The 59,359-nt window shown below is 42.2% G+C and overlaps 2 protein-coding genes and 1 non-coding gene across 8 annotated transcripts; 1 reads left to right on the forward strand and 2 right to left on the reverse strand.

Moving 5' to 3' along the window:
* Window positions 1–1,558: 1,558 nt before the first annotated feature.
* SNX5 (sorting nexin 5) lies at window positions 1,559–26,782 on the reverse strand. Of its 6 annotated transcripts, none has more exons than XM_041732640.1 (14): window positions 26,642–26,782; window positions 26,317–26,395; window positions 15,653–15,757; window positions 14,078–14,188; window positions 12,965–13,086; window positions 11,681–11,804; window positions 9,769–9,864; window positions 8,519–8,624; window positions 8,358–8,433; window positions 7,405–7,444; window positions 7,233–7,319; window positions 5,372–5,531; window positions 3,500–3,585; window positions 1,559–2,378 (listed from the first exon to the last, which is right to left on the reverse strand). In XM_041732640.1, the coding sequence occupies exons 2-14, from the start codon at window positions 26,365–26,367 to the stop codon at window positions 2,328–2,330; spliced, it is 1,215 nt and encodes a 404-aa protein (XP_041588574.1). In that variant the 5' UTR covers window positions 26,368–26,395; window positions 26,642–26,782; the 3' UTR covers window positions 1,559–2,327. The 6 variants fall into 6 exon arrangements, with proteins under 6 accessions (XP_041588574.1, XP_041588573.1, XP_041588577.1 ...); XM_041732639.1 differs by having other exon boundaries at window positions 26,317–26,399; window positions 26,642–26,779; XM_041732643.1 differs by lacking the exon at window positions 15,653–15,757.
* Window positions 20,421–20,658, reverse strand: LOC121478492. The gene has a single exon (XR_005984498.1). It is a non-coding gene; the product is annotated as a small nucleolar RNA SNORD17 (small nucleolar RNA).
* Window positions 26,783–26,874: 92 nt separating the features above from the next.
* Window positions 26,875–45,404, forward strand: MGME1 (mitochondrial genome maintenance exonuclease 1). The gene is made up of 5 exons (XM_041732644.1): window positions 26,875–27,067; window positions 27,683–28,259; window positions 32,326–32,542; window positions 43,574–43,706; window positions 44,281–45,404. The coding sequence occupies exons 2-5, from the start codon at window positions 27,749–27,751 to the stop codon at window positions 44,452–44,454; spliced, it is 1,035 nt and encodes a 344-aa protein (XP_041588578.1). The 5' UTR covers window positions 26,875–27,067; window positions 27,683–27,748; the 3' UTR covers window positions 44,455–45,404.
* Window positions 45,405–59,359: the final 13,955 nt, after the last annotated feature.

Raw genomic sequence — 59,359 nt, forward strand, 5'->3', positions numbered from 1 at the left:
GCAAAAGCTGACACTCTGAAAAACAGAGGTGGGTCAAGTGAACCTGTGGGGAGGCAGCTAGCCTACAGCTAGTGCTTAATGACCACAATTTACAGACTATGGTGGTCTTCCCTAGTCTATCTGTAGGGAGGATGCATCACCTCTGAACAGTGGCTGCATACGCTACAATGCAACATCCCTGCAATCACTAGCGGTCAGGCTCACTGAACACCCCCACAGATCATTCTGAAGTGACCCCAATTCACCCACTGGGCTTACATTTTGAAATGCCCAAAGCCCACGGTCCCTCCTAGGTTCCTCAGCAGCTAGTCTCCCCCTGGACTTTCTCCCTGAAGAGGCCCACACAGAAGTGGCCTTCCCTTTGCTCTGCACACCACCCCCCCCAAGCTCTGCAGCTGGTGGGACACACCAGCACCCAGCACACCACCTGCCTTCAGGTTTCCAGGTGTCAGCTACTGCTGCCAGTTGGCCTGGTTCCTCAGGAATACTGAGCTCAACACAGCACAAAGGCAGGGTTGGCTCTGTGGAAATACTCAGAACCCAATGGTTTCATGGAAAGGACTGGCAGATCCAATTGCGACTCAACTATCCTTGAAACCAAGAGACTGCAGAAGGCGCACACTTGGAAATGTACTCAATTGTACTTGAAATCATTGGTATAAAACTGAGAGGTACGTGAAGAATTGCTTCACTCAGCATGCAGGGCCAAGACTGAGGACCCCAAGTGTCCTGGATGCTTATCTGACACCCAACCAGACCTAGGTCAAAGTGCAACAAGGCCCCAGTGAAGCATGGTGGATCTACAGCTGGAACTCCTTAGACAAGCTGTGACCCAGGGACAGTTACCCACCTCAAGCACACATAATTGCCTTTGTGCTACCATCAACAATATGGGGCTGCCAGGTAAGCAGGAAGACAAATGCAGGCAGAAATCCAGGCCAGGGCTACTGCTGTATATAAATCCACTCATTTTGTGTACCAAGCTGCCTAAATATTAACAGAGAAACGAGCTAGGTCTGGCCTGTTTAGTACATTTAGGTATCTGGCCAATTTTAGTTAACTGGCTGGGTGGGGAAGCAAGGCTTGAATGCCATTTAATAAAAAATGTTCCCTGTCATGTTCAAGTATCAATATTCTGGTAACCCTCCTACCAGTTACAACTAATTAAAGAAAAGGGTAAAAGTGGTAGGTAAACACCTTTTAGTCTCAAAGATCTTCCCAATAGTTACTTAAAAAGGCTAAGATGTGAAACTTCACAGGGAACCCCTGGCAGGCACTACCTTAAAGAGGACAGATTGAACCTCTCTGAGGACACAGCCATCACTTACTCTAAGCCTGTCAAAAATGCAAACTTGAATCAAACTGAAAGCAAACAGACAAACCCAGATCTGGGGACCTTCTAAAAAACTGGCCATCGACAGTCTCAAAAAATGTTAAGATCAGAACAGAGGCTAGGACAATGGGCAGAGACCTCGGAGCTGTCACAACCATCAAGGTTTAGCACCAGCTGCACGCTTGGGGCACACCTGGGCTTTGTTTTCCACAAAAACACTCCATATGGTAACATGATTATTTTATTATACACTTTATAAAAAGTCCAAACACACACATACCCTCCCGTTATGATCAGGAAGGGGGCTCACATCTTTAATGTAGACTGCCCATCTTCTGAAGTAGGCCATATATTTGTTTTTACACAAGATACTTCTCTCCCCTAAAATATTTACAACCCAATTACACGCACGTGCGCACACACACACAAAATGACCTGTAAAGGGTATATAAATACAAATGAGATTTTCTTGCTCTTGTTATAGTACAATCACTTAAGATGTCTAACATACCATAAATGTAAGAAGGGGGAAAAAAATCACCTTAATTAAGGAATGGAATGTTTATGTTACCTGCAACTAGCAGCAGGCATATTCGTTGTCATTGGCACCTACTCTAACTGGTTTGTAGGGACATGAGCACATGAAACAGTGAGACAACATGTGCCAGGCATTGCTTGTACTTGTTTCCAGAAGGCACATGTTTCCTGCACTCTTTAATAACTAAAGACAAGTTACAGGAAAACTTAGCATTTAGATTCTGCCCACTTTGAGGTATTAAATGCATAAGGAAAATATTAGTTATGTCCAAGTAGCATGCAATAGAAATATTTTTAAACCAACATGGTTAAGTGTTAAGATTTTAGAAATCAAAATATTTATTCACATAATTTTTAACTAAAGTGAAAGGTAATAAATCTTCTCTGGTAATGATTTAAGTGCAAGTGATACTGGCTTTCTTTCACATTCGTGTCCTTCATTCATAGAAAAGGCAGATCAGTTGTTCTTGAACAAGTCAATGCAGCTCTGCAGGAGGGAGACATTGTTCTGAAAGAAAGATAAAAGTCAAGGTAGACCAATGAATCTCTGGAGTCCAGACATCCTACATATCTCTAAGAATTCAAATCAAAACCACCGACAAGCTTTTCACAAGAAAATTTTTTAAAGCCAGTGCAAAACTGGGTTGTTCCTTTTCTTCATTAAATCACAACTGAACCTCAACCTACAACCTGCACCCTCTCCTTCTGAGGGTCTAAGACTGCTGCCTGAAGAGGCTCAGAGCTCCACCCAGGTTTGTTCTCAAATGCAGTCACACTAATTTTGCTTACTGTGACTTAACCTAAATGCTATTTAAGATTTGTGTTTTGAAGTTGAAGGCCTTGAGAAGACCAGATAAAAAGGTGCTAATTATACGATTATAAATGATAAATATCCATACAGAACTTAGCACAAATACCGTTACAAAATTCTCTTTAAAGGAATTGAGAAAACTCAGAACACCCAGAACATTATGGGTACGATTCACGTATACATGACACTCTAAAACCACAGATGAAAAAGTCGTAAGACAATAGGACTTGGACTTAATCAAAAAGTAAATGTTGTAGTCAAAATAAATTCTAAGTACATATGTATGTTCAAAGTCTTTCTGCGTAAACCAATGTTGATTGGCCAGTGACAGTTCTCTCCTACAGCAGCTTCCTGCTGATCCTGCTGCCCTGGGCCAGACAGTACTTCTAGGCTCCCATTCACTATACTGCAGGAGCCATGCCCAAAAACTGAGTGAATTGGTCTGTGCACCAAAGTCCTTAAAAGTTCATTAGTTTTAGTATGTACCCAACACTGAAAACCATTTTTCTCCATCTTTTCTCTGTACCAAATTAAGCTACACACATTAAATATAGAAAGTTCTCCCTTTCTAAATAAGAAATCGGTATTAGAAGACACTAATATGCTCTTCTCAAAAGCAGTATTTCATCATTATCTTACAGAATTTTAGTTTGCAGCAGAAAAAAATATTCCAACAAGTAACTCCCACCTATGTCACAGGAGATTAAAACCACAAAGGAAACTCCATCTGCCCAATGACACTGATATGGTGAACTGGGAAATAACTTGGGAAGGGGGGAACCTAAAGTTTCTGGCTTAATTTGAAGAAAAACACTCACCCTGGCATGCTTTATTTCCAGTTCAGACATTTCAATTAGATTCTTTCTAAATGCTGCCACTCTCTTTCGTTTGAAATTGATTAGTTCTAGAAAAGAAAGTTTACCAATAAAAGCTGAACAATTCTTAGGCTTAACCCCAAATATCATTCTTGCATATAATCTCCAGAGGCAAACAAGTTTAGACCCATTCATCACAATGTTCTACAGAATAGTGTACTTTTAAAAAATATAACATACCCAAGTTTACATTTTTAATAAAGAGTATAAAAATCTAACACAGGGACAAATCTTAGGCAAGAACGACAGGCCTAAAATGTGCATTCAACTTTGCTTTGTTGCTTTTCTTTAATCTCCCCTGAATTTGTCAGGGCTACAAAACTCTGGCCTGTATAATAACCTAAGATTTCAACTCAGTAGTTTCAAAGTCTGTTCTTTTCCTTATAAATCTTTCCTTTTTGCTGACACATCCGAGGGCCGCTGAGAATTGCCAAGCAGCGAGACCCCCTTCCCCAAAGAGAAGACTAAAATTTAAACTCCTGTTGTGAAAATGAAACACTATCTCCCAGATAAAGTCAAGACAAATTCCCCTACTCTGGACTAGGGTAAGACAAGAAACTCCAGGCTATGGACTTGGATTTGGGTTACCACCATGGACTCATGATTTCTGAACAGAGTGAGTTAGTTACACACCCCTCTATTTCCTCAAGGTCCTAAAGCAGACATACCCCAGGAGGAATGAGCAGAGCACTCACATCTTGTCACAATTCTGTTAAGTAAACAGAATGTGGGCTTCTGGAAGAAATGGTGATTTCCAGGGCTAAGGAAGGACAGAAAACCTCTCTACTCTGTTCAAAACACTGGGGGATATATCATAAGCACACACCAACCTAAAGGTGCTTCTCTTTAAGTCTGGACAAATTGAGCACCAACATAAAGAGTACAATAATGAATTTAAGAACTATTTTCAAAAATAGAAACCCACGACTCTAATAATGACAAGGAACGGAATGTGGGAAAGAAGGGAAGGCTTGTGCTTAAAGGGTAATGATGCCAAAGGCTTGGAAAGAATGCTAGAACTGGGGAAGAGGAACCACCTCTCCACAACCATCACAGTAAAGGCTGGCTAGGGCAAGAATCAACACAGACTAAAATTTAGGGAGAAGGTATGAGATGAAGGGCAGGCTATTGGCAAGGTCTTAAATTATCTCCCCATACATTGTTGATTAGTGACATGGGGGGAAAAAACTCACTACCCAGTGGAGAAACTGGGCAACACCTTGATTGGGTAATCAAATTTAACACCACAAATAAGAGGAAAACGGAACAGAACATGCCTTCAGATATGACACCTGAGAGACACATTACTCATTATTCTGCTGGAAATGCATAACTACAACCTATTCATGAGAGAACAGCGCATCCAAAAACGAGGAACACTATTTGAAGAGTAACTGTGGTCCCCAGGAAGGGTTCCTTTCAAATTAGAGACACAAGAGCTATGGAAACCTAATGGGAACCCCATATGGGAGAATGTTATTGGGATAAACAAAATGAGACTATAGAGAACAGGTTGGAAATGTATTGTACCAAAGTTTACCAAAATCAGTAACTGTTTAGGGATAAAAGAATGATACATACAGCTTAACTTCAAGTGGTTGGAAAAAAAAAAAAAACACCCATGCCATGCATTTATAAATACATACCTGGCACCATGTGTGCATGTGCAAGTGATGAAACAGAAAAGGAAACTGGACAGCTAGGGGATTCGAATAAAGAATGTATGGGTGTTCTCTGTACTGTCTGCGCAACTGTTCTCTGTAAGCTTAAAATTATTAACTAAAAAGCGAAAAGTAAAGAATAGCCCTGTTCAACCTTCTTTTGCAGATTCAGAAAGCTGTTCAAATTTCTGGCAGCATTCCTGCTGATGTGACTCAGCCAACTTGACATCTTTGCTTTTCAACCGGGCCTTATCCAAGGCTTTATTTGAGTTCTCATAGTCTGTGAGGGCTTTGGTGCGTCTATATAAGAGATCCTGAGAAGAAAATTAACAGATATGACATGGTAGTTAAACGTATCCTGGAAAACCGTCAGAGAACAAAACAGGAAGACTAAATATCTAAACCACTCTATTAAAAAGCAAACGATGAAACAAGGCCCAAGTACCACAAAGTCAACGCACTGCCTGAAATGTCAGAAGGCAACAATCTAGTTCACTTCTATTTCCCCCTTCCATTATGAGATTTTTTTTTTTTTTTAATATCAAGATTAGCCTGGGAACAGCAATCCTCACTGCACTGTTGAGAGCTTTTTGGAATTCTTTATATGGACCAAAACAAAGACAAAACAAAACCCCAACAACTGAAATCTATAAGGACTAAGTCATTCCCATGATTCAATCATGGAAAGCAGTTTCAGAAAATTAATCACCTTATACCGAAAGCAAAGCTGGCCATGTCAAATGATGCTGCTAGAATGCAACTGGGCAGTGAGGCAGAAAAAACATTCTACTAACCCCAACAGCCACAAGCCCATGTCTGGAATCTGTCAGAGGATTTCATCTGAAATAAAGACTATTTGCAGTCTTCAACAAAGTACAAGTTACCTCCGTATTTAAAGTAAATATGGGAGTTTGACATACAAGTTACATGTTTCTGTGTACACTCAAAAAACTTGTGCATCATCAGCTCTCAATTCCATTACAGTACAAAATAAGAAATATAGTCTAAAGCACATTAAAAAAAAATACCCAAATAGAAGACTAAGGAAACAGACCAAAATGACAAATTAATTAAAAATGAAAACTATGAGGAAAATAATGAATTTCTACTTCCTAACATCTCTAACTTTATGTGGCCTGATTATATACATTTCATAGGAAAGTAATTTAAAGATTCCTGTTCAGGGCAGTGTTATGCCCTGCAAATGCAGGTTTCATCCCCAAAGGTCATCCTGCTTACCACTTCATCTTGTTTTTGATAAATAATGGTTATAGACTCAAAAACTGCAATTCAATAAAAACACACAAACCCTATCTTTTTTTTCCCCTCAGAAATAGTCCTTTAGGAACGTATTCCATTACACCCGGATACAATAAAGTCTAATTCCCCAAATAAGTATCTGTCCACTTAGCACCGCCCCTACTGATGATACAAACTAGAGAAACAATGCCACAAAAACGTATGTTACTATAGAAAGCTTTCAGTCTGAAAATGGAACTACAGGCTATGAAATGGAGATTCTCATGCACATGCCCTCAAAAGAATGGAACCTAAAATCTAAAGGACTTGTTTACAAATGTCCAATTTATAGGCGACCCAGAAGAGAGAGACTTATCTCCTGATTGATCAGATCACTCACTCACTTCTTGGTACAAACATCCTCAAGCCAATGATTGTACTCATCAGATTCTGGCTGGATGTCCCTCTCTTCACACTCCTAAACACAAGCCCAGGCCAAACCCTTAAACGCACGTGCCCATAGCTGATAGCATGTGTTTCGGGCACTGCAATTCCTTTGCTATTCCAGAATCAACTCCATTTCTGGTCAAACTGGTCTCAGTTTACCTCTTTATTCATTTATTCAATCAGAGTTTGTTATACAAACAATCCTGGATAAATTCCTATCTTCTTTCATTTTTGACAAAAAGAATTCCTCTCTAACATGAGATCTCTTCTGGGTCACAGCAAGGTGGTCTTGCCATTACTCCAGCAAGTTATAATGACTCCTGCCTTACCTTAGCAGCCTCTATGTTGAGCATATAGTATCGGAGAAGCTCTGTCAGCTTTAAGTCTTCATCTGAGGAGACTCGACTTTCTACTTTCTATTTAAAAAGAAGTAAAGGTCACCATCATCTAAGCAGAAATCTACAGATTAAATATTATGAAGACCAATATAAAAATGCTTACCCGAAGTTTTTCAAATAGCTCAGCAACCTTCAATAGGTACCTGAAAATATACACGTGATTTTGGTTTAAGGTCTTAAAATCATGTATGAAATAGGACCTTACAGGACCATAAGACATGAATGAGTGAATGCAGGAGTCCTAGCCTTTGGTGCTTTAGGATTAAATTATCAAAGTAATACTTCATCATCAATTGGCCCAACCTAGTAAAGATGATGGTAACAGAAAAGAGCACACATTTACGTAAAGTGGTACACCTGCGGCTATCAGCCTCTCTTGGTAGCTAGCCCCTCATTCACCTTGCCATGCAGTGTCCCAAGATGGTCTTTAACCAATGTCAAAGCTATGTTAACCAAGGACAGATTCTAGTGATCTGTCAGAGCTGTCACTGTGGGTGTCTCAAAGACATAAACATGCTATTTAAATGAAAATAAAAATTTTTTAAAAGCTGCTTTAATTTGGGTTTTGACGGACTTCCACCTTCAAATCAGAAATACTACCACCACCTGTTATACCAAGTCCTAGGTGTTAGGTAGAATGCAGCCTCACACCAGAAATGCCCAGGATGGAGAAACTATGAAAAATTCATACAAAAAAGACCAAAAGCAGATGGGGTCATTGCATTATCCTTAAGACCATGGCATTACCAAATGAAGCACCATTTGACAGAGAATATATAAGGCAAGCCTCATAGACAACTCCAGAATTAAATCAATAAAATAAAGGCTTTGACAACAGCTATCCTGTTTGGTACAGAAGTCCCCCCTGATTACCCGACAAACACCTTAAATGTTTCTATGTTCAGAGGGTGTGCAAGATTTGAGTGCTGGAGACTATTATCTAGTCTTGATGAGCTGATACTCAAAAGTAGAAGTGAAACTATACAGTCATTCCTCATACCACCCAGGAATTTTCAATTAAGGGAGAAAGGAAATGCTTTTCCAACAAAAACCTACTTTTTGATGACTGTTGGCTCTTCTAAAGCCAGGCTATGCAGGCAGGCTGCAGTGTGGATATAGTCATCTGCAACATCTGCAGAAACAAGGACAGCCCTTTTTATATGAACAGAGCTAGCACATTAGCAAAGCTAAGTGGCTGGTGGGTGAATGGTATTTACTTTTATGAGATCGAGTCATTTTGTCAGCTTTTGCACATGAATCCTTGATCCTATTATAATAGTTAATGAGGAAATTCTTCTCTTGCTCAAAGAAGTCATCTACCTCCTAAAAGAGGAAAAAAGAAATTTAAGAAGCCAAACTTTTAAAAATATGAATGTATTTTGCATTAGAAGGAACATTAAGGAAGTAAGTTCATGCATAAGAACTTTAACCTCTATGGACCAGGGAAACCCAAGCTGACAAGATAGCATTGATAGCATTTCATATTCAAGATTAGCAGAACTCAAGTGCTGTCAGGAAACGTCAACAGAGAAAACCATTTTCAAGAACCATTCAACATTGTCCAGGAAAACTGGTATTCTCTGACATCCAGCAATCCTGGCAGATAAGTGATTCTGCCTGGTAGGCTGCAACCTAACGGTGGATACCCACATATGTGCATATGGGTGGGGGGTATACTTGGTGGGTGCCAGTCAGGGACGGATATACAGGTGGGTACAGGACAGCCCCATACACCTTAAGAAAGCACCAAGGAGAAATTACCCTCCAGTTTCCAAATTTCTGACAATGCCCTCTACTCAGGAGCACCTGTATTCTGGGCTCCTGGCTCAAGCCCTCAGCAAGTGGCAAAATCAGACACAAGATGGTAACTCAGTTATAAAGTGGCTGGGGGCCGAGAAGTCAGGAATTTTCACCTATGAGGGTAATGAAACACTTGTATAGTAATTCAGTCTTTTAAAACAACTCTGTCCAACAGAAATAGGTAAGCCACATGTGCTATTTAGAAATTTTCTAGTAGCCACATGAAAAAGTGAAACTACTTTTAGTATCTTTACATTCTTTTCTTCACATCAGATCCTTAACATTTTACACATAAATAAAACGGAAAATCTGGTGTGGCTTGGACTACCAAAATGGACACTGTAGTTCTGAAGAATGGCATGGAATATTAATCTTGTAGCTTTTCTTATTAAAAAATAATTGAGTAACCACTCTATTCACAGAAAAGGAGAAAACGAAGAATTAAGTGTGAGAATGTTATCCCCTTCTCAAAAAAAAAAAAAAAAAAAACTTTTTTAAGCATGTAAGTGAAAATTCAAGGAATGGATAATAACTAAAATTTGGAAAAATTATTTATATTTCTGTGAAGTTTTAATACCATATTTCACAAACATCTCTTGTGAAGAAATAAAAAAGTCACGTATTCACATGAAGTCAAAAGTTTCCTATAACAGCTAAAAGCCCTTACCTTAACTCCAGAAAAAAGGACCTCATCCGCACTTTTCACCACACTTTTGAAAAAGCCACCAAACATCTCTTTGGTATTTTTCCGCCTAACACTTAGCTGAAAAAAAGACATAATAATAATACTAAAAAAAAATCCCCAAAGAACAGTTTATGGTACTCATGTTTCTCTAAATACTTTAAGCCCGAAGTACCTTCCAAGTGATACTGTCTACTAGCATAGGCACACACATGAGATACCTTTAATTTAGCCACCAGGTCTAAAATACAAATAAACAAGAGTGCCTGGGTGGCTCAGTCAGTTAAGCATCTGCCTTTAGCTCAGGTCATGATCCTGGGATACTGGGATCGAACCCCACATCTTGGCTCTCTGCTCAGTGGGGAGTCTACTACTCTCTCTGCCCCTTCTTCCCCCCATGCTCATGCCAACTCACTCTAATAACCAAAATTAAAAAACAAAACAGAAAAAACACCCCACACTACAACAAAACAAAACAAAACAAAATCACAAATCAACAGCAAAACCTAAGTACAGTCTTAATTCTAAAAGCACGATCTAAAGGTATTTTGGAAAAATAGTTGGCACCAAGTCTCAGTGGCTTTTTAAAAAAATCTTTTAAAGTAGGCTCTACACCCAACATGGTGCTTGAACTCAGATGCCAAGATCAAGAGTTGCATGCTCTTCCAACTGAGCCAGCCAGGCGTGTCTTAGTGGTCTTTAATACCTTGGCTGAATTATTGTACTGTCCTATGCTGTTCACTGAACTTCATGGGTTAGAAGATACTGAGGAAATTTTTTTTTTTTAAATAAGAGCTTGCCTTGGGACGTCTGGGGGGCTCAGCAGTTAAGCGTTTGCCTTCAGCTCAGGGCATGATCCTGGAGTCCCAGGATGGAGTCCCACATCGGGCTCCCTGCATGGAGACTGCTTCTCCCTCTGCCTAGGTCTCTGCCTGTGTCTCTCATGAATAAATAAAATTAAAAGATATATATAAATAAGAGCTTGCCTCAAACATAATCTTAAACACATTAAAAAAAAAAAAAAAAGGCAAAACCCCTCCCAACAAACAGGTAACCAGGAAGAAAACAAATGTGACCTGAAATTCCTCTTAATCCCAAAACTGGGTTGCTTGGGTGGCTTAGTCGGTTGGGGATCTGATTTCAGCTCAGGTCATGATCTTAGGGTCCTGACACTGCACACCCACCTCAGGCTCCCTGCTCAGTGGGGATTCTGTATTCCCTCTGTCCCTCTTCTTGCTCTTTCCCCCCTCAATAGTCTTTAAAAACAAACAAAAATCCCAAAATCAACGGAGAGCAAAAAACTGGTCCTTAGTAAGGAAAACAAGTAAAAATCTTTAAGCAGCATTTTATAAAAAGGTCTTAAAATGTATCTATGGGGGAGATGGAAACAGTATCTAAAAAAGGATTCCATTTGCCATTAAAAAATTCAGTTATTTTAAAAGTCAATTTTCCAGAAAATGTATCAGGTCATCAAGTATGTATTTTTATTTATTTTAAAACAATCTCTAAAAAAATTAAAAAAATAATAAAACTTTATTATTAGCACCCAATGTGGGGCTCAAACTCAGGACCCCAAGATCAAGAGTTGCATGTTCTTCCAACTGAGCTGAGCCAGCCAGGGACCCCTCAAGCATATTTTTAAAAAATAGTCATGGAGAGGGTGGTTACCTGGGTGGCCCAGTTGGTTAAGCATCCACATCTAGCTCTTGATTTCAGCACAGGTCATGATCTCAGGGTTGTGGGATCGAACCCAGCATCATGATCTGTGCTAGGAGGGGAGTCTGCTTGGAATTCTCTCCTCCTGCCTATGCCCCACCACCCTCCATAAGGGAAAAAAGGAAAAAACTAGTCATGTACATTTTCACTGGATCATGAAAATGGAACAAAAATGCCTTACATCCTGATCATATTCCAGGAACACATGGAAGTTGCGATCTTTACTGAGAACAGGGTGAGAAGAGAGCCGCTGCAGAAAGACTTCATGGGAAGATACAGTCTTCTTAAAGACCGCAAGATACTCACTGGAAAAGAAGCACACAAGGCCATCAGCTGGCACCACTTGACTAAATGACCAGTACTGGTCCAGGTTATCACCACTGTTCTGCTCATGCCACTAAGCAAAACACCTGAACCAGACCAAAACATTTTGGTATAACCTTTTGTCTAATTAGTAACAAGGCATCTGCCATTTGGGAGCCTGTGGAATAAATCAAAAATAGGGAAAAAGTAGTATTATAATTGGAGTTCAGAGAGCAAGTCTAAAAGCCCAAGCCTACATGCAATTATTGCTAGTATTTAGCAGCCACAGAACATTGGTTTCTGTAGAACAATGAAAATCCCTTTGTCCTGCAGTCACATACACAGCACTGAAGTCTAATTAAGGCTTGTAATTAACAGACATTATTAAAGTGACTTTATCTCAATCTAGGCATTGAAAATCACCCAACTTCTCAATGGTAGGACTTCAGTCTGTTGCATTCAGTACCTTATCCTCAGAACAGGCCAATCAGGTACTACAGCATTTTACAGGATGACTTAGTACCTGGAGGCATGTGAACACTGGCTCTACACAATATGGAAGGGGGGCGCAGCAGAGGACAACTGCTGCAATGAATACCACGCTGATGGTAGGAGGGGAGGGAGGCAAGATAAAGAAGTACAAGGCAAATTTCCTAAGCAACTATAATGCAAATCCCCAACTGGGATATATTTTTGTTTGAAATAATTATAACCCAATTAAAATATGCTTCCTAGAGACCTGGACTTCTTTTAAACCATCACTATGATTATTATTCAGAATGCTTCTTTGTGACAGCATCATTGCAGTCTAGTTTCAGCTATACTCCTGGTAACCAAACTTCACAGAATAAGCCTTTGTACATTATCAGCAGCCTCAAGAGCTCTTTATCTATAAAGACACAAAGGCTTACTTCTTCACTATGACAGACCAGCATTCCATAACAAGTATGGTCCACGTGGGGGAAAACAATCAGTCTATGCAGTATCAGTAGCCACCGGGGAATTAACATCTGAAGTAAAACTGCAAAATACAGTTCTACAAGAAAGCACTAGGCAACTAATTAACTCCCATACTTTAAGAAAACTGCCAGGCTTTCCTGATTTCTGTACACATCACTACTTGTTCTCAAAAGATACAGCTACATCAAGAAAATCCACTTACGCTTCCAGCTCTTGCTTCATCTTAGCAAATTCTTCTTTGGTCATAGATCCTTCACCCTCTCCCAACTTCTGCATCTTTTCTCGAGGGCCATCGAAGTCAGGCTTTGTAGGAGCAGGTGGGATCTGTAGGAGAGGCAGGTTAACTCGTGAGCATTCCTGCCCCAGCAACCATCTTCCACTCAGTGCCAGTATATAAGGAGGCAGCCGCCAGCCCAGTGGGACTAACAAGTCAACCTCTGTTTTTCTCTTAACTTTATCCCTTTTGGCCATTTAAAAGAAGTCTCCTCCACACAACTGGGCACTCAGATTATAATCATTTGTTCAAGTCACCCATTATGGATGATTTTAAGGGGATAACAGCGTTTTTAGCCTGGTCAATGTCAGCTACATATATACATAGGTTTTATATATTATATATTAAAATATTATATATTAAACACTAATAATTAAAACTATTAAAATACGTTAAAATATTATATGATTATATATTAAAATTATATATTAATACACATGCTTTATATATTATATATTAAAATATATAATATATAAAACAATCATGCTAAAATGAAATCGAAGCACCATCAAAATTTGTCTCTGCACACGTAGATAATTTTTAATTACAGAGGATAATCAAAAGATTACAATTTTAAGTGAACACAGTATTCTCAAACACAATCTTTAATACTACTCTTTTGTACTTTTGTCAGCACGACTGCTTCCTTTACTCCTTGAGCAGACTACAACACTTTTAATAAATCTATTGTACACCATCACCACTACTATTGTTTCCATAGAAATCAATTCTACTTGACGCCTGAGGTAAAGTACCAGAGAAATATCAAACCCAAAGGTAGAGAAGATTCAAACTATGAAACCATTTAGCCTCTTATATTGTACAGGTTGTAAGACTATGTGCTTCACCTCACAGCTATAACCCAATTCTTATGTGTTTCAGCCTTTACCAATAGCACATGCTCTAGCTGGTAGATGAAATCAGACAGTTTTCACAATCTATTATAAAAAACATTTTGGTAAAAGTCTGTTTAAACAAAATGAATAATAAGGTAGAAGAAACTGGCTTCAGTACTTATCTGATTTTCCAACATACACTTACAATAAGCCCAGCATAGTCTGCAGTTTCAATAAGAGTGTCATGTAGCCACACAAAGTCTTCATGTTGCCTTGTAACAGAAAACTCTGGGCTCTGAAACGTGGGCAGCGTGGTCTGTAAAGAATAGAGTTAAGAAGTTAACTGGTAACCACCACTTTTTGATAAAGTGGGTTGGGTTTCCTGGGCTGCCCTATGTGAACACTCTGCATAACAAAACATTTCAGTGAGACCCAGTAAAGAACAAAGCAACACATGATCTCCCCACTAAAAGTCATCACAAAAGATTCAACATGTTCTTTTAAAGAATTCTTTTCACAAAACTCTACCTCTCAGTCAACTCAGGCAGATACAATCACGTAGCTAATCAAGCCACCAAGGCATTAAGAGAGGATCTTACAGATAGCAGGTCCATATGCTGGAGATGGCACGTAAACCCAAAAGCTTTGTATAGCATCAAACTGCCTAATTCAAATTGTGCCTCAGCCATTTATTTTACTTAAACCTGAGGATAATGCAGTATCATCACAAGGTTATTATAAAGAGAAAATTAATCTTTTTTTAAGATTTTATTCTTAGGAGACAGCGAGCAAGCGGCAAAGACAAAGGCAGAGGGAAAAGCAGGCTCCCTGTGGGGAGACGAATACCAGAATCAATCCCAGGACCCCCAGATCATGATCTGAGCAGAGGCTCAACCACTGAATCACCCAGGTGCCGTATAAAGAGAAAATTAAATCCATGCAAACCTTTGTAACGATGTCTGGCATAAGACAAAGATTCAATACATTTAAATTACATTTACTCTCCACATTTTTCAGATTGGCATATTGCCTTCCTCAAAAATGTCAATTTGTGTATGGGATACTTCGGTGGCTCAGTGGGGGAGTCTGCTGGAGATTCTGTCCCCCTGCTAGTGCTCTCTCTATCTCTCTATCTGAAATAAATAAAATCTCTAATAAACTTTGGAGGGACATCTGGGTGGCTCAGCGTCAGGTTAAAGTGTCTGCCTTTGGCTCAGGGCGTGGTTCGAGAGTCATGGGATCAAGTCCTGAATTGGGCTCTGCTTCTCCCTCTGCCTGTGTCTCTGCCTCTCTCTTTCTGGGTCTCTCATGAATAAATAAATAAAATCTTAAAAAAAACTTTGGATAAAGAATAAAGTGTTTTGAATCACAAAAACAGGAGGGGGCAAAGGCCAGTAACTTACTAAATATGGGAAAAAGCAAGCACTTCTCACTCATGCAAATAAAAACAAAGGTGGAAGATTTCAGCTGTGCAGGTAGGTGGCTCTACACATCACTATGCCTAGTTTGTTTCTTCATGGAGAAGAGTATATATAAGCCACACAAACATCAGCAATACTCACAGCCCTAAGGCTTCACACAGTAGAAAATGCTGAAGCAAGAGCTTATCTGATGCTCACTATAAGCCAAGATGAAGATGAGGGCTGTTCTCACTCAGCAGTAGTGCCATACTGCAAACAAGCAGCAACCATTTCATTCAAGACATCTCTTCTTGCCCACTGTGAATCATAAAGATGCAATGTAGCATTGCTTTAATTATTGAAGTCATTCTGTCACTTACCTTGGTGTGCACTGTAAATTTGACCTTATCTCTCTCACTGAGTGCATCAGGTATGTCAATCTGAAGTGAGGGATCAACATTCAGGTCCACAGATACAGATCTCAGCTGAAATACATTTTTTGGCTATTAGTCTCAATTTTACTGTAGTGTTAAACCACATGGTTCTATGTCTATGTGAAAAATACATTTAACCAAATACTTCAACTAAGGTGGCTTAGAGCCAGAATGAAATCTTAAACTTCTCACATATATGCCCCAACTACAAAGAATATTCAAGAAGCATTACCAGAGAGGACACCACTGAAAGAAGTTAGAGAAGACAGAACAGTCATGTGGTATGGGATTCTGGAGAAGAGAAGAAAAACCAGCTCAAGAAAACCAATTTATACTCAGGAATTGATTCAAAGAGAGGAAACTAGACACAAGGTGTGGATTATAACAACATAGGCCTCAAAATTAGGAGAATCCCATTGTGGTGACACAGGAGGACAAGTGTGAACACTGCCCTGAAAGCAAAAGCAACTGATTTTGTGATTTGGTAATTCAGAGGAAAAGAATACCCAGTTTCTTTTTGCCAGTTTAAGTATTTTGGAAGAACTAGACTGTTTGGGGGGGAAGGAGTGTTAAAACGATTTTCCTACTAAGTTTAAAATATGATAAATTTCCTAATTCTTAAAGCATATAAGCTGATGGTCACTCTGAAGATCTGACACACAGCATGACAGCATGCAGAACAAGCAGCTCATCTCCCTCTCACCCAACTAGTAAGTAAGTGTCACAACTCTCTACATTACTGAACCTAGAGAATGCCAAGTGAAGACTGGCATTAATAGGATTACAGAACAGGAAATATGAAAGTATTTCCCTTTGGATTCTTTGCTTCAAACTTAGAAGCTCAACACCAAGGTTTAACTTCTGAAACTAGAGTATCTGGTTCAATCAGGTCTATAAACATATTCATATACAAAAAAATGATTACTGCTCTATCTTGGAAGTAGTCAGTACTCTCCTTTTCCTGAGAGCACTGCAACTCAACTTTAAATTGCAAAAACCACTCAGCCCTAGAACAATAACTCTCCTCTAATAAGCCTCAAAGAATAAAGGAGAAGTAATTCTTATTCAAAGAAAGACTTCAGGTATTAATAGGACCACAGCATACTGAACAGTCCCTGACATCTGAACCTCAATACACCTTCTAAATGGATTCTTGATGACTCCCATGAAATATTTGCTTGTTTGGCTTAATTTTCACATGTCCATTTATGAAACCTCTGCAGAGATAAAGCCTCAAGGTCAGGGATACTTAATTTTACCACATCTGTGACTCTAGCACTGACATATTTCTGATAAAAGCTTCCTTCCTTCTGTTCATTTCCTACTAGGCAAATACGTGTTGGAAAGAAAACACCTCAAAATACTCACAAAATTTTTTTTAAAAGTACACACAAAATTTGATTGCAGAGAATACTGACCATCCCACCTATCTTATGTTTGTACTCTGTAGACCAGAAAATAAAGTAGGCCAGATGTAAAAGAGGCAAGAGACACTGCTGGAAAGACAGGGTAGCCCATGGGATGGGTCAAAGGTGCATTTAAACAACTGCTGTTGGGATGCCTGGGTGGCTCAGCGGGTGAGCATCTGCCTTTGGCCCAGGGCGTGATCCTGGAGTCCTGGGATTGAGTCCCATGTCGGGCTCCCTGCATGGAGCCTGCTTCTCCCTCTGCCAGTGTCTCCGCCTCTCTGTGTCTCTTATGAATAAATAAAATCTTAAAAAAAAAAAAAAAAAAACTTGCTGTTTCCTAAGATTCACGAAGAATCCCAAAGAAGTCACAAATCCTGGTTTCTAGCCAGCTCTCAATTTCTGAACACACTGACGATCCCATTTTAGCTCACTACAAGTGAAGCCTACAAACTCCACACGAACTTTTTGAGTTAGGATTGAAGAGAACCCAAGAGAAATGTAATCTAGTAAATGGGGTTCAATTAAGCACCACAGTCAAAGCTGCAATGGACTTTCCCAACTGCTTTTTGTTCCACTCAAATTATTCTGGTTTCCTCTCTTCCCATACTCTCAACCATAGAGGTAAAATCCCAGACTATTTATTACTACCTTCCTTTCTTGTCAGCATAGAAGTATCATTTTTTTGCAGTGAAGACAAACAGCGAAAACTACCAGAGGTTTCAAGGCTTTCCACCATAGCAGGATATCAAGCATCCAAGCTTCACCAGCCAAGTAATCATTTTTGCCAGGAAACATCACCCTAGAAAGGGACTCAAACAAAAACCCAACCACCTGATATGATAGTCTTAGCCAAACACACATACAAAACAAAAAACACCAAACAAACAACAAAAACAAAACAAACAAACAAAAAAACACCCAGACAATACATTAAGTCTGCATGAGCCTTCAAGAACTCTTGTCTGAAAAAAAGATTCTAGCATAATTCTAAGCACTGAGGCCATCACCAAATCAAGAGTCCTCCCCGCTATTAAATGAACTTTCTTGTATTGAAGAAGCATAGAACTCTCCAGATAATAAAGCAGATACATCATTAAGGAGTAAAAAGTTCTGAAATGTTCAAAGCTCCTAAGTCAGCATTGTATCCTAACTCCAGAAGCACAAGTATGATTAAAAGGTCAGCATTCCTTCTTCTGCATAGTCAACAAAACACTCCACAGCCCCATGCCACAGTACTTGCTAAATAAACAACCAAGATGGAGGGTATAAGGAGATGGCATCTCTCCATAAACTTTCCCCCATTCACCCACCTCCACCCCCTATTCTAAATAAGTATTCAGAGTACTGCTTAGCAATGCAGGCCAACACTGTCAGTCTTTGACTTGAGCCACAGATGTCAAAATACCTAGAATGGTTGTTTAAATCAGCAAGGAAGCAGACTTCAGAACTATCTGACCTAGGCATTATTTTTTGTTTCCCAGTTCCCTTAGGTACCTGAGAATGGAATTTAAAATGTATCTACTCTCAAACAATGTAGTTTTAAAACTTTCTTTTGAAAAAGAAAAAAAAAAGAAAAAAGAAAACAAAACTTTGTTTTGTAGGTTTCTACTGCATCACATATCCAAAGTTACAGATAGGAGTTTCCGCCCCCAAAGTACTTCCCTACCAGATTCTTTTTTTTTTAAACCAGATTAATTCTTACAGTTAGGATTACAATAATCTTTATGAGAAGAGTAAACAAGCACTGTTCCATTTAGAATGCAAATTTTAGCTGTTTTTTTTTTTTTTTAAGTCGGAATGCCTGGTAAAAGAACCTGGAAAGGAAAAAAACGGATTCAGAATCCCTGTGCATTCCCTCACCTGCTCATCACCTTTAGAACTGGGGTGATGAGCCTGACACTGCTACAGGACAATTCTGCAGAGTCCTGAGATGCTAAGGACTACTTTTGGTCCAAATCTTACTTATGATTCACCCTGGTACAAAATACCACCATCTATCTGCAAAGCTCCTTCCTCAAATGGTTTAATGGCTTACAGATGGCAAAGGGTACCTATGTGACTGGACAACACAGAAAGCTGGATTCTGAAATTCAGAACCCACAGGGCGAATAGGAGAAAATACTTACAGAAGGTATAATAAAGGTTAGGGTGACTACAGATTCCAGTATACCTTAGCGCCATACAACCAAAACGACAAGACAACATAATGGGAAGAAATTATCTCCCAGTAACTGTTCTGCTAGAATGGGGGCTAGCTGAACAGCCATTTACATGAAACTCTGTTGGGGGCAGGGGATGGGCTAAATAAACTATGAGTATTAAGGGAAGGCACTGGAAGGCACTTGTGAGGAGCACTGGGTGTTATTCTAATCGATGAATCACTAGATTATACTCCTGAAACCAAAGTTACACTTTATGTTAACTAACTACAATTTTTAAAAAACTTGAAAATAAAAATAAATAAAACCAGTTTAGCACACAGGAAGAAGTTGAATATGCTAGCGTATGTGACATAATGTATCTTCTCAAACTGTTTATTTCTCTTAAGGATTTTGCTTTATCCTCAATAAAATAGTCTAGGAACTAAGACCTGTATCAGGGAGAGGGTCAATATGACCCATCACTCATGAATGATCTTTTAGCAGCATGGAGCCCATACAGAGGCAAGAAGCCTGCCTTGTAAACTAGATTTTAATTTTAATCACGAGAACCAAGAAACAGGCTATTTCAGCTAGAAAAGTATGCATACCTTGACTAACCCAATACTCAGTAGTGAGGAAATAAATCAAAAAATGATCAGCTGCAGACTTATTCTAGATTTGCATTAGTTCCAAAAACAAGACTCATATGATCATACTTATAGATGCTTTGCTACTGTTTCAATTCATTCGTAAGAAGTACTGTATTAGAAATTCTATTACCCTACCTTCCTTGAAACCCCTCTTTAAGATTCAAGTATTACTACTCCCAAGTGTTTGTTACTGTTTTCTTCCATCCTGAAGGGTAACCAAAACCTGCTTATTATCTGTGTTCAGTTCCAGCTTTTTATCATAGCACTGGCGCATGAAAAACAATTCAACCAACTGTAAGCAATGTATAAGCACTGCTTTTACAGATACTTGTCTTCATCTCCTGTCTCCCTCCCCCACCAAGTGGATCTCCCCTTCCTGGAATTCAGGGCTGCCAATATTAGTCCTCAAAAATAAAGGAATCGAAGACTTCTGGAAAATTTCAGTCTATGAACACAGGTAAGAAGTATGGAAATTAGTCAAATGCTTTAAAAAGTAGATAAAAGGCTGCAGCAAGTGATCAGATTTCCACCACTCATCTTGGTGAGATGGGACCCAGAGGGACCCCATCCCTACTGACACCAACCATTCTAACCAGTAGTCTACCAACACACAAGCTGTCCACGGTAGAACACCGCAAACTGCAGGGCATTTGGAGGCTACGTAGCCCCGAGTTCCTAGAACAGGAACCAAGGCTTGGAAGAAGGTCAGTACAGTGCACTCAGCGAATGGATAAACTGAATCATCACTTCACAAAGCTGCAACCCTATGAACAAGTCAAATTCCAACAAGGAATCAGAGATTAAATTGAAATACTGGTGTAAATACATTCATTTCAAGAAACCCACCTATGTGCCAGATACCTGAATTATTTTTCAAATGGGTTGAACTGTATGATCTGTAATGATCTTCTAGCAGAGTCTACTCAGAAGCAATACACCAATGCTGCAGAGGTTGTTGGCAGCACCAACAAATCCATTCAAAGCTCAAGTCCTCTGCCTCCCCACCAAGACTGGGTCCAGCAGTTCCCAGGTCTATCAAGTCTAGGGCCCTCTGAAACAAACCTGACATTTTATACATTAGTCCTGTTGATGAGGCTGTTTAGGAACATTCATTACCCAATCCTCAAGATCTTACTTTATGATCAACCCAAGATGAAATGGATGTAGGTTTAAAAATAAAAAAATTTACTTTCGCCACCAATGAAGATGGTTCAACAGGGGCAGAGCTGAGTTAAGCTTGTGTCATCTAAATTTGAGATACAAATGCTAGCATACAAAGAGAAGGCAAAGGCAGCCTGTTTCATGGTTGGATTTCTGCTTTGAGTCAGAGGTAAAGCACATTTCCCAGATCATTCAGATGTAAAGTTTACAATACCTTATTTACCAGCTCCGTGTTTCCATCCGCATAACGTTCAAGCTTTGTAGTGCTCTCCACAATAGGTCAAGCAAAAGCCTTGGAAACTGGGGACATCTGCATTTGTACTCTTCACGATTTACACACTAGAATGAAAACTTACAGGCCTGTCCCCCTCCCCCAAACAAGCAAATCATAAACTCTTCAGGCAGAAAATGCACACCACAGGTTAACATAAGCACCTATCTTGAGAAAATTACCCTCTCTCTCTCCAGACCACAAGTAGTACCTTAAAAGCTTACACCAAATTTGTGAAAGGAAAAGCAGGAGGGATCAAGGCAAACACCCAATTTCTTGGGACACTTGGGTGGATCAGCGGTTGTGTCTGCCTTTGGCTCAGGGCATGATCCTGGAGTCCTGGGATCGAGTCCCACATTGGGCTCCAGGTATGGAGCCTGCTTCTCCCCTCTGCCTATGTCTCTGCCTCTCTCTCTGTCTCTCATGAATAAATACAATCTTTAGAAGGAAAAAAAAAACAATTTTTTTTAAAGACTGTATTTATTTATTCACGAGACACAGAGACAGAGAGAGACAGAGACAGAGAGGCACAGACACAAGCAGAGGGAGAAGCAGGCTCCATGCAGGGAGCCTATCGTGGGTCTCCAGGATCACACCCTGGGCTGAAGGCGGCGCTAAACGGCTGAGCCACCCAAACCGCTGGCTGCCCAAAAGACCCAATTTCTAAATGGAACGAAGTTCAGTCCTTTCTCTGTTCCTTAACTACAACTTACACAATCCCACCCCCCCCCCCATGTATTTATGGTTTGCATTTGGGGTATGAAACCGCAGCCGAATTCCACATCCCTCTTTTAGGGGGAAGATCTCTTAAGAGTAATCATTGGCCAATCATAAATAGGTGTTAAGAGATGAAGCAGCTTTTTAGAAAGCTAGATCATGCAGAGAAATTTCAATTTATGCTTGTGAGGGGCAGCCCCGGTAGCGCAGCGGTTTAGCGACGCCTGCAGCCCAGGGCGTGATCCTGGACACCCTGGATTGAGTCCTACGTCGGGCTCTCTGCATGCAGCCTGCTTCTCCCTCTGCCTGTGTGTCTCTGCCTCTCTCTCTCTGTCTCTAAGAATAAATAAATAAAATCTTTTTTTAAAAAATTTATACTTGTGAGAAGTTTGCCAGGTTCACAGGAGACAAGATGTCCTACAGCGGTCTTCTTAAGTTTTCAAAGACTGAAGGCAGAATTTTATAAAGCTCTAAAATACTTTCCTCAAAAGAACTGGATTCATTACAAGTTAGGTTGCTTCCTTAAATACTACCTAACTGCATGAGCCTTTCACCATAGCCATTTGAAGCATGGAGTGCTAACCACCTACAGAACTACTCTTGTCTAATTTCCTCAAGCATTCAAGCCCCGACAAAGCAAAGATTTTACACAAGTTCTACCCACAGCACACTTCTCTGTGAGCTTGCATCCGGGTCCACAATGCTCTGAGAGCAAGTGCTGTGTCAGAGCCTTTGCAGTCTCAGATTTCCAAAATGGTATTGAACTCCACCATGGTAAACACACAGCTGACCTCATAACCTTCAATTGTCCAGAACCTGCTAAGAAAACCATATTTTACCATCTTTTGGTAAATATGGTTCCTCAAAACTGAGGAGAAAACTAATTCCGAACACGGTCAACAATGCTTGTTTCATACAGCATATTATTTCCTTAGGATTTATCAATCCTAAATCTGACAAAATTCGAAATGGGTTTACTAATAATTAGCCTCTGGAACATGACCTAACCCACACACACCATATCATCTTAGGGAGAAAAATTAACAAGTGATTCTCAATCAAGGGACACTTGACAATGCACAATTTTACTCACTACTGGAGGGAAGGGAGCAATCACCTAGGAGAGGCCAGCAATACTGCTGAACACACTAAAATGCACAGGACAGTTCAGAACAAAAAATTATCAAGCCCCAAATGTCCACGGTTATTTAAGTTGAGAAACGCTGCTTTACACTAAAGCTCTGTTAGATGTTTAGGTCTCACCAAATGAGAATTTAATCTCAAAATATAGTTAATTCTCCCTTGGCCATTTCTTTTCATAGCCAAAAAAATTTGAGCAGATTATGACCTGCTAAACTAGAATTCACAAATAAGGATAAGACATGATGTACAAGTTACTGATCCAGAACTAAGGTCTGGGAGGCTCTGATTAAGTCCTACTTCTGGAGCATAGAAAATTAAGGGAAAAATGAAGTCAACCATTTACGTATTAACTTCAAGTCCACAAAAATTAGTAAATGCGGACTTGCTATATATCGTTCAAAGTTCAAAACTGTTCCTTTTTGTAACACAAATTCTAAGTCACTCTTCACCAAAGCTGAGGTGAGGGTAGGGTCTCTACAACTTCCACACCAGTTAAAACACACACACACACACACACAGAGCACCTGGGAAGCACAGTTAACACGTCTGACTCTTGGTTTTAGCTCAGGTCATCATCACAGGGTCCTGGGATCAAGCCCCACACTGGGCACCACACTCAGGGTGGAGTCGGCCTGAGATTCTATCCCTCCTTCCTTTCCCCGTCTAAGATAAATAAAACTTTTAAATAAGTAAAAAAATAAAAAATAAAAATAAAAAAACTACCTGCAAGCTAGAGCAGCACCATAAACATTAATGACTGGCTGAGGAGACACCATCCACCCAAAGTCCACAAAACCAACTAGTGAAAAGGTCAAGCTATAATAGCGGTAGGGGGGAGGGGGTATCACCATGCACAGCTTTTCTTAGGTGTTAAAACTTAACCACTCCAGCAACAATTTAAGATTAAAAAAAAAGTGGAGAAGCAATCAGGACCACATTCAATTTACCACAGGTTTGCTAGACTAGCAGGAAAGAGACTCATCACCTTAGAAAGATATACAATGAATCTATTAGTAGAAACTCAAACATGCTGCCCACCTATTTTAAGGACTTTGGCAAAAAGGCGGCCCAGGTTAACTATTTCTGCAGGAACAACTTTCTGCATAATCTTCAATTGTATTCCCCTACCCACAAAAAACTCCAGATAAATACAATCTTTCCGATCAGTAGAGGAGTTAAAAAAACAAAATCAATCCTGTATCTTTTCTCCCAAACTGCTTTCTGGGAAAAGAAAGCAACTAATGGATATAACTAAACGGAAATGTCAGGCTACCAGATACAAACCAATATGCCTTTTAGTTTTGCTAAACAAGCAGAAAAGAGTACTTACTACTCAAGCATTCAAAATACTTGATTATGTTCCCTACTTTATTAGTGGATCTAAACTCCATGAACCCCCATCCTCATGTAAATCCCTAAGTAATTAGGGGGGAAAGTTTATATAAGACATTTTTTTGTAAAAATATAAAATAATCCAGTCGATTAACAAAGCTATATTATGGAAATAGTTTGCCTAAGATTTGACTTCCTGTTATTTCACATTTGTCCCAAACTCCCTTTTGCTGAAGACTGAAAACCACCTAGACTTGATCCACAGCAGAGCTACGAGCATCAGATACAAGAAAGCAAAATGAAGCCAAGAATTAAATATTTTATTAGGCTTCATTATTTCCCAATTTCTGTAACTTAAAATAATCCTTTCCTGTATCCACTAAAACAGAAAGAAATAGCCTTTACAATCCTTCAATTCTGTTGGGAGCATCACAGTGGTAGGAAAGTTATTTTAAAAGCCAGCTACAGGGGGATCCCTGGGGGGGCTCAGCGGTTTAGCGCCTGCTTTGGCCCGGGGCGCGATCCTGGGGGCCCGGGATCGAGTCCCGCGTTGGGCTCCCGGCATGGAGCCTGCTTCTCCCTCCGCCTGTGTCTCTGCCTCTCTCATAAATAAATAGCTGTATGAAGCAGATTCCGGATCAAGAGAAGAGGTTACCAGGTGGGGAAAAAATATTGCTGTCAAAAATCCCTGAATTTCTATAGAGAAAACTACAGAACGCTACAAAGAATCACGATCTCGAGTTTCCACTTCTAGTTTGGTCAAAAACAAAAAGCAGAAAACACTACTTCAACTTGGGGTGGTTAGATCTCCTTCGCACATAAAGTTGCATTTCCAGAACGCAGCACGGATACTCTTGTTAGAAGAATCCAGCTGGCTGTGTCACCTGCGGCACCCACTACACGTGCGGCGGATCAAAGGTTGCTTTTAACCTCCAAGTAGATCTAACTAAAATGCCTTCCAGATTACTCGCATTTGAGAACGCTCTGTATTCTTAAGATTTTTTTCATTTTCTGTCAGAAACACTTTCCTGGTGATGATTTTGCACCTAACGTGGCTCGTACCCACCTCTATCAACTGTGAAACTATCAAACGTAAATGACCAATGAAAGTAGAGACCTCTCCTAATCGTTAATCGGCTACAGTATCCTAAACTTACTGCATTAGCTATCTCTCAGACCCCAAGATTTAAGGGGCGAGCGGGCAGCTTACATAAGCAGTTTTTAGAAGGAAAAAAAATAGTTCAAATATTCGAGCACCTACTAAAAAACAGCAGAATTCCCGCAGTGACGCATTTGGTGCTTATAAAGTTCTAAAGATGTTAACATGCTTCAGATTTGACTTGATATATTTCCCCAGTATCTGGGCCAAAAAGCTTCGGGGCGGGGGGGGGGGGGGGGAGTGCACAGCTCGAAGGCAACAGAACCAAAAGCTGCCATTTACTGCACGTCAAGCGGGTTTCAGATTCCCCGTCCAGTCTTTACAAAGCCGGAGTTTTCACAACTTTCCACGTGAGAGCACGTCCTCGAGCCCCCCGAGAGAAGCTCCGGAGACTCGCCGCGCGCCCTCGTCAAGCGGATCCCCGGCCGGTCCTGCGACGCTGTTTCTCGCCTCGGGTCTGCGGCCCTCGAAGAGAAGGGAGCGAAGGGCGCGCGGGGTCCGGGGAACGGCTCTCGTGGGGACACAGGGCTGCACGAGCAGCCACCGAGGGACGGGGGGAGGAAGGCGAGGCTCCAGGAGGTCGGCAGGGCCTCCCGTCCTGGAGCACGAGGGCGAGGAGGGCCTCACCTTGCTGCGATCCTCCTCTTGCTGCTGCAGCAACTCGGGAACCGCGGCCATGGCGACGCGGGCCTCGAGCGGGGGCAGCCTGGCTGTGCGAGGAAAGAAGAGGCTGGGCCGCCGCCGCCTCCGGAGAGCCTCACGGGGGCGGCCGCGGCCCCGCCTCCGCCAGCCTCCCTGCCCGATGGCAGCAGGAGGCCTCCGGACTCCGCCACCATCCCAGCAGCCCCGGGAAAGGCCAGCAGCGCGCGCCACGTGCTCCCCCAGAGCGGCCTCCCCCGTCCCCGCAGCCGTCCATCTTGGAGCCGGGCAAAAAAAGCTATGCGTGGCCTACCCTCGCTCCGGGCCACGCGGAAACCGCCGTCCGCAGGGCCGCGAGAAGGACTCGGAGCAAGGAGCACTCCAGCAGCAAGGCGCCTCTCAAGAAAGCCCGCGCTCTCGAGCGGGGGAATTTATCAGTCAGCCAGAGTCCAAGATGGCGACGGGCCGTGACGTAAAGAAGATCTCGTGAGAGAGTGAGGGCGCGATTTGGAGGAGCCCGCGCGAACGCTCGAGGGGAGGGACTCCCCAAGGATCGCGGGAGCGTCTCCAGTGGTGAGGAAGAGGCCAGCGATGGGGCGTGAGCGCCGCAGCGCATGCCGGGATCGCCGCCCCTTAGGCGGGGCCTAACTCGAGCTCAGAGCGCGGGACCGAGGAAAGGACGGGTCCCGGGAGGGCTGTCGGCGCTCTGGAAGTCGAGTGAAGTGTGGTGGCTTTTGAGGTACCTCCCCGGGCCGTGAGCGGTCTCTTCCCCAAGCCTGACTTCCACACGAGGGGCCCGGCCGTCCTGCCCCGCCGCGCTTCTGCACGCAGGGCGGAGCGGGAGGCCCCTCTGACCCCCTTCCCCCGCTCCTTCCTGGGGCGGCCCTTCTGGAGCTCAGTTCCCGCGACTGTAACACGGTGACGGCGCGGCCCTCGTCGAGCCCCCCGCCTAGGCGGACTGAACACCGGGGACGTCTGGCCCCGAGCTGTGCTAGCTCACGTTCAGCAAGTGCTGGTTCTTCCGGCTCTTTTTTTTTTTTTTTAACTTATTTATGATAGTCACAGAGAGAGACAGGAGACAGAGGCAGGCTCCATGCACCGGGAGCCCGACGTGGGACTCGATCCCGAGTCTCCAGGATCAGGCCCTGGGCCAAAGGCAGGCGCCAAACCGCTGCGCCACCCAGGGATCCCTCTTCGGGCTCTTAAAGAGAGTTTTGCTTTGGAAATAGCTTTGTCCAAACATGTCGAAAAATGTTGATGGAATGCAGTGGAAGGCACCTTGTCCTGATGCGGCTACATTTTCGCCGTTCACATATTTAATACATCTGGTATCTAATATTTTTCTCTTTCATAGGACTGCAAAACTAAAACGCCTTCGATGTTGCAAGTAGATTAGAGGGAAGTGAGAAAGCTTCTAAAGATGAAGGCGTTTCAGACCATCTGCAGGCAGCTCAGAAGCTCAAGGAGGTTTTCTCTAGAACCAACCGCCCATGTGGATTTCTCCACTTCTTCTTGCGCGTGTAGCCGAAAGAAAAAGGTGAGCGCTTACCAGGAAGTGGACCAAGGAAAGTACTCCGATTTAGTACAGTCTGTCTTGTCCTCCAGAGGCCTCGCTCAGACTCCAGAATCCTTGTTTGAGGAAGATAATTTACTGTATGGCCCTGTGAGTAAGTGTAAGCCCCCAAAGCAAGATGAGAAAGCAAGAGTTCCAGGAAACTGGTGTCCTCTCTTCAACCCAGAGAGAATAAAGCTAAATGCAACAAGTACTCCTACAATTCCTTTGAAAATCCCTCTGCAAAGAAATATGATACCAAGTGTGACCAAGATCCTTCAGCAGACCATGACATCGGAACAGATTTTCTACTTGGAGAGGTGGAAAAAGCGGATGATTCTGGAACTGGGAGAAGATGGCTTTGAAGAATATTCCTCAAGTAATTTTCTCAGTCCTGGTTCTATATAGTTACTGTGTTTTCTAGAATATAGAGCACCAGTGTCAAAAGAGTAAGGGTGTTTTTTGACCTGAACCAGTGAGGCGCTTTCAAATGATAATTAGCATTAAGTAGCACTCTGTGCATATTAACTAAAACCTCATGAAAGCCCTATAGGTATACTATTCTCATTTCACAGATGAAACCGAAACACGGCGAGCAAGTAATTTGGCCAAATGATGTAGAAAATCCTTTTATGAACTGCAAACTTAAATATTAGAGCTGCTTGTTTTCTTTAAGGAAAAGAATCAATCACCTGATAATGGAATTCTACTCGTTTGCCAGGCATTCTAGTCAGAAGGTAGTAAATACCCCTTGCTCTACTTATCCTCATTGACATGTAAATTTAAACACTAGCGATAAATCGGAACACATGATTTGTATTTAGATTTTGGTAAATTGAGATAATCTGATGCTCTTGATTAGTAACAATAAACTTCAGCTTTCAACTCCTAATTTACTAACTTGTTAGGCAAGGAGAATAGTTTCCTTTAAACAGGTTCCATTCAAAAACAAGGTGAAAGACCGTTGGTACAAGTGAATTAGCTGGTCCCACTCAGGATTATATGGTTGTCTTTTGTTAAAGCTAGGTTTTACATTGATCAATCCGTAGCCCCATGCTTCTCAGCAGTACGTATACCCCTAGTGGTTTGTACAGAGCACTTTTAATTTTAAGAGAAATGCACTAAAAAAAAAAGAGAGAGAAATGCACTTATCTTATACCATCTTAGAAAAAACTGTGGGTAATACAGTAAATGTGTGGTCACGTGTTTTAAGTATTTATGTAGACAGCACCTGGATATGGCAAAAAATGGTCAAGGTCCGAACATTCCTCAGCTGTGAGGAGGGAGGAATCTATGCAGGAGCTAACTGCCTTTAGGTGTTAAGTAGCAACCATTAAGCTTTCTAAACAACATGAAATGAAATCTTTTAATGGCATCTCACATTTTTTATTTGTACCTCTAGGACTTAGAATTGACATTGGTTCCTCATGGGAAGTTGTTTTTGAATTTCCTTAAAGCTGGGTTATCAAAACTTGTGGAATCCTGAGATCACGGAGAAGAAAAGTAAAGGCAGAAACCTACTTAGGACTTTGGGAACCTAGGACTTGTATGTAGCCCGTGGCACAAAGCAGAAAAGTACTCTGGAGGCCCCCTTGATATAGAGAAAGTTTCTTTTGGGAAGGTGAAGGTGCTCCACTATCCCAAGCAGAGAGAAAACTGGTTGTTTTCCATATAATCAACTTTGTTGATCTCGATGATTTCTCTGATGTGTTTCTCAGTTAACTCAAGATCAATTTTAAGAAATGGGCAGAATCACTTTTCCCCCCTGTAAGAGGCAGTCATAGGAAGATTAGTATCATGCTCTTCCCCAAACGATAAAAAAGGGAAAAAAAAGAAAAACCATGTCACAATCCACTAAATTGATGAATAGGTCAGAAGAGACAGGTTTCAAAATACTGTATTGATAAATTCCTGTCCTCCTGCTCTCCCCAAAGGCTAGATAGAGCATAGAGATGTGCCCAGAGCTGGCATTCTCGAAACATTTAGTCAATATCACAAGCATCAGCTTACCTTTTGAAGATTGCCAAGAATAAGAAAGTCTGACTTGGATTTTATATTTAAGTGTTGATCATAGTGGAAAAGGCTTGGGTTTATTTTTTGTTTTTTACTGCAGTGACTTTTTAATCTTGAAATATTATCCATCATGCCAGTTTATCAGAATCTTGGAGATTAATGGAATATTTTTTTATGCACTTTATAATGCTGGGACTGGAAAACATTTCACTTTCATTCCTTTTATTGAATGAGTATTCTGACTTGATGCTATCTGCAATAAATCTTGTGCCTTTTAAATTTTACTTTGATAAATTCAGTTATATTTAATGTTCTGAGCCTTACAATCTCGCAGATCCTATAATCTAGATTCCAATGTTTGTTGCCTCTTATATGTGAAGGACCCAGCCAAGGGTTAAGCCTGCAGTGGAGAATGAATTGTTTTTTACTTGGCATTAGATAAAGCAGTTTGTTTTCTTCCTGTTTTGACTATATTTGTGTTCTGCTTCATTAAGCTAGTTTATAGATGAATACTGTACTTTTACTTAGGTTTTAATTCCATCTGTCTTAAATTTTTTGTAGGCCTTTCATGTGCTAATAATCCAATTGAGCCAGGTAAATTTGGAGTGTAATAATTCAGTTCTTTAGCTGAATTTCATTTAAGTCCACAAGAAATTTCCCAGAAGTGATTCCAATTTTTTGCCAGTGGTAGAAGAACTGACCTTTCAAAATATTGGTAAAATAGTATTTGACAAATGTAATGTGCTTGAAATTACCCGATTAGATGAGATTTTCCTTATTTTCTGGGGGTCTTTTTCCCTACATGAATATTTCCTACTCTGCTTCTGTGTGTATGTAAATGATGGTCCCTAATTTTGCCATCCTCACTCTGCTGTATGATGAACTGGAATTGAACATGGTCTCTATTGCCAGGCTGCTAGTCTACCTTTTTTGCTTTCGGGCAAATTAAGAATATTGTGTGGGCCTCACTCATTAAACTGGGAGTAATGATTCTTATCTTGCTGGATTGTTGTGTTTGAAAGTTAAATAATATTTTGAAAGCGCCAAGATCACTGTTTAGCACAGTGCCTCCTCTTTGTTTCCTTCCCTTTTCAAGGGTGAAGTGAATATGTAGAATTTCTTGGATTTGTTTGTGTTGTCTTCAGAGTGAGGATATACAGATATCAAATCATTTTGTTGTATACCTGAAATAAATACAATCTCATGTCAGTTATACATTTTTTTTTTTTAAAGATTTTATTTATTCAAGAGAGACACAGAGAGACAGAGGCAGAGACATAGGCAGAGAGAGAAGCAGGCTCCATGCAGGAAGCCCGATGTGGAACTTGATCCTGGGACTCCAGGATCACACCCTGAGCCAAAGGCAGACGCTCAACTGCAGAGCCACCCAGGGATCGCTCAAAAAAAATTTTTAAGCATATGAGGAAAAATTTCAGGACAGAGCTACTGTTTAAGCTGTTCTAGTCCCCTCGAAAAGTACAGAGGAGTGTTACATATTTCCTCTCCTTGCCCCCAAGTCCCAAAACATCCAATTTGTTTTTAATTTGTATAAGCCTTGATTTTCATTCCTTGTCTATTAGTAAAAAGATTCTCTCTACCTATGTTCATTAATTCAGTGTTAGTCATAAAAAGAACTGTGAACAGAAGCCCTGTTCCTTCTTTCTAATAATTATCATAACTAGTTAAGTTACTAAAATGGATACTTAAATTCATAGTACCATACATTACGTGTGGTCTTGTTATCCCCAGATCTTCAACTGTAGCTTTGGCCTAATTCTACTAGAAATTCTTCATTTTAACTTAATTTTTTTATTCAAACCATTTTAATCCCTTTGGTTTTCTTTTTTTCTTTTTTTTTTTTTAAGATTTTATTTATTAATGAGACACAGAGAGAGATTGGCAGAGATATAGGCAGAGGGAGAAGCAGGCACCATGCAGGGAGTCGGATGTGGGACTCCATCCCCGGTCTCCAGGATCACACACTGGGCTGAAGGCGGCGCTAAACCGCTGAGCCACCCGGGCTGCCCTCCCTTTGATTTTCAAAGTGCATTCTTAGACTTCACAAGAGGCTAAAATGTGGTATCTTAGCAGTTATCACTTAAAGATAATTTATGGAGGCAGCCCGGGTGGCTCAGCGGTTTAGCACCGCCTTCAGCCCAGGGCCTGATCCTGGAGACCCAGGATCGAGTCCCACATCAGGCTCCCTGCATGGAGCCTGCTTCTTTCTCCCTCTGCCTGTCTCTCTCTCTCTTTCTTTCTCCCGCTGTGTCTCTCATGAATAAAAAAAAAAAAAACTTTAAAAAAAAAAACCTAAACATCTAAAAAAAGATAATTTATATAATTTCTAATTTTATTGTTCAGAGGGTTTTAAGTATTTGTTTTTTAGTACTAGCTTTTTGTTTGTTTTTCTTTTTCCCCTGATTTCTTTTCAGACATATTTTTACAAGGGAAACGGTTCCATAAAGCCTTGGAAAGCATACTTTCACCCCAAGGGGACTTGAAAGAGAGAGATGAGAATCTTGAATGTGGATATGTTGAAAGTGTCCAGCATATTCTGAAAGATGTCAGTGGAGTGCGAGCTCTGGAAAGCGCTGTTCAACATGAGACCTTAAAATATGTGGGTCTACTGGACTGTGTGGCTGAGTATCAGTAAGTATCAGAATTTTTTTTCCATCAAAGTGTGGAGATAAATTAATGCAGGTAGGACAGATGATGCCTGTCAAACAGTATTTTTTCTTCTAACCTGCTGTTTCAAGATATAGCCATGTGAAATAACATATGTGATACTATAAAAGAATTGGGTATGGGGCAGGAGGTAAAGACAGATACAGGAGGAAGAGCCTCATAATTCTTGTAAATCTGTGTTCCAAAATCAAAGTGTGTGTATGGTGGAGAAAAGGTATAATTTTTCAATATCCAGCATGTTCCTCCTCCCCTAACCCCAAGCAAGCTACCAACCACTAGATCCAATTTGCTGGGGCACCTGGGTGGCACAGTCAGTTAAGTGTCCAATTCTTGGTTTTACAGGAGGGGCAGGTGCTTAGGTCCTGTTCTCAGGGTCATGAGATCGAGTGCTGTATTGGGCTCTGTGCTAAGTGTTGAATCTAGTTAAAACTCTCTCCCCCTCTCTCTGCTCTCCCATGTACTTGTATGCACACACTGTCTCTCTCTCTCTCAAATAATTCTTAAAGATCCCATTTGATTTCTGCATTCTCTTTCCCATTTCCCTAAAAATAGCACCTTGATCTGTTAGCCCTGAAAATCATTTCTTTCCCTGGCTTCCATGCAGCGTTTGCTGTGCATAGGAACTCTGAGCTTACTTAAGCTTCCTGTGGTTTGTAAATTGCTGCTGTGTTACTATTTTTCCCACATACTCCAGATTCCGAAAAAAGGATGTAAGCCACACACCATGATAGGTTAAAAACCTGTGAATGTAACTCTTGGAACTCCAGTTAAAATTTAAACTAAAACAAATTGACAGAATATGTATGCATTAATCTAGAAACTGTTCAAGCCCCCTAACAGTTTTGTGCCATAGCTGCCTCATATCTGAAGAACTCTATGTGCCTAGAAATTCAATAAGCTATTTTTAGTTGCCCTGTAACCAAGGTGGCCATACCATCCGTTCTACCCAAGGCCTACAAGAAGTTTGTGACACCAGACACTTCACACAGTGCTGTCCACAGTACCAATGTTTGTTTTCTGCTTTTTTTTTTTTTTTTTTTTTTTTTTTTTTTTTTAAATTCATGAGAGACACAGAGAGAGAGAGGAGGCAGAGATACAGGCAGTGAGAGAAGCAGGCTCCATGCAGGGAGCCCGACGTGGGACTTAATCCCGAGTCTCCAGGATCACATCCTGGGCCAAAAGCAGGCCCTAAACCGCTGAGCCATCCAGGGGTCCCTGTTTTCTGCTCTTTAAGTGGAAAGCATCAACACTGAAAATATGAACATTAAACATTTTAAAAAGTAAGGTTTCAGAAATTTTAAAAACATTTTTAACAGATAACATGTGTTTAGTTAATCCAAGCAATTAAGTCTCCCATCTCTAACTTTTCTTTAAAAAAGATTTTTAATGTGGCATTAAATTTATCATAAACTTCACCATTTTTAAGTATATAGTTGAGTATCATTAAATACATTCATAATGTTGTACACCATCAACACCATCCATCTCCAGGACATTTCATCTTCTAAAACTGAAATTCTGTGCCCATTAAACAGTAATCACTGTATTCTTCCTCTACTTCCAGTCCCTGGCAACCACCATTCTATTTTCTGTCACTATGACTCTTTATACCTCATGTGGGTGGAATCAAAATATTTGCCTTTTTGTGACTGACTTATCTTTATCCTGGCTTTTGATGCATAATTTTTAAAATTTTTGCCTGTAAGCCAGTTTGTCTATTTTTTTGTTGCCTGTGCCTTTGGTGTCCTATCTAGTAAAGAGGAGGCAGAGACACAGGAGGAGGGTAAGCCAGTTTGTCTATTTTTTTGTTGCCTGTGCCTTTGGTGTCCTATCTAGTAAAGAGGAGGCAGAGACACAGGAGGAGGGAGAAGCAGGCTCCATGCCAGGAGCCCGACGCGGAACTCGATCCCGGGACTCCAGGATCGCGCCCTGGGCCAAAGGCAGGTGCCAAACCGCTGAGCCACCCAGGGATCCCCATTTAGGTCTTTAATTTCTTTCAGCGATGATTTGAAGTTTTAATTGTATAAGTTTCAGGATCCTTGATTAATTCCCAAGTATTTTATTCTTTTTGATGTTATTATATGGAATTGTTTTTGTAATTTCCTTTCCAGATTGTTCATTGTTTATGTATAGAAATGTAGTTGACTTTGTATCCTGCTACTTTGCAGAATTTATATAGTCCTACCAGTTTTTGTGTGGATTCTTTAGAGTTTTTAACATAAAAGATCATATCGTCTGTGAACAGAGATAGTTTTGCTTCTTCCTTTCCAATTTGGATGCTTTTTTATTTCTTTGTCTTGCCTAATTGCTCTGGCTAGAACATCCAGATGCTGTTGAATAGAAGCAGTGAAAGCAGACAGTGTTGCCTTGTTCTTGATCTTAGAGGAAAACCTTCCAGTCTTTCGTCGTGGAGTATGATATTTGCTGTGGGCTTTTTATATAGGGTTTTTATTATGTTTAGGTACTTTTTTTCCTAATCCCTAGCTTGTTGAGTATTTTTTTCATAAAGGGAATTTCATTTTGTCAGATGGTTTTTCTTCATCAATAAAGATGATTATTTGGTTTTCTTCATTCTGTTAGTAAGGTATATATCACATTGGTTGATTTTTGTGTGTTGAACCATGTTTGCATTCCAGGAATAAAGTTCACTTTATCATGGTGTATAATTCTTTTAATATGTTGCTGAATTTGATTTGCTAGTATTTTGTTGAAGATTTTTTTATCAATGTTCATAAAGATTAGTATTCTGTAGTTGTCTTGTAGTGCCTTTTTTTAAAAAGATTTTATTTGTTTGTTTGCTTGTTTGTTTGTTTGATAGAGAGAAGGAGAGAGAACAAGTGAGAGAGCACAAGCAGGGGGAGTGGCAGAGGGAGAGGGAGAAGCAGGCTCCCCGCTGACCAGGGAGCCCTGCTGCGGGACTCAATCCCAGAACCCTGAGATCATGACCTGAGCTGGAGCAGATACTTAACCAAGTGAGCCACCCAGGTGCCCCTCTTGTAGCATCTTTGTCTGGATTTGGTTTCAATCTATGCTGGATTCATAGAATGAGTAAGAATGCCCTCCTTTTCAATTTTTTCAGAAAAGTTTTAGCATTGTTATTAGTTATATCAATGTTTGGTGGGGTTCCCCCATAAAGTCATCAGTCTAGAGCTTTTACTTGCCAGGAGATTTTTGATTAATGATGACATCTCCTTTCTAATTACAGAGCTGTTCAGATATTCTATTCTTCATGATTTAATTCTGGTAGGTTTTGTGTTTCTAGGAATTTATTTCATTTAGGTTATCCAACCTGTTGGCATATGATTTTTCATAGTGCTCTCATCCTTTCTATTTCTGTAGAATTTGTAATAATGTCCCAGTGTCATTTCTGATTTATGTAATTTGAGTCTTCTTTTTTCTAAGTCCATCTAGGTAAAGGGTTGTCAATTTTGTTGATCTTTCCAAAAAAACAGTGTTTAGTTTCGTTGGTTTTTTTTTTTTTTTTCCTATCGGTTTTCTCTTCTGAATTTCATTTGTCTCTTCTCTCATCTCTTTTAATTTTTTTTTTTCTCATCTCTTTTATTTCTATTCTACATGCTTTGGATTTACTTCTTTTTGTTTGTTTTGGTTTTTTTGTTCCTTAAGTTGTAAGGTTAAGATGTCGAATTGATTCTTCCTTGCTTCTTAATGTATTTATTCCTATAAAGCTGCCCTAATACTGTTTTCACTGTGTCCCATAAGTTTTGGTGTGCTGTGTTTTCATTTTTGCTCACCTCCAGGTATCTTCTAGTTTTCCCTGTGATTTCTTCTTTGGTTGATTTTGTTAATTTTCACAAATTTTTTTTTTTTTCCAGTTTTACATCTTTTATTAATTTCTGACTTCATCTTGTGATTAGAGAAGATACTTTGTGTGGTATCTTTTTAAATATATTGAAACTTAATTTATGGCCTAATGTATGGTTTGTCCTGGAAAGTGTCCTGTGTCTACTTGAAAAGATGTGCATTCTGTTGTTGGGTAGAAAGAACTATATGACCATTAGATCTAGTTGGCTTATTGTGTTGTTTTAAGTCCTTTATTTCCTTACTTACCTTCTGTCTGGTTCTATCCATTATTGAAAATAGGTATTAAAATCTCCAACTATTATTATAGAACTGTATTTCTGGGGCACCTGGCTGACTCATTCAGAAGAGCATGTGACTCTTGATCTTGGAGTTGGAGTTAGAGTCCCATGTTAGATGTAGAGATTACTTAAATAAAAATAAAGTTTAAAAAAAACCTATTTCTCCCTTCAATTTTGACGGTTTTGCTTCATATATTTTGCTAGTCTGCTACTAGGTGCATAAATGTCTATAATTGTTATATCTTTTTGATGTAGTGAACCTTTTTATTAAATATAATGTCTTTTTGCCTCATCTTTTTTTATTTAAAGACTGTTTTGTCTGCTGTTAGAGCCATCTTTGCTTTCTTCCAGTTACCATTTGCACAGAATATTTTCTCTTTTTACATTCACCGTATTTGTGTCTCTTGTAGACAGCATGTAGTTGTTGAATCGTGTGTTTTATCCATTCTGCCAATCTCTATCTTTTGATTGAAGAGTTTAATCTATTATGTTTAAAGTAGTTAGTGATAAGGAGAGACTTCTGTCATTTTGTTATTTGTTTTCTATAGGCATTCTAGCTCTTTTGTCTCATTTCCTGTATGTTACTGTCTTCTTTTGTGTTTTGTTTCCCTTTTTGTAGTGAAACATTTCAATTCTTTTCTCATTCCCTTTATGTATATTCTGTAATATATTCCTTGTGATTACCATAGGGATTACATTTAACATCCTAGTTATAATGCTGTAATTTGAATTTGTACCAACTTAACTTTGACATACAAAAACTCCTTTAACAGCTTTGTCCCTATCCCTTTCAATTATTGATGTTACAAAATTGTCTTTATATATTATGTGCCCCAAAACATAAACTAATAATTTTTTTAGGCTTCTTAATCTCTTATATTATGTAGAAAACAAACCACTGATCCTCCACTCACCCATCCCCTTCCTCTCATTGCCAGCAACAGAATACTACTGGTAGGATAAGGTTAAAAGTTAGAAAGGGAGTCGGTATGTCTTCAAAAGTACTTTGGAACATGTCTAACTCAGGGTCTTGCAAAAGTGGCAAGAATTTGCCTGGTGGATCCAATAGAATGTGTAGTATTATGGATATACAAGTGTAAGGAAATGGACTGGAGCAACTGAGACAAAAAAAAAAAAAAACTTGGAGCATAAATGAGAACTAGCTCTGATGGGGCAGGAAATGATGCAGAGACTCAAGTCAGAGGAGCTCCAATTTCAGCAGCAATAGCTGATACTCCAGCTGGAGTTGAAAGTGCAAGAAAAAGCCTAGGAGAACTGCAGAGAGCTCAAGAACAATTAGAGAAGGAGATGAATGGGGCACCTGGCTGGCTCAGTTGGTTAAACGCCTGCCTTTGACTCAGGTTATGATCCCAAAGTCCTGGGATTGAGCCCCACATCAGGCTCCCTGCTCCACATCCCTGTCTGCTTCTCCCTCTCCCTCCACCCCTACCCATTCCCACACTCTTACATACTCTCTGTCTCAAAAAAACAAATAAAATCTTCAACAAAGAAAGGAGGAGATAGGGGATCCCTGGGTGGCGCAGCAGTTTGGCGCCTGCCTTTGGCCCAGGGCGCGATCTTGGAGACCCGGGATCGAATCCCATGTCGGGCTCCCGGTGCATGGAGCCTGCTTCTCCCTCTGCCTATGTCTCTGCCTCTCTCTCTCTCTCTGTGTGATTATCATAAAAAATAAAATTTAAAAAAAAAAAAGAAAGGAGGAGATAAGAATGAGTATAGAAAATAAGAGCTAGAGTACCTGGGTAGCTCAGTGGTTGAACATCTGCCTTGGGTTCAGGTTGTGATCCTGGGGTCCTAGGATCGAGTCCCACCCACATTGGGCTTCTTGCAAGGAGCCTGCTTCTCCCTATGCCTATGTCTCTGCCTCTCTCTCTGTGTGTCTCATGAAAAAATAAATAAAATCTTAAAAAAAAAAAAAAAAAAAGAGCTAAGGTGTTTCCCATAGAGAGATATAGCAGCAGAGTCTGGCCAAACACTAGTTGAAATTTGTGATATGGGGCAGCTCACTTGAGCAGAGTGGAAGAACATGATGAACCAGTGCTATCTGATGTTTCATTAAACACTGATCAAGATTTGTATGATCAACCAACCTAAGAGTAATAAATTTTTCTCCATGTTTCAAGTTTAAAAAGAAACTGTAGAAAATAAAAAGTAGAGTTAACAAATCATTGTTAGGGCAGCCTGGGTGGCTTAGCGGTTTAGTGCCGCCTTCGGCCCAGGGCATGATCCTGGAGACCCAGGATTGAGTCCCATGTTGGGCTCCCTGCGTGGAGCCTGCTTCTCCCTCTGCCTGTTATCTCTGCCTCTCTCTCTGCCTGTGTCTCTGCCTCTCTCTCTCTCCTCTCTGTGTTTCTTATGAATTAATAAATAAAATCTTTAAAAAAAAATCGTTACAATAATACTCGCTTTTATATTTGTCCATATATTTACGTTTATTGAGGTCTTTGGGCATCTTTAAGACTAAAAAGGTCTTTTTCTAGTAGATCTATCACATCTTTTTCAGGGACAATCTCTGTTGATTTATCTTTTTTCCTTTGAATGGGACATACTTTCCTGTTTCTTTGTATGCCTTGTGATTTTTGTTGTTGAAAACTGGCTATTTGGGATGCCTGGGTGACTCAGTGGTTGAACATCTGCCTTCGGCTCAGGGTGGTCCCAGGGCCCTGGGATTGGGTCCCACATCAGGCTCTCTATGGAGCCTGCTTCTCCTTCTGTCTGTATCTCTGTCTTTCTCTGTGTTTCTCATGAATAAATATATAAATTTTAATAAAAAAAAACCCTGGATATTTGAATCTAATATGTAACTCTGGAAATCGGGTTCTAGCTCTACCCTACGGTTTGCTGGATTTTGTTCATTGTTTTTGTTCGGGGTTTTATTATTCTTGTAGGCTATCTCAGTGCTAAGGATCAGCCTGAGATATAAGCGTAAGGTCTTCTCAGGTCTTTTTTGAGCCTGTGCCTTTCCCTGGACATGCATAGACACTTTCTGATTTTCCCCATATATGCAGTTTTGTTTTTTTTTTTAAGATTTTATTTATTCACGAGAGACACACAGAGAGAGAGGCAGAGACATAGGCAGAGGGAAGAGAAGCAGGCTCCATGCAGGGAGCCCAATATGGGACTTGATCCCGGGACTCTGGGATCATACCCTGAGCCAAAGGCAGACGCTCAACCACTGAGCCACCCAGGGGTCCCTGTGCAGTTGCTTTTGGATGTTGTAGTCTTTAGTATCTAATTCCCAATAGAAGAAGAAGAGAGAAGAAGAGAAAAATGAAGGGTTAGGGAAAAAATGGGCATTGGTCCTTTAAATCTTCTGGAAGTCATTCAGCTGGAGGAAGAGGGGCTTGCTGCAGTGAGTGGAGGTACGGTAACAGTGGCCACCCTGCTCTGGTCTACTCTCTGTGAACAGAAACATCAATCAGTGATGAGCGCACAGATCCTTGACATTTGAAGAATGGGGTCCTTTTTGTCCACTCTCCTTCCCACAAGTTGTGTGCATGCTGCTCCAGGATCGTGTGCAGAGCTACCAGCCCCATGAGAAGGGGTGGGGAGATGGGTAGCTATTAAGAGCCGAAATTGACCAAAATTAACCACAGTTTACAATCCAAACCTTCAATAGTCTCTAGATTTCCAATAATTATATCAGACATTCTGCCATTGCCATATTATTTAGGTGGACCTACAGATTTCTGGTGCTTCCTAACTCTTCCATCTTCCCAGAATCCTCCACTCCCACTCTGATTTTAAATTCTTGTGATCTTGGAGTACCTGGGTTGCTCAGTCAGTTAAGCATCCAACTCTTGATTTTGGCTTGGGTCTCGATCTCAGGGTTGTAAGATTGAGTGCTCCATGCCCAACATGGAGCCTGCTTAAGACTCTCTCTCTCTCCCCCTCACTCCCTCTCTCCTAAAAATAAAGTTCTTGTGATCCTTTTTTTTTTTTAAGATTTTATTTTAGTTATATATTTATTAGAGAGGAAGAGAGCACCCAAGCACATGAGTAGGGCAGAGGGAGAAACAGACTCCCCGCTGAGCAGAGAGCCCCATGCAGGCCTCATTCCCCAGATCCCAGGATCATGACTTGAGCCAAAGGCTGATGCTTAACTGACTGAGCCACCCAGGCACCCCAGTTCTTGTGATCCTGAGATATTTTATGACTGTATGTACAATCATTTGTCCCCACCCCCACTTACACAGAGTTCCAAACCCTGCTTTTTATCATTTTGAAAATATTTTAGAGGCCTTTCCTTATTAGTATATAGATTTCCAGTATCCTTTTCTCTTTTAATAATTTTCCATTACTCAAAATTAACAGCTATTAACAGTCACATTTGCTTCCATTTTTTTTTTTTTTAATATTGTAAATTAAGCTCACACACTTGTAACCATAACCACATCTTCCCTCCTCTCACAGTTCCCTGGCCAAAGACAATCACTGTGATAAGTTTGCTACTGTATCTTTTTAGGCTACTTCCTATACTACTAAATACACCCACAACACTATATAATGCATGCCCAACACATTGCCAATCTACTTTCTACATACACATACTACACTATAACACACATACACAAAATACCATGTATTGGTACCTGCATGTCTATGAGAGTCACAATATATAGACATTTCTCTGTGCATAGTATCACAAAGCTGGTAAGATACTGGGCTCTAGAGCCTGGCCGGCTGGGTTTGGTTTCTGACTTTTCAGCTTAGCCTTAGGCTAGTTAGCCTCTCTGTACTTTGTTCCTCTGTAAAATAAAACAAATAAAAGGACTTACCTCATTGAATTGTTACAAAGATTAAATGAGACATTCTCTGTATAGTACTTAAAATGCATACGATATACTCAACAAATGTTAGCCTGATGATTTTGACCTTGTCCTCTCTTTTTAACTGTTGTTTGGTATTCCTTTATATTAATGAGCCATATCCATTTCCCTTTTGGGAACATTCAGTTTATTTCTAGTTTTTCACAATTACAAACTGTAGCAGTGTTCATGGCTCCGTATATACAGTGTTGTGAGAGTTTTCTGTAGGCAAGTGCACTGGTTCATTTGTTGGTTTGTTTTGGTAGATGATATATATCTACCAAAATATATAGGGATCAGTTGGTCTGAAATAGGCCAGGATCGGAATACTTAAATTTCTCAGGCACTTGTCACTTGCACCCAGGGTATCAAACCATTGCTCTCTGTGCATACCTAAAAGGGAAATTGCTGGGTGATGAAAGGGTATGAGCACTTTAATTTTTCCCAGGTGTGAGTGTGCTGATTTGGGCACACCTTTAATGACACAGTGTTAAACACAATTTATTGACATTGTCAAGACTTCAGTGGTTTCGACTGCATTTGACTTAAGTTAGGCTGAGCATCTTTTCATTTTTATGAACTAAGTGCGATTTTAATTTGGGTTAATACTAAAATCTCTTTTCCACATTATTAAGTTCTGCAAGTTATAATATATTGCAAGAAACAGTGGTCCGTGTAAGAAATCTTTATTTTTAGGGTATTTTGATATATTTTAGGTTGAGAATTAAGAAGCGTCCTAGGGATACTGGGGCCTTCTCTTTATTTGCATAGATTGTAATTGTTTTGTAATATTGCAAAGTTTGACAAAGCCAATAAAACTACCTCTAGACCTGCACTGTCCAAGAGGGCACCCACTAGCCACATATGGCCATTAAATACTTGAGTGTGGCCAATCTAAAGTATGCCACATTTATAGCGTATAAATATACAAAATAGTTTTCAGTGCCTTAGTACAAAAAAGAATGTAAAGTATCCCATTAATAACTTTTTTACATTACATAATGAAACGATAATATTTTTGGTATGTTGGGTTAAATAAAATATTAAAATTTCACCTATTTTGATGTGATTACTAGAAAATTTGAAATAACATACATAGCTTGCATTTTCTTTCTTCTAGACAGTGCTACTCTAGGTTGACTTTATAAAATACCTTGCATAAGTTGTAATTCTAGAGCCAAGTTGATGGTGGGTAATGTGCATACTTTGTACAAAATATCCCTCTAAAATGGTTTTGAAATTGAATTTCATGAAAGCCAGAATGAACAGATAGTCACCAGTTATCAGTTTGCTCACCCTGTGATCCTTCTGATAGCTGCACTTCACAAGGATAAAATCCTACCAAGAGAGGGGTAGTGAAGAGGAATGTACTAGTTGCTTGACTTTTTTAGAAAGTGGCAGGAATTTTTTTATTTTCCCAATATCCTTCATAGTAAGACACCCTACCCTGTGTGTAAACTTTTAGGGCAAGGACCAGGTCTTCTTATTTGTATTTCTGCATATAATTGGTGCCTATTAAATGCTGATAGATTTGAATCTCAGCTTTGATTTCTGAGCAACAGAAATTCTGAAGCACCATGATGCTTTGTCCTTTGTGATGGGGACTCTGCTACTGGTCTATTGTGGTTCACCCCGATAGATATTTTAAATGAGATCAACTAAGATAGTGATAGACATAGTTTCAATTCCCATGTCAACTCTTAAAGGAAACAAGGCCATGGAGGTCCAAAGGAATTTTAAGACAAGTTTAGAAACTGGACTGTGGAAAAGTTCCTCAGCACTTCCACATGGCCATACCTGTAGTTCTCACCAGTGTACTTCAGGAAGCACTTCCCATCATACCCCTGACAGGCCCATTACTGACCTGAATATAGGGCTCAAAGGAACGAGAACATCACACTTCTCTAATCCTCAGAAGTAAAGCTCAGAAGAGCTGTCTTTTTGAAAAGTGGAGAAGAGAAGCAACAGTCATTCGGTGATAAGTAGTAAACCATACCTAACATGCTTAACCTATTAGAGTTTCTCAGTTTGAACTATTACCTATGAAGACTTCTTTGGTGTCTCTTTAGGGGCAAGCTGTGTGTGATTGATTGGAAGACATCGGAGAAACCGAAACCTTATATTCGAAATACATTTGACAACCCACTGCAGGTTGTGGCCTATATTGGTGCCATAAATAATGATGCCAACTACAGCTTTCAGGTCAGGACACTGAACCTCTACTTATGTAAAGCTTTGCTTGATGCTTATTTATGGCTACCTAACTCCTTGTGATTTTTTTTTTTAAGATTTATTTATTCATGAGAAACAGAGAGAGAGAGAAGCAGAGACACAGGCAGAGGGAGAAGCAGGATCCATGCAGGGAGCCTGAAGCGGGACTCGATCCTGGGTCTCCAGGATCACACCCTGGGCTGAAGGCAGCGCTAAACCGCTGAGCCACCGGGGCTGCCCACTCCTTGTGATTTTTATTGTTTGTGTCCCACTGCTTACTGTTCCTTGTCTTTCTACCACCTTAAAAAGCACTTCCCCCTGTTGTGAGCCTTCTGTCATTGCTAATAGTGCTTTAGTGTTTACAGTCCAATCTTCAATATCTTCCTTGTCATCTTATATATGTTCTTATATATCCTGGTGTCCCTTGTCATCAATCCCTCTTAGAAACAGTCAGGAGATATTACTGTAGATTGTTTTGTTCTGAGTTTGCCCCAGAGGAAGAAGGAAATGAACCTCAACTCTGATCCTACTATAAATATTGGAACTGCGCTGTGTTTCTTCCTAGGTTCAGTGTGGCTTAATTGTGGTGGCCTACAAAGATGGATCTCCTGCCCACCCACATTTCATGGACACTGAGCTCTGTTCCCAGTACTGGGCCAAGTGGCTTCTTCGACTAGAAGAATATACACAGAAGGAAAAGAACCAGAATATTCAGAAACCAGATCAGGGGACAGAGTGATGTTTGGGAAGCTCTATTGCTGTTTACTATAAAGATGCCACAGGATCTAAGAGCTACATAACACAAGTGGAAGCATTTGTTGAAATGTATTACAACTAAAAAGTTCGAAAGCCAGAAAAGTTTAGATCTTAAGGATTGGACTTGGGCACAGGAAAGAAGCACAAGTAGGCAATGTTTATCACTTACCTGGAAAAAGGCAAGCAGGCACTGGTGGCTCTGGGACTCCCCCTTAGAAGTTTCTGTATCCCAAGCAGGATGCTCAGTCCTTGAATTGAGATTGGAGGGTGGGAGGTTTGGCATGCAAGGAGTTCCCCAGGGCACCCCAGGAGGGAAGGGTCTGCACACCCCCAGGCTATGTGTAGAGGGAGAACATAGGCCTACTCTTTCTGTCAATGTGGTTTCCTAAAACTAGTTTTATATGTTGAAGTTTTCTATATATTTGGGGAAGGGGGGGGGAAGCTTTCATTTAACGTTTTTGAAAAAATTTATTTTTTTTTTCATATTTAATGTGATTCTTTAGCCTTAAGTAAACATCGTTCTCTGGAAAATGGAGCATTTTCACGTGGTTGACAATCCCCTTAGCATATCAGTAAATAACCCCCAAGAGTAGCCAGACCCCAGTTTTGAGATTCATAATTATGGATATTTTAGTAGCTCTATTCTGGTTTGAGTCCATGAGCCATGTACATAAAGTAAAAGTATCGTTTGTGAGATTCTTCAGCTAGGGGGAGCAATACTTTTTGTGTTTTTGGTAAGTAATAAAAAGTATTAGTTGTCACTGAGATGCCCACAATAAATCCCCACTATAGCTTTGGGGAAAGGCTCCCTGTTTTATGGAATGGGATAGCATTTAAGTTACAGTTGTGGTCTTAGAATACTAGGGTGCTACAATTAATTTTTTCTTTAATTAGCTATTATAAGAAATAAAATACAAGATGTGAGTAAAGTAATGAGGCTTTGGTTCTGTTTCTTTTTATTTGGATTTGTTACATATAGAGTGATCCCATAAACCTGGAAATTGTTTACATTTTGTATTTAGAAGTTGAGAATTCACAGTTTTGCCACTGGCCCAGGAGCATTGGTGTGTGTTCTACATAAGCACATACAAGAAGAAGGCATCCTGGGATCCCTGGGTGGCGCAGCGGTTTGGCGCCTGCCTTTGGCCCAGGGCGCGATCCTGGAGACCCGAGATCGAATCCCACGTCGGGCTTCCGGTGCATGGAGCCTGCTTCTCCCTCTGCCTATGTCTCTGCCTCTCTCTCTCTCTCTCTCTCTCTCTCTCTCTCTCTCTCTCTGTGTGACTATCATAAATAAATAAAAATTTAAAAAAAAAAAAAGATTCTCTCTCTCCTTTAAAAAAAAAAAAAAAGAAGAAGAAGAAGGCATCCTCCACCAGGGTCACCTGGCAAGGAGAGTTAAGGTTCAGATGGGAGGGAGGATTATGGGGGACCTTTTACTGACTGTACACCTCTGCATTCTCTTCAAGCAGCAGGTACTCATGTAGCCTGTAATTTCCAAAGTCAGAAATCAAGTGAGATCATTAAAAGTTGTAACAGCAGATTTTTCCACACTGCTTTTAATAAGCCTCCCTCCAGAATTTAGGAGACTAGGTTCCGCAAGACTGCATTTTAATACAGGTCTCTAGGGTTCATATAAATGCACCTTGGACCTGTCACTTTGTACCTACTCTTCCAAGCTAATGGCATGAGGAGTTCCACGTAAGACCCTCAGAGTCTGACCAGGCAGACAGGGTTGTATGAGACCAACCAGAGTTAATCCCTGGGCAGGCTTCTCAGAGACAGAAACACACCAGTTTCTCACTATAATCTTGACATTCCTTGGATCTCACCAATTAGAGAAATCTCAATCCTCTTAAGAGGGAAATGTCAATGAAAAGTTATTTTCCCTAGAAAGGCTTAGGAGGAGAAAGCCAAATCTGAGTTTCTAAGACAACTTTTCAAGAATTACCATGTATGTTACCAAATTGTGGGTACCACTTTTTCCCCCTAAGTGATAGGACATATTAAACTCCAGTGAAATGAAACAAGATTTATGATAAGGAGGGATTCTCTAAAATAATTTTTTTTAATTTTGAGAGAGAGCACAAGATGGAGGAAGCCAGAGGGGGAGGGAGAAGCCGACTCCCCACTGAGCATGGAGCCTAACGTGGAGTTCGAACCTAGGAATCCAAGATCATGACCTGAGCCAAAGTCAGATGCTTAACTGAGCCACCCAGATGCCTCCAAAAATTTTTTAAAAGGAGGTAGAAATTGCTTTTGTGGAGGAGGCTCCCTCATAGTATAGGACATAGTATTACCATTTCGGGCTTTGAGACAATCCATTAGGTTCAAAGCTATCCACATACCCTTTTCCTCTGCAGTTCTACATTCTTCATGCATTCAGCAGCTGACAAAAGCTCCATGCCTGCCAGCACTAAAAACCAATTTTCGATTTTATACGAAAAACTTACACCTTCTGCCCTCCCATCCTCACCCCCAGACCTGGCCTCTTGCTCAGAGCCATTATCTCCTTTTAATCTAAGAGCATTAACCTCTATAAACCTATTATAGTTCTAGGAAAACTTGTCAACGTATGACCTCTGGTTTCATATGTGTTGACTCTAGTAAATACAGGAAGAGAGTTGGTTATGTCGTTGTGCTTCTAGGTAACCAATTTGCCTACCGGCTTTAAATGGAATTGGAGAGGGGTAATTTGTTTGAATCACAGTGTCTTTCCACCTGAACAATTACACATTTGATTATAACCTGCCTTCCCCTCCTGCACAACACACAAAAAAAGTGAAGCAAGGGAATAGTCGGAACTTTACCTGAAAAGAAACACTTCATTGTTTGGAGCTGGTGCCCTAAGGAGAACCACTGTCTTAAATCAATCACTAAGCAGCACAAGGCAGAACTGACTCTTCCTGTCTCTCTCCCCCTACCTTCTTTCCAGCCTCAGAGGCCTACTGGTTTGCCTGCAGTAGGAAGTTTGATGTAGGGAACCTCGAGTGCTTGACACTGTAAGCAGGAGCTTGAGAAAAGTGCTTTGGGGAGATGCCCCTGATGGAGTAAAACATTTGGTGGTTGCTTGACAATAAGAGTTGCCAGGTTTGAGGAATGCACTTATGAGGATCCAATCATAAAATGATATTCTGTATTAGATTAGGGTTGGAGCTTTAACCTTTTTGCCAAAGAGACAGGTATATGACAATAATACAGATAAAAGCCCTTGTCTGTTGTTTGCTGTGTCCCATTTCCCTCACCCCTGAGACACCATCATAAATTTGGTATGTATCTTTCCAGTGTATCCTTTTATAGTTTTATTTTTGCTGGTCTCCATGAATAATATACAGTTTGCTTCCTTTTTTATTTTTGCTTGCTTTACTTTATCTCAACATTTGTTTCTGCCGGTTGACCACTTCTAGATCTAGTGCATGGCTTTAAACTGCTCTGCAGTATTCCCTCAGGTTTTCCTGTCTCACTAATACAGTTAGGCTAACACTGTTTTGCAACTACAGACACTGCTGCAGGGAGCACCCTCCTGTGTGTGTGTGTGTGTGTGTGTGTGGTGTGTGTCCAGGTGTACATGAGGCATGTGCAATATAGTGGAAGCAGGGTGAGCACTGGGGCTCCTTCACTTAAGAGCTCTGTAACCTTGGTCAAGGTGCCTGACCTTTGTGTGCAAATTGGGAGGGAAATAATTGTACCTGCTGAGAGCTGGGAGGATTAGATGAGGTAAACACTTGGAGCAGGTCCTGGCACATAGTTGGAACAAAATAAACGTTAGCCACCATCATCATTCTCAGATGATCAAATCCAGACCTGTTGGGGCTGGGTCACACTGTGCACAGCGTAAATGTTACTGCGAAATTCCTCCAAAATGGTGCTATCAACTAAGGCTTCCACCAATGCTTTCTGAAATTCCCTGCTTTCCCACATACGCACTGACACAAGAGTTTTAAGACTTTTTTTCCATCAACAACATGATGGGGTGAAAACAGTTACAGCTTTATTGCTTGAATAAAATTTGCTTTAAAACGGGATTGCCATCTAGCGGTAGGAAAAGTAGACTGCACCTCCATGCACAAGCCAAACCCAGTGGACCTACATGTATCTTGGCATAATCTGGGCATTCGAGTCACTACCTCAGGTTTGGTTGCCCATAAGTCCCCTGTGTAGAGGTTTTTCTATTATCTTCCCCATTTTTAAGCAGCTCGTGATTTTCTCCGGCGTGGCAACATGGAGACCTGTCTGTACAGCCTCCTGTGTGTGGCCTCCCAGTGGAATGAATCTGGGTCACTGGCTCAGAAAAGAGGAGTGAGATAAATTAGGAACGGGGCTATTTACAAACTGGCAGGAGACTGGCTCCCAGCAGGGCGGGCTTTCCTCGAGTGAATGATCCCAACTCCCCAGAGGAGAGGTGGTCAAGTGCCTGCATCAGCCACGTTCCCTCAAACCTCCACAGAGGTCTGAGCAGAGTCCCAGTGAATGTCCTTCCAAATCAGGGGCTTGGACTGTCTGCTGTGAAGACTTAAAATCATAGTCTACAAAGATTTAAAAGTACATGACAGTGTTAGATGTTAATCATCAAAGACGTAGGTATATATTTTTTTAATTTTTTAATTTTTATTTATTTATGATAGAGAGAGAGGCAGAGACACAGGCGGAGGGAGAAGCAGGCTCCATGCACCGGGAGCCCGACGTGGGATTCCATCCCGGGTCTCCAGGATCGCGCCCTGGGCCAAAGGCAGGCGCCAAACCGCTGCGCCACCCAGGGATCCCGACGTAGGTATATTTTTAAAGATCTGTACAAAACTGTTCCATGAAAGAGAAAGAGGTATAAATAAAGCAATATTATTGGAAAGCTTATACATCATGTGTTTAATTAAGTACTGTTACTAAACTAATGGGATATTAAAAATTAAAGAAAAGTCTCAGTAAAAACAAGCAAAGGTCAGCTGTGATTAGAACACCGACTCAGGAGTGCCTGGGTGGCTTAGTTGGTTAAATGTCTGCCTTTGGCTCATTTCATGATCCCAGAGTCCTGGAATGAGACCCATGTTGAGCTCCCTGCTCAGTGGGGAGCCTGCCTCTCCCCCTGGCCCTACCCCGCAACTTGTGTGCACATACTCTTTCTGTCTCAAATAAAATAAAATCTTAAAAAAAGAAAAGAGGGTAGCCTGGGTGGCTCAGTGGTTTAGCGCCGCCTTCAGCCCAGGGCGTGATCCTGGAGGCCCAGGACTGAGTCCCACGCTGGGCTCCCCGCATGGAGCCTGCTTCTCCCTCTGCCGCTCTCTCTCTCTCTCTCTCTCTCTCTCTCTCTGTGTGTGTCTCATGAATAAATAAATAAAATCTTTAAATAAATAAATAAGAAGCCCACTCAGGCTTATTTGACTGTCCCTCAGCACCAGGCTCGCCCATTTCTAAGCTATTATTCGTGTGCCTTTGCCTAAAATAACTTCCCTTCGTCCCTTTGTTCAGCCAGATCTTAGTTTTCTAAGTGCTTGGGCCTGAACCCCAGTCCTCCCTCAAGTCTTACCAACAGGAAAGGAGATGGTGTAGTGTAGAAGGCACAAGTCTCAGAAGCAGGCAGACCTTGAATCCGGCCTGCTGCCTGTTTCTGTACAATCTGAGCTAACACTTGTTTTCACATGTTGAAATGGTTGAAAAAAGTTAAAAGTAGACTATTCAGTGACACAAGAAAATTATAAAAATTCTAATTTCAGTATCTAAAGTGTGGTTAGAGCATGGCGTCACCCACTAGTTTACATATTGTCTCCGGCTGCAGAGTTAAGTGATTGCAACAAAGGCTGTAGGACCCGCAAAGCCTAAAATATTTGCTATCTGAACTTGTTCAGAAAAAATTGGCCAACTCCTGGTCCAGATGAGAGCTGAGGGTGGCTTGGGCAAGAGAGGTGGCAGGAGCTGCTGGTCAAGAGCCAGGTCTGAGATGTGGCTGAGAGGGAGCCCTGCCTGGCTGTTTGATGAGTAGGATGAGGAAAAGGTAGGTACAGAGGTAACTCCTTGGTTCGGGGCTTGAGCAGGTGGGTGTTACCTGCTGGAATGGGAAAGACAACTGAGAGAACAAACCAGGCAAAATCCTAGCTCTTCCCCTTGCTTACGCGACCAGCTAGTTTTGCTGTGTTACAAATCACCCCCACATTAGTGGCTCTTAAAACTTACTTCTCATGAGTCCAAGGACAGGCTCCGCACTTCTGGTGTGTGTGTGGGGAGACTCAGCTGGGGCAAGATGATCTAGGATGGCCCACAGTTAGCTCAGCACCAGCTGGAGCCATGGGGATGCCTGGCCCCGAGTCTCCTGTCCTCCACAGGCTAGCCTGGCTCGCTCAGAAGGCAGTGGTGGAAGGGTTCCCGGGAGCAGCAGCAGAACAAGGCCCAGAGCACTGTGCTTTTCAAACTTGTCTGGGTCATGTTCACTGCAGCCCCAAGGTCCAAAGCAAGTCATGTGACCAAAACAAGATGCATGGAGGGGGACCGTTAATTGCATTTATAGCCTCTAGGTGAGAGAAGCCAAAAAAGTCACATTGCAAAGGGGTGTGGCTTATTTACACAATATTTTTCTTTAAAGACGTTTACTCTTTATTTAAAGAATTTTATTTCAAAAGCAAACTTTATCTCACTACCACAATAAAATAGGCCATGGCTTATCATAAATAGAAGCCAACCATAATATACAGTAAAAACATAGCAGTGCTCTGATTTCAGCTTAGGTCGTGATCTCAGGGTTGTGAGATCAAGCCCCTCATCAAGGTCTATGCTTAGTGGAGTCTGCTTTCAATTCTCCCTCTCCCTCTCCCTCTGCCCACAAACTCTCAAAAAAGGGGGGGGGGAGGGGATTCAAGAAATAGGTGCCAAAGAAAACCTACAGAGGTTTTCTTCTCCATATAACCAGCAGGATGGAAGACTCTTTCACTGTGTGCTCCAGGGTTATCTCCAGAGCAGCACTTAGAATGTGCAGTACAGGAATGGTCTGAAGTCATTTAGGAAACACAAGAGCAGACCAGAAACAAGAGGAGAGAATTGTTTCCCACCCTCATGAAGGCCCATAGGCCTCTGAAGCATAGTAAGAGGAGGGAGACAAAAGGGATCTGGGGCAAAGACCCAGGTGTGCTTCATGGACCTGCCACTTCCCACCCATATAACCTATGGGCCTTTGGGGCCAACTGATTGGCATTTGGGGGACCTTGGTTTCCTCAACTGAAAAACGCAGTAGGAACATCCTACCTGCCTCATAGCGCTGCTGTGAGGCTCAATCATGAGCCTGTGTGTCATGGTGCTTCTCAGTCTACAAAGTACCATATAAATACAGCAGATGATAAGCCTATTCCCTGAGGTGAGGCATGACGTGGGCACGAAGAGGAGGGTTGTAGAGGAAGGGAGAGGTTATCAGCCACCAACAGGGCAGATTACCACATGTTGGCACATTCCCCTCCGACATGGTCTCAAAATCAAGGAGCCAGCCAGTTGTAGAGCAGGGGTGGTGGGAGAGGGCCAGGGGCCTCCCCAGCCGCCTCTCAACTCTGGAACCCTCTGATTCATCACCGGGGCCATCAGCCAGCTGTCCCTTGTAGCCTGGCATCTTGGATGTTACCAGATGACATGGCGGTGACCAAGTAGGCCTCGGTAACCTTCTGTGCTGAATGCCCAGGAACAATTTACTGGTTAGGAACTCCAGGTGTCCGACATCACAGAAGGCAGCCACCACCTGAGTGCAGTACTAACCGTGTGTAACCCCAAATTCATATCTGGCTCTCAAGACACCACCCACGTTCCCTGCTCTGCAGAGGTTCCGGGACCCTCAGTGGTGATCTGCCCCCCACAGCATTTGACCCAGGTGTCTGCGTCAGTCACCAGATCCACTGTATATCCATCTCCCCCACTAGACCACAAGCCAGGGTCCAGCTTAATATGCGTAGCACCTGACCAGGACAGGCGACAGTAGGCCCTTGGCACTCACTGTTCCAAATGATGGTGCAAGGCGCTGAGGGTTTCTGTCCCCCCAGATTCATATGTAGAAATCCCGACGTGATGGGATTTGGACATGGGGCCTTTGGGAGGTGATTAGGTCGTGAGGGTGAGCCCTGTGAGTGGAATTATCAGTGCTCTTCTATTTTAAAAAATCTTTAAAGATTTTATTTATTTATTCATGAGACACACACACACACACACACACACACACACACACACAGAGGCAGAGACATAGGAAGAGGCAGAAGCAGGCTCCATGCAAGGAGCCCGATGTGGAACTCGATCCGGAGACTCCAGGATCATGCCCTGAGCCGAAGGCAGATGCTCAACTGCTGAACCACCCAGGTGTCCCCTATCAGTGCGCTTCTAAAAAGAAGCCAGACAGTTAGCTTGCCCTCTTTCCACCAGAATACCAGAAGTCAACAGAAATCTGTAGCCTGGAGGTGGGCGCTCCCTAGAACCTAACCATGGTGGCTCCGTCTTTCAGCCTTCCAGCCCCCAGGACTGTGAGAGATACAGCTCCACGGTTTACAAGCTGCCCAGGCTATGGTGCATGGTCCTAGCAGCCTTCTTCTGAGAACATGACAACTGCCTGAAGGTTTGGTCTGGCTGCAGGGGAGGCCAAAGTGCCATGAACTGAGGTCCTCTGGGGCCACCCTTGGCCAACAGGAGAAACAGGAGTTGGTGGATGAACACATTTGGATGGGACAGCCCTGTGCGTGCTGTGCACAGCAGCCCCCAGTGGTCACTTGCCCGCTGACACGTTCCCCCCGCACCCCCCCAGCCCATGTTGCCTTGCTTCCCTCCTGTTTCCCCTCCTTGCCACCTGTCTCGGGGTCGGCTTCTGGGACAGTTGGTGAGTTGGTTGATGGAATGTAGAGGATGTAGCAGCAAAGGAAGAAATGGAAGCCAGCTTGCCCAATGTCCCCAAGCACATGCTGCTGCTTCCGCAGCGTCTAGACTACGCTGGAGCACGCGCACAGCCAACAGCTCTGGCACAGGAAAAAGCACTTCTCAGCTGTCCCCACCATCCTGCTATTTGTCATCCCATCCATCTGCTGTCCCCACGAAACGCTCACCCACGTCAGCTAAAATGGTGCACTGTGCTTGGAATCAGTTGAGAAAATGTCAGGCCGATGGAACAGAGGAGAGAGAACCGAAATAGCAACTGCACGGACCATGGGGATGGCACAAATCTGCCCCTTCGCCCAGCAGGCAGGACTCCTGGAGCTCAGAGGCCTCTCCTGGGGGGTTGTTATGGGGTTGGGGTACAGGGCAGGCCCTGAGAACCACGAGGAGCAGGGGCAGGTCACTCGATCCTCCACATGGCACCTGGGTGCTCTTTGCTCCTTCCTAAGCCCGGCTTTGGGTCAGCTCCTGCTTCTTGCCCCCTCTTGGGGGCCACGGGTACAGCAAGGGAGGGGCTGGGGGGTTCCTCAAACACAGAACTGGATTTGTTTAAAGTTGCTGCTTATTTTTCAGACGTTCATGTTAGTCTTTCAGAGTTCCACGTAGAGAAAGTTCATTCAGTAAAGATGTGTAGATTTCACGCCCAAGGTCCGTCGCCAGATCCGTCTCCCAGAACTGAGTGTGCCCTTGTGCCCCTTATGTGCTGGGGGTCGGATGTTCTCTCTCAGAGGAAGAGGGCCCTTCTGAAAGCAAGGCTATTCTGATCTCGGAAGAGTGGATACTTATTACATTCATTCAACACATTCATTCATTGTCACCCATTCACGGGTTATTCATTCATGGGAGTGCGTCTCACCAGCTAGACCCTGTCCTGAGCTCCAGGAATAAAAAAGCAGTGAGCAAAGCAGAGGTTCCCCACCTTGCAGAGATCATAGTTGGGTGGGAGAGATGGCAGTAAACAAACGCACGTAGCAATGTCAGGAAATGTGAAGTGGGGTGAAGGAAAAACAGAGGGACGAACGGGACAGAGGCCACAACTGGAGTCGGATGGTCAGGGAGTGTTGCGGGCATCTACCGCTGCGTGACAAACCGCCTCAGAGCTAAGTGCTTGAAACAACTATTTTTTTTTATCATCTCCCAAAATTCTGTGGACTGAGTGGGCCCAGCTGGGGGGGCTCCTCCACTCCCCATAGATTTGCACTGGGGCTCTCGTCTTCCGAGGCCTCACTGAGTCAGAGCATCCGAGAGGACCCACTTACGTATTCGCTGCCCTGACAAGGAGGACAGAGAGGCCAGGCTCCACTGAATGTCAGCACAGCTGGGCCCCTCTCCTTGGGTCACCTCAGGGCCTTTCCCTGCCCAGGTGGCCTGTCCGGACAGCCCTTCCCTTCGGCCTTTCCAGCAGGGTGACCAGACTTCCTCCACGGCAGCCCAAGGCTCCCCAGATTCAAAAGAAGCTGCCAGGCCATCTCAAGGCTCTGGCCCAGAGCTGGTGCAGCCTCACCTCTGACACACTGTGTTGGTTCAAGTGGGTCACAGGGCCAGCGGCAGGGATTCGTGTGTGTGTGTGTGTGTGTGTGTGTGTGTGTGTATGTTGTGCATGCACGAGCGCAGGGGGCTGCACAGGGCACTGGGCACAGGGAGGCATGGATCCCTGGGGGCCAGTCACCCGGAAGGCCTCACTGACCACCTGCCATTTGAGCAGACACCACAATAAAGTCAACGAGTGAGACATGCAGCGACCCGAGGGCGTACCAGTGCCCGGAGACAGGAGTGTGCCTGGGCTGTGTGACAAGAGCAGAGTCCACCATGGCAGGAGCCGGGCAGTGCACCACGGGGCCAAGAGGCAGCTGGAGGCTGGACCACCTCGGCAGTACAGGCCAAACGGAGGGACCCGGGAGCAATCTGCCTGGAAGCACGGGGCCAGCTGTGGTGCAGTGTCACCTGATCTCTGCGCTGCCAGGTCCTCCCCTGGGTCACGACTTCCCCTCAGCTTCTCACCCTGGCCTCCTAGGATCACCCTATTTATGTATGTATGTATGTATGTATGTATGTGTATTGAAAGATTTTATGTATTTATTTGAGAGAGAGAGTGAGAGAGAGCATGAGTGAGGGGAGAGGCAGATGGAGAGGGAGAGGCAGACCGCTGAGCAGGGAGCACGACATGGGGCTCGATCCCAGGACCTCAAGATCATGGCCTGAACGGAAGGCAGATGCTGAACCGACTGAGCCACCAGGCACCCCGGGTCACCCTATTTAAACTGAGACCTCCCTCCCTTCCCGGCACCTTCTCTGCCTGCTGATTCCTCCCCAGCACTGAGCACCAACTACGTACTTGACGTTTACTCATTTATCTTAGCTATTGTCTACTGTGATCTAGCCTTTCCCTCTAGCGTGCACACTCAACACAGGCTGGGATTTTTATCTGTTCTACCTGCAGGCCTGCTGCCAATATTTGCTGTATGAACGATAATCAGCTGGCTCTGGTGCATGGGTCCTGAGGGGACCGTGTGCCTGGTAAGTACTGGACTACTGAATTAATTTGGCACCAACTTTTATAGTTCAACTGCACTTATCTAGAAGTTACCTTCCAGTAAGCAATTATCCAGGGAAAATGAAGAAGAAAGGAAGAAAGCCTTCAAAGCAGCCTCACTGGTGACCAAAGGTCACAGGACAGCCCCTCATTTTATGATTCTGGTGTGCTGAATGATAAGCCAGTTATCGAGCAATTGTGGCCTGGCAAGATCTGGATTAAAGAGGGAGGGCCTATGACAGGACAAGAAGGAAAGGGACACCTGCCAACAAGGGGAAGCAGGAAAATGCAAATGCACACAGAAGGTTTGGAGCCAAGCAGTCCCACCACAGGCCTGCGGGCTGCAGGAGTCATGTCTACACATGGTATGACAACAGGCCACATGCATAATGACGACTAAGTCATTTTCAGAGGATCAGATTGTGCTCAGTCTTTTGTTCAAGATGAGGGGGTACACCTGAGCAAGATGTTCATTCATAGCACCCCTACTGCCTCTCACCGCATCCCCCCCTTTCCTAGGCAGCCCCTTCTTATTCTCCACATGGGAGTTCTTCTTCACACCCCAACTTCTGCACTGCCGTGCCCAGGGTTCTTCTCATGGCCAGAGGACGACCATGGCAGCGTCCTGGATTCATCTTCATTCATCTTTCTCTAGTCCAGTAACACTCACATTGCATCTCCACCTCAGACACCCCACCACCTACTCACCTAGTCCTTGTGCTCACAAGACACTTGGACATCTCTGATTCCTCCTGATGCCACCCCTCTCTGACCAGCAATTTGCGGTCACTCCGTCTCAGTAAATGCCACCATGATGCTTCCAGTTGCTCAGGCCAAAAACTTTTTTTTTTTTAGGATTTATTTATTCATGAGAGACACAGAGAGAGAAGCAGAGACATAGGCAGAGGGAGACACAGGCTCCCTGAGGGGAGCCCTATGTAGGACTCAATCCCAGGACCCTGGGACCAGGACCTGAGCCAAAGGCAGATGCCCAACCACTGAGCCACCCAGGCCCCAGGCCATACACTTTAAAGCCATTCTTGACTCCTCTCTCTTTTCCTAACTAGAGTGCCATGTCATTCATTATATAAACAGGCACTGTCCAAGACAAACCAGGATGTGTAGTCTGTCCATTAACCCACATCCAATTCATCAGCAAACCCAGTTGGCTCTATTTTTAAGTATGTATCTAGCATCCGGCCATTGTCCCACCTCCTACTTTATTGCCCTTGGTCCAGGCATTCATCCTGTCCTGCCTTGATTTTTACAATGGCCTCCTAACTGGTCTCCCCACTTCCACCCATGCCTCCCACCTCCAAATCTGTTCTCACAGCAACCACAGCAAGCCCATTAAAACATGAGTGAGATCACGTTACTCCTCTGCTCAAAAGTCTCAATGGTTTCCCAGTTCATTCAGAGGAAAAGCCTAGGTCTTTATACAATAGCTTTGCCTTTGCTGTTCCTTCTGCCTGGAACGCCTCCACCAGGTAACCACTAGGCATGCTCCCTCACTTCTTCCAGCCACGTGTACTCACTCTCTATATAAAATGTCAATAATCTCCACCAACATCACTTATGCATCCCTAACCCAGCTCTCCTTGCCTGATGCAACACACTGAATTTTCTAAAAATGGCCATAGAAATTTGTATGGTCCTACAAACTCTTCTAGAACCACTTCTCTCATCAAAAGGGAGTCTTATTCCCCTCCCCTTTGATATGAACCAGCCTTAGGAACTCCCTTCTAAACAGATAAAATGTGACACTACAAGCCTCCGGAGGTGGGCTCCTCACAGGTGCTCATCCTCCTCCTGACTCTGTCTCTTGGGACCTTCTCCCTGGGAACCGATGCCAGAGGAAGCCCAAACTAGCGCACACAGAGAGCCCAGAAGGGGATGAATCAAGGTCCCAGACAACAGCCACCATTAACCACCAGCTGCATGAGCGAACAAGCCTTTAGATGGTTCACAGGCCCCAGGCCTCAAGTCTTCCAGCTCAGGTCCTGGACATCATAGAGCAGAGGAAAGCTACCCCCTTGTCCTGAGCTATGCCTCCAACCCGAATCCCTGACCCACAGAGCTCCTAAGTTTTCACACTATTTGTTACACAGTCCTAGTAACCGAAACATCAAACTTGATTTTTCTCTCTATTAGCTATCGCTGTATATATTTGCTTGCTGATTTCTCATGTCTCCCCGGAAGAAAATGGGAACTCCTGGAGGGCAGGTACTTGTGTCTATTTTCCCCTCACCTCAGTATCTATAAAAGTACCTGGCACACAGTGGGCCCTCGGTAAATACTTGTTGAACAAATGAATCTTTGCTAATTAAAGAAAACTGCTCCGTACTATAATTGCAACACCTTCTGCTGAAGCACGCGACCTTTTCCTGAAGAAAGCGTTCTCTGGTGTGTTTTGGACCAGCTCCCTGTTAAAAAATATCTCTTGTCAGCCATCTGGAAAATGATAAAGTTGGATCTATACCTCCCACTATACGCCAGGAAACAGTCCAAACGGATCAAAGATTTATACGTGATAAAACGAAACCATTAAAATCCTAGAAAAAAAGGCACGACAGAATTCCGATATAACCTTGGAGTGGGAAGGCCTTTCTAACGACGACTCTCTCACAGCCATAAAGGAAGAAGATGGATCAATTCAAAGTACATAAAAACCACAAAACTTCTGTTTGGCCGAGGAAAAGCAGCATGAGCAAAATCGAAAGATAAATGACAATCTGGGAGGAAAGCCAGTAGCTTCCATCACAAAGAGCTAAACTTCCTGATGTATTTAAACAAACAAACAAACAGACTCCTAGAAGTTGACAGAAAAGGAGGCCAATAAATCAGTAGAAACATGGCCGCTCGAGGCAGTTCGCAGGAAAGGGAACGACAGGTGACCCTTAATCGTAGGGAAAAATACTCAACATCCTTTCTCTCACATATAATGAGAGAAATATGAAGTAAAACTACCCTGAGAAATTATTTCTCGCCTAACACATTGGCCCAAAATCCAAATCATGGCAAACGATGCTGGCAGGGTAGTGAGAGGGCTGGTCTCACGTGTTGCTGGTGGGACGGCAAACCTGCCGCGTCATCCAATGTTACGGTGGGTATGCCCTGTGGCCTAGCAATGACATTTCTGGGAATTTATCCCAGATCAGTTTGCGCATATGTGAAATGACATATATATGAAATCACTCATATAGCATTCTTCATAGTAGGCAAACACAGAAACAGCATAAACGTCCATCAGTAGAAGATTGATAGCCTACATGATGATATATGTGTGCATACAGCACAACACCAGAGAGCTGTAAAGAAGAATGAGAGCTTTGTTGTCCTATTATAGAAAGAGCTAACAGATGCATCATAAAAAAAGAAAATGCAAGGTTCCAAACAGTATGCATAATGCTATCTGCTAATTAAAAAAAAAAAAAAAAACCCAAAGAACAACAATACTCATATTCCTGTTTGCTCA

This window comes from Vulpes lagopus, chromosome 18 (assembly GCF_018345385.1).
Source record: "Vulpes lagopus strain Blue_001 chromosome 18, ASM1834538v1, whole genome shotgun sequence".
Taxonomy (NCBI): domain Eukaryota; kingdom Metazoa; phylum Chordata; class Mammalia; order Carnivora; family Canidae; genus Vulpes; species Vulpes lagopus.

Excerpts from the sequence above, each read along its gene's own strand:
- SNX5 (XM_041732640.1), bottom strand. The coding sequence starts at position 26,367 with ATGGCCGCGGTTCCCGAGTTGCTGCAGCAGCAAGAGGAGGATCGCAGC. Across the intron at positions 14,189-15,652 it reads AATTTACAGTGCACACCAAG|ACCACGCTGCCCACGTTTCA; the intron begins GTAAGTGACAGA and ends TATTCTTTACAG. Across the intron at positions 2,379-3,499 it reads TGGAAATAAAGCATGCCAGG|AACAATGTCTCCCTCCTGCA; the intron begins GTGAGTGTTTTT and ends TCTTTCTTTCAG.
- MGME1 (XM_041732644.1), top strand. The coding sequence starts at position 27,749 with ATGAAGGCGTTTCAGACCATCTGCAGGCAGCTCAGAAGCTCAAGGAGG. Across the intron at positions 28,260-32,325 it reads CTTTGAAGAATATTCCTCAA|ACATATTTTTACAAGGGAAA; the intron begins GTAATTTTCTCA and ends ATTTCTTTTCAG. Across the intron at positions 32,543-43,573 it reads GACTGTGTGGCTGAGTATCA|GGGCAAGCTGTGTGTGATTG; the intron begins GTAAGTATCAGA and ends GTGTCTCTTTAG.